This window comes from Adiantum capillus-veneris, chromosome 28 (genome assembly GCF_014529385.1).
Source record: "Adiantum capillus-veneris isolate H3 chromosome 28, ASM1452938v2, whole genome shotgun sequence".
NCBI lineage: Eukaryota > Viridiplantae > Streptophyta > Polypodiopsida > Polypodiales > Pteridaceae > Adiantum > Adiantum capillus-veneris.
The window spans coordinates 57,037,418-57,109,506 of record NC_140958.1 but is presented as its reverse complement, the minus strand read 5'-3'; positions in this window follow the sequence as shown (position 1 = coordinate 57,109,506).

Here is a 72,089-nt window from a genome sequence, read left to right as displayed (position 1 = left end):
AAGTGCACATGAGCATGGCAATCAGCTGTATGATGTAGTTTGCCCAAAATGAACCCAGCCCGAAGCACTCTTTCCCTCTTCGCCTTCCTCTCCTACGATGTAGTGGTGATGTTATGTGCTGTATAGCTGCCATTTGGATGATGGCCATTGAGTGGGATATTAATAAAAAAGAAAAATTGGTGTGGTCGTGAGTAGTTTAAAAAAAAAACTGCACCGCAAAGTTTAGTGGAGTGTGTGGGCTGGAGCTGGGGTTCAGTGCGAGCCTCACGAGGAGTGGAAGATGGCGCATGCAGCCTTGGGGTGACGGCCTTGATACTACGCATGTAGCCATTCAACACAGCTAGACGCAAGCATGTGTTAGTGAATGGCCGCGTTGATCTAAGGTGTCTAATTAAGGGTTTGATCCAGAGGAGCAAAGGCATACAAAGTAAGGAAATTGTTGGGGAGTGTTGGTGAGTTACATGGAGGTAGGAGATTTGGGGGACGTCTATTTGGGAGTTGGCCTGATAGTGAGGTTAGCAGCCAATCAAGTCAGCACACGTGTGTGTGTATTGTTGGCTGGAAAATATGTGGCCAAGCGACGTGCAATTAGCCAGTCTGCCTGCGCGCCAGGTTAGGGAGTTGTTGTGTGTGCCTCATGAACACCGGCTCTTGCTGCCGGTCACAGTCAATGCCGTCGACAGCACTCCACTCCTGAGTTCGTCAGTGGACGGACCATGCATGGTGAGGAGGGCGTTTGTGGTTCGTGTGCAACCCACGAAAGTGGAGGCAGTCGAGAACAAGTCCCCTGTGGGGGTGCGTCGTGAGACATGGTGGATCCATGCAGGGGGAAAAAAAGTGTCGTCCCCATGCAGACGACGGGCAATAGAGAGATAAAAGAGAAACAAAATTTAGAGGTGGCTCCCACGGAGTGGGGTCGACCAGACAGCGACACATGTAGGGAGTGTTTGAGGTGGTTTGGGATAGCGTAATTATTGTGAGTTCAAGAGCGTATCCACGGCTTTGATACCACTGCTACAAACGGGAGTGCGGAAGGCCCTGCAAAATACCAAAACTAGATACTATAGACGAGAAAACACACAAATCTACATACCTGGCAACCATCCTTGCACATAATCAAGTTGTAGACGAGCAAAGAGAGACAGAGAGCAAGATAGAGCGAGAAAGCACGTACATGTGTACCTCCTAGAGCGGAGTGTTATGTCGGCACGGCGAGAGATAAGAGGGGAAGGGAGAGAAGAAGTATACAGACACTGGGTGCAATTCCCCCCGTGCAAGAGTGAGCATTTTCCTCTTGCACGTATTTATTTATAGATTAGTGAATGCTCAAAGGAATACATATTGAGCAACCGGGCAATAATTGGCCATGGCACTTAAATGATAAAATATATTATCCTTTCGTATAACCCTTGGCCTTTTCCACTTGTCAGCTGCATAAAATATCAAAATAGCAATTCCATAACATCGAGAGTGCGGGCTTCAAGTATTTTTTTACAGAGAGTCAATTGGATCATTGAGTAGTGAATGGGAAGGGGTCAAAAGTGGTGTCAAGAAAAGTTTTTTTTTTTAATTGTGGGGAGTTTTCTTGAAGCTTGGGGAGTGTGGCTCTCATAAGCCACCAGGTGGTGACCCTACATGCAATACAGGGACCCCAAACCTTGCGATATATATTTCGGAGCATGACTCTTCATTTGTGTATCAAGGAGAGCAGAGGAAACTCCAACGGAAAGTGTGGGCACACGAGCGCTGTTCATGGTCGTTCTTGGATGGGTCTACCACTACGCATGTTGGACTTCGCATTGGTGGCCATTTTCGATGATACTACTAGTCGGAGGTGATGATTCGGTGGCGTCCTCAAGGGTATATTCATATGCCCATGGGTCCCTCCCCTTTTTATTGGAGGCAATTGGACACTTACTTGGGTCCCAAGTCACCATAAGTCGTCCCCACAAATAGGAGGTCTTACCCATGTTCTATGATTTAAAAAAGAAAGAAAGGCGTCTAAAAGCAGTGGTTCATATGAGACCATGAAGGAATTGGACGTATGTTTGGAGGAGGAAAAGTGTGCTAAAACGGAAAGTTTTGCTCCCTATAAGGGCCCCCCCTTTTGCCATTTTGGGACAACAACTACTGAGCAAGTTCGAAGGGAGAGTAGAAGAGCATTGTACACACTTTTTTTTCTCAAAAGTCAAGTACTGATTGCTCCTTGTTGTCAATCTCCCCATCCCCGTTTCTCTTCTCCATTGTTCTGTGCTTTGATGTTGGTGCGGATATGTGCATGAGTTCCGGGCCGTGTTTGGTGGTGCAGAGAGAGAGAGAGAGAGAGAGAGAGAGAGAGAGAGAGAGAGAGAGAGAGAGAGTTGTGTGTCGGCGGTGTGTATGATTGAAGTATTGTGCAGGCGTTGATTCTATGAGGTGTGTATACACTTATTTGTGCTCAACAGTGTACGTTGTGAAAGCTGTGTTGTTCCAGAGGTGTTAATGAGAGGATTGGGGTGTTGTGAATATTCTGGGCTATAGATTTGTGTTTCTGGGTGTGTTTGTATTCCCCCACTCCAACGGTGCCAAAGTTGACATACATATCTACCAAAGCATTGGTGCACACAACATGTTTCCCAAGGGCCCCCCCACTAGCAATGATCATTGTGAATTGTCTCACCAGGCCACAGATCTTCAAGGTCCAACATAGGCGATTGCATTTGGCAAAGGTCTTCCCTTTACATTTGGTTAAAACAGCCCAAAGCTTCCTTGCCACAACCATGTTGAGTATATCTTGCAAACAACGCTTTCCAAGAGATGACATTTTTAACAAAAAGCTCATCAAGGCTCCATGTTTGACATACATATTGACCAATGTATTGCCAAGCACATCATGTTTTTCCAATAGCCCTTGATCTCATCGTGAATTCTCATGCGAATGTATTGCATAAGGCCACATGCCATCAAGGTGCAATCATATACATTTGAAGAAAGGTCATCCCTTCCATCTAAAGAAAATAGCCCAGAGCTTCCTTGCCATAGCCATGTTGGGCATGACCTTCAATCAAACAGAAAGCTCATTAAGTACTTTATGTGCTTTAGTTAGGGCTGCACATTTGCATACATGATGACAAAAGCATTGTCAAGCGCAATATGTTTCTCCAACAGCCACTATCTAGCAATCTCATTGTGAATTATGTCATACATGTGAAGGTCTTGCATAAGGCACCACGGCAAAAAATGAGAAAATCAATGATGCTCGTGGAGATTCCCTTTTCTCTCTCTCGGTTGGAGGAGAGGAGGGCTACACTTGCTCTATCTAAAAGAAAACCGACAAAGAGACTGGCAGTTTCGAATACAAAGGGCAGAGACAATTTTGGATACACCACCTGCCCCAAAATCTTTGCCTCCCACTTGCCTCGCAGCCAACTTTTTGCCTTCGCTTGAATCGCATCATCTTCACATCCCCATTTTTTAATTATTATTTTGGCCTTCGCTCGAATCGCATCATCTTCAGATCGTGCACACATACGACTCGTTGTCTTCGAAAAAATCGTACTAGGCTAACCAAGTAATCATCCAAAGTGCGAAGGTCAAAGAGAGGACTTTTTAAGGATCGTGTAGTAATATCAATAACAGAGAAAATTTTCTTGGAATGAAATTGAAATTTTTAGAGCAAAAACACAACCATCACATTACTTATATGAATCTCCGAGTAAATGTGTAAATGTCACATTTACACATACGCATAATCAAGTTGTTGAAAGAGAAAGTTAATAGGCTACTAGTACGGCCGGCCGCCTTCGGCGGCCTCTCTCTCTTCCCCTCCTCTCCCTCTTTATCACGTGCAAAGGGGCTTTTTTTAGTTTTGGGCTTTAGCCTTCAGACTGCAGATTGCGACACGTGTAAAGGGCTTCCCCTTCCGCCATATTATGTTAGTAGATATACATAACTATTCAGATCTAAAGATCTATTGAAAAGCATTCCCTTGATAAAAGAAAACTAAGTTTTAAGTTTTACCTACCTTTTTACAACATTAAAGTCATCCACAGCAGCATTTTAACTTTGCTTCCTAAACTTCTCTTGATATTAGCAGTCTTTCAGAGAAGAACTCTTGAGCAAAGATGTTTACTCTGTACACATGCATACATACACACAGAAACGAAGAGCTTTCCTTCAACAAAATGAAGGCAATGGCTCTCACAACTGCCACATTTTGATTACCTTCTACATGCTGCTCAAAAGAACACACCAACTATGCCCAAGAGTGATATCTTGAATAATCATCGCTTGCAAACTTTCAGAAATATTTGCCATGTTCACCAGGTAAAATTGGGACTTTGAAGCCAGCAGCTGCCACTCGTGTTCTCTCTCTTTGCAGTGCTCGTTGAGAAATAGAAGCGCAACAAGACTCGCTACAACTTTCTCCAAGACGCTGTGCTTCACACACACAACTTTTAATGACTCCACTGTTAAGGCCGACAAGGACGTTCCTCCACATAAAATGTTAACAAGCTGGGGTGTGATGTCCCAAGTCCCGTTCGCCGATTGCAGTTGTACAAGTCCTTCCAATGGTCCACACCCAGAAGGTGTTAGAGCTGAACCAGAAACACCAAATTGCACGCGTGCATCAGAGTACATGGAAAAGAGGATCCAGATGTATTCAAGCTAGATGGCATCGACAAACCAAACCGCGTCGGTGCACATGTGGACCCAAATAATGTGTCTGGGCTTGAACCAAACGATGTATGTTCAAAGCACTCATGTACACTTGAACTGGATGTAGATGAACAGGGTGAGTATCCAAAGGAATTGTGTACACTTGAAATGGATGTAGGCGACCAGGGTGAGTATGCAAAGGAATTGCGTACACTGGAACTGGATGTAGGCAACCAAGGTGAGTATGCGAGGGAATTGTGTACACTTGAGCCAAAAAGAGACGGTGACCATGCAACATCATACCTCGAGAGATCCCATCCTTCCATTTGCAGTGCATCAGGCTTTACATCCCCATTGTCATACACTGCTACAAAGATTGCCATGCTGCTCACAAGTGAGTATCTGAGAGATAAAGTTAAAATCTCCTCCTCTAGCTTTCCCTTTGTGTTGCCATCTGTCTCTCTTAGTACAAGCTCCTCCAGTTCCCTTATTCTTGCACGAGCCCCTTATTCCGTGTTATATTTCTACAGATTTACAAAGGATGTCCATTGATGAAGAGAAGGCGACATCAAGTGGGCAATCGATTGTCGATCCGGTTTTTCCATCGCGGTTTTTGCAATGCCCATCAGTTGCTCCAGCGATATTCATAAATAGTCGCTTTGTGTTGCACGCGCTCAATGTGCATTTACCTGACATGGTCTGGGATCAAGCTGATAAAGACATACAGATCCATGAGGAGATCAATGTTAACGCTAAAGCCAACCATCTGCAGGAATCTGTTACATTCCAAAGATCTGTAGCCCTCACGGGCCATGCAACAGTTTTCCAAAAAGAAAGTGCGTGCGTGAATAGTACGAGCGCTACTAATTTTGATCAACCCAGAGGCCAAAAGGTTAGTGTTCACTTTATCTTCGACGAGCAAAGATAAAACAAGGCGTCCAAAAGACGACTGGCACTGCCGAGTGAATATATTTGTCAATGATTTTGGCTATTGGCACACATAATATGATGCTTCGAAAATCTTTCAAATTATTTCCATTACGCTCTCATGAGTGGTTTTAAAAAAAGATCACACAAATTTTGCTCATTTTTTTGCCTACCCAAAAGGTCAAGGCCACAGTGCTGTGCTCCTTTTTTGCCAACGAAAAAGGAACATTAGTTTTGAAAAATATTCAATTTTTTTATTGGATGATGCAAGTAGAAGAACTTATTGCAAGGAGAATCAAATATATTCATATCTGTTGAATCGTGGTTTGGACTTCTCCTACTTGTGTGCCGCCTGAAGAGTAATAATGAACCATCTCCTTTCTTCTTTGGCTTACATCATACCCATGAAGGCTCTGTTGTGGCCGAGGAAGGATATGAAGCTTTAATGTGATGTATGTGAAAGCGCAATGGCTTGCACAGTTTGTTGTGCCGATGAGGCAAAGCTGTGTTCAACGTGCGACTCGGTGCATGTTGCTAACAAGCTGGCCAGCAAGCATCAGAGGGTCCCCCCCATTCTTGACACCTCAAAACCAGCTACGTGCGACATTTTCCAAGTTTGTTTGTGTATGTTCACGCATCTGGATTCATTACTGCTCTGAGCATGTGCTTTAGAGTGGTTTGTAACGTCTTGCTCATGTGCTTGGCTCTCAGGAGAAGCCATCCTTTTTCTTCTTCGTCGTCGAGGATCGAGCTCTTCTCTGTAGAGATTGCAATTTGTTGGTGCATTTTACCAATGCCCTCACAGCCAAGCATAGAAGACTCCTCTTGGTAGGCATTACAGTTGACATGAGCCATATGGGAACCCTGCCCCCGCCCCAAGAGACAAGCTCGGGACTCACAGTTGAGAAGCATATGCCAGCTTATACGTATACCAGCTCCGTCAAGGAGAACAACGACTTTTCCTTGAAGAATTCTGTCGCCCAGGATTTTGTTTCGGCTATAGAGAGTCGCAGGAAAGATAATGGTGGCATGGGTATAAAGGGACCTATGAACAACCTCCCATCCTCACCTCAGACAGTGAGTAGTAAGAGGTTATCGCTAGCTCCAGCTCCCATCAATGCTAAGTCTGTGAGAAGCTACACTAGGCTGCACACTGTGCATTTTCAAAGCAGCTTGGGGGGCGCAGTAGGATAGCATCTCCTCGTTCTCCTTGGAAGTGTTTTGGACGCCAGTAGTGGGCTGTGATAAGCTCTCCCTCTTGTAAAGGAGGTTCAGGTTTTTACAAGACAGCAAGTTGATATGCAACAGGGTCTAATTGTAGCACCATGCAGCCTATCTATTCGCGAGTAGGGTAAGATCAGATTGCATCGTCACTTTCATGATTGCCAAATGCTCATTACAAAGAGCTCTCTCTCTCTCTCTCTCTCTCTCTCTCTCTCTCTCTCTCTCTCTCTCAAGTACAATCGCCATCAGGCGAGCAAGAACAGGCCACAGGGTGATTACACCCACCCTCATTACTTGTAAGCATTGAGTCTATTAGCTACTGACCATTAGGTTGGCAGGGGAGGATGAGATATATTGGGGCTGCAGAGGAAGACAATGGAAAGCGAGAGGAGAGAGAGGAAGGTGGAGTTGGGGAAGGTGTTAGGAGGGTTGCCAAGGAGGCAGTTGTAGATGAATTCAAGGTGATAGAGGTTTGGGATCTGCATCCAGCAAAGGGTGGCATGAGGCCGGCTAGAGAGCAGAGGGGGGTGGCCCTGGAAGGTAGACCAGCCTAAGGTCAGCGACCAGAAGGAAATGCAGAAAGAGAGAGCACGATGTAAAGCTCCACGCGGGGGGGGAACGGGCCTAGGAAACCTTGGTAGAGGTGTGACATGATCGTGCCTACATTGAACGCGAGCGAGAGCTCCTTTTGCCTGTATCACGTGCTAGAGACAACCATCGTCGCAAGGGGAACAAATGAAGGAGAGAGAGAGAGAGAGAGAGAGAGAGAGAGAGAGAGAGAGAGAGAGAGAGAGAGATTCCTTGCGTGCTCTGAAAGGAAGGAGAGAGAGACAGAATCGTCTTAGACTCCTATCTGCAATCAGGACACCTACTCCCTACCTGGCTCATGTCCACATGTCTTCTTCTCCCTTCGTCCACCTGAATGGCTCCCCGCTATCTCTGTGAAGCCTTCCCCTTTTCCATTTGGTGGCATCTACTTAGATACCCATTAATAAACCACTTCCAAAATTGACCACACATACGACATATTTGAATACCCATACTAATAGAGATCAGTTATGGATGTTATACTTGGCTAATATACTTGCTCTTCTATTGAATAGAGATCAATTGTACAGGCTCATTTGGTGTTTACCTTAAACTCGGCAGGCCTCGTGACTTTGTCACTTGTTTTTTTTGCCCTACTCACAATTGTGAGTTGAGAGAATTTTGCTCCTCCTATCAGTGAAAAGAAGGATATAATGTAGTGTCCAAAGTCTATCATTATGGAAGGGCAAGTACTCATGGACTTCCAGGGGTATATGAAGCTTCCATGTGGTCTGACACCCCCCCCCCCCCCCTTCTCTCTCTCTCTCTCTCTCTTTCTCTCTCTCAACGAAGGAATTGGAAGCCCATACCATAGCAAAGCGTTTAGAAGCACAGGCGTGCATCACCCACATGCGTCAAATTTCCCCTCTTCTCAAAACAGTAACTACCATATAGGCGAGCCAAAATTGAGGCCAGACTTTTGTACTAAACATCAAATCGATGCATTAGCAACTACCTCCGGCAGTGCCAATAAACCATCAACCAACAACAAATTACAAATCGCCAAAGGTATGAAAAGGGGAGAGAAACCTAGGGTACTAAGCAAAACGTCCAAACAAGACAACACCTTATTCTATCAGCTTTGGAAAGGGTGGAATTCCAATGTTGCCATCTAATCTCTTTCATACATTCATCCCTACTCATATTAGAAATGTCGGGAACAAAAGAAATTAAACGACTAGTTAGACTATCAAGCTCAAAGGCAATAGAAAATCTAAAGTGCCCCACATCTCAATAAACAAAGCTATTTGTTGCCAACCATATGGACCCAAGAAAGATGCCTTTAGTTGTATGCGATAACAAGTTGTCATTATTATGGCATTCCCCTAAAATTACTTCTTTCCAAAAGAAGGGAGTTGGATGGATAAATGGAACAAGCTTTGCGAGATCTTTATATACATTTGGTTGTGAGGACATGAGAAAAATAAGTGCTTGATGGTTTCTTTATCCTTGTGGTATCTAGGACACCATCCAGCATCTTGCCTATCTTCATGGCTCTTTCTTCTATCCAAATTCCTTAGTGGAGGATTAACCATAAAAGAGAATTGTGTTTGGATTTCAAAGGGAAATCCGAGACTATCTTGAACCTGTGAGACCATTGTTTGATGTTCCAACATATGTTCCATCTTTTGTTGAGCTTGCTCTTTGCCGAGACTAGGCTTGTGGGAGAAATGCTCATACATGGAAGTACAAAGATCAACCAACTCAATATCCTTATACTTCTTAAACACCTTGGAATGACCCGGTGACTCTGACAGTTATTCCATGTTGGAGATTAAGAGACAGATGTCAGATAAGATAGAATGGAATAACAGATTTAGACTTCAGATAAACATAAGGAAATCATATAATGAACTGAATTGAAAGTACAAAGTCAAATGTAGACACAAAATATTGGAGCTGATGTATTCAAATAATGGACAAGAAGTACAACTGCACTAAACGTTGGATTACAATAGAGCTTGATTACAATAAGAGTAGTAGCTCGACAACTACTGTCAGGACAATGGTAGGACCAGTCCGGGCCAAGGGCCAGGACGGACATGCAGTCAAGGGGGTCCCTATATTTAGAAGGCTAAGTGCCTATATAGGGCATGGCTAGGTGGTGATGAGCATGTTCAGTTCCCCTTTCCTTTCACTGGTATTAGAGCTCAGGGGGAGGAAGGAGAAGAAGGGTGGAGGGCATGGAAGCACGGTCTCATGTCTCTCTCTCTCTCTCTCTCTCTCTCTCTCTCTCTCTCTCTCTCTCTCTCTCTCCCTCTCTCTCTCTCTCTCTCTCATGCGAGCTTCCATGGAGGGGTCAATTGAGGGCAGAACCGCAGGAGGGACCCATTATATGGGGGTTCCCATGGCAGGCTCGAGAAGCCAAACCAGGCCGTGGGCAAGAGCTCTTAGCCGTCGAGGGCCGTCGGCATGCAGAGCCATGGGCAAGGTCTCTTGGCAGTCAAGGACACACCTGTAGGCACACCCGCTTAAGAGAGGAGGAAGACCGACACCGACCTGCACGAAACTCAGCACAACCGGGCTTGATGGATGCGCAACGGGGAGAGAACTATTTCTCGCCTCTGCCGCGAATGGATTCGGCCACTGCAGACGACGGTATCTTCATCCTCTTGCTCTAGCTCACTGCGCTGCCGCCATGGCTGCTTCTCACCCTTTATTTTTTTTAAGGTGGGCACCCTAATTTTGGGCATTCCCCAATTAAGGGCTTTGGCCCATAGTTCAAGTCAAAAAAGAACAACAGGTTTCGACCTCAAACCCTCACATGACGTGACTCCTTGACACTAGCAAGGAAAGTGTCCATATCATCTTCCTCATGCATAATCTTCGACTCCATCTCTTTACGCAGCAAAGCAATTTTAGCCTCATTGCTGCTTGCATAAAGACCTGCTAGAATATCCCAATCCTGTTTTGCAGATTTGCTGAACGGATGTGAGGAACAATGGTGCGCTTCACAGACAACTCAATCAATGCATGAGCCTGCGCATCCTTAACATCCCAACGAGCTTGTTCTACCGTAGGCAAAACAACTCTATCAGCTGCAATCCTTGCAGCAAGACCTGCAACATCCTCAACATCGCCTACATCCTCAGAACTAGGACGTACATCAATGCCCTGCACAATGTTCCAGACACCCTTTGACATAAGAACATGTTGCATCATATAAGCCCACATAGGGTAGTTGTCCCCATCCAACCTGTCCTCAGCAGCAAACATCTTGAACACATCTGTGTTGTTGTTGTCAGCCATGGTAAATGCTGCACATGATGTGAAAACTGCCCAAAAATAGGAGAAACGGAGTGGGAACAACCTGTGCTATATAGCACAAACCGTAGAAGACTATAAGGCACCTATTATGCAGAAAACGACACTGACAGAAATTCTGCACAAAATGACGAAATAGCCTGTGCAGTACTGCCTGTAGTGGAAATGGAGGCCGAAATGAGCCCAAATCAAAATTCTGAGCAGACCAAGCTCTTTGAGCTCTCCCAAAATATTTGTCGACCTGCGAACGCGCCAAAGCTCATTGAAATCTGAGAAAGTGAGTAGGCGTGTGCTAGAGCAGCTGGCGACTAAGCCCGAGAGGATGTGACCTGCTCTGATACCAATTGTTGGAATTAGGGTTGTAGAGAAACGCACACAGCTTGGAGAAGACGAAGGAAGCTTCAAGGCACACAATAGAGAGTGTATTACTTACTGTGCAATGGAAAGATAGATAGCCCTAGAGTGATGGGCGTATATACAATGCACGGGGGAAAAAACCTCCTAAAGAGGGAAAAAATGCCCCGGCGGTCCTAGTGTGTTCACACACATCACTACCACATGTATATGGTAACAAAAATAGGGAATATCAGATCACAAAATCCCTACCAGTCTCAACTGTGCAAAGTACTTATAGTTTTGGTTCTCACGATTGAGGTCCTCACTCTCCGCAAGGGCTTACAATTCTTCATGCAAGGCATACTAGTGCAATGGATTCAATTCTACCGCTTCATGCATTACGCTTCCGCTGCTACAACGGGATGCCTGGCTGCCTTGCAAAATACCGAAAAACAATATACTACAAGCCGTAAAACGAACAAATCTCCATACCTGGCGAATCCACGAGCACATAATCGACGATATACGCTAACAAAGAGAGATAGAGGGCGGGAGAGAGAGAAAGGAAGCCTGCAGGCGCACCTCCTAGAGCGGAGTGCTACGCCGGCACGACGAGAGAGAAGAGGGAAGAGGAGAGAAGAACAACGCAAGCACTGGGTGCAATCTCCCCCCGTGTAAGAGTGACCATTTCCCTCTTGCACGTATTTCATTTATAGATTTCTTAAATGGTCGAATTGAGTACAAACTTGCCGGCCGGTCATAAATGGCCAAAGCTCATAAAAGAGCACTTGAATAATAAAATGTACAATGTGTATACTTTCATTCGCATAGGCCTAGCTCGGTCCCAGTCTTTTTCCACCTGTCAGCTGCAACAAATAATAAAATATCAATTCCATAACATACCTCTCTGTTGGAAAGCAACTGTCCTCAGTTGCGAAGATAGAAATCTGCAAATAATACTTGTCAAAAACAATGATTAGAAATCTGTATCAAATAGTAACAAAATTCATAAAATTAGACAATATTTCTTATGGCTGCCGTCATCCACATACTACCTATTCTAGTGTCCCATACCACTAGAATAAGCAGTATATGTCATACCCTGATGAATCAGGATATCATTGGTCACGCTCATCATCAATCTCATAGTGTCAAGTCTCATCACACAAACACTGCTAAATAATCACCAGATACCAAATCCCAATCCAATCCCACAATATAAGTTCAAATCCAAATCACTTTCATTATTTACCCGGGTAACAAAATCATACCAGTTGCAGTGGTGGCCAGCCACTGCAGCATGATTTTGTGATTGGTGTTGCCTAAATCGGCGAATCTACACCAATAAGACGTGCTGCCTAAACCGGCGAATCTGCACTAATGCTGCCTAAATCGGCGAATCTGCATTGGATATTTTTTAAAAAGCGTGAATCTGTAGTTTGTTGTTGTGCTGCCTATATCGGCGAATCTGCACTAGATGAGCATTGACACACTACCTAAATCGGCGAATCTGTGTGCATGTGACCAATGGACTAGACAAGACATAAATGAGAAAAAGTATATTTACGTTGTCGACATCACAGTGCAGTATATCACCAAAAGACTTACAAATGATTGTGCACTGTCCCAGAGCATGTTAGCTGGCATGAGTAGTTGCATAGCTTACTGACAGATCATCCCAACAAAATTTCTTTCAATATAATTAGAGGGCACGACCTTAGCGGTGCAAGAGGGTATCATAAAGTCGGATAAAATATGGTTAGGGTATTAGTACAAAAGCTGTAAAAACGAGTTTGAAAAATAAAGCAAAGAGATTACTTATCAGATGTCCTCGCATTATGGCCTGCATAGGTTTTTGTGAATCCTTAAATTAGTTAGAGAAATGGAGCAAGTGAAGATCATGATAAAAATCACTTGATTACGGTCATTACGGTCAAGCAAGACAGATACATTTATTTCCTTAAAATTGTGGCGAACGAACTAAAACATAATGGTGTGGAGCAGCGCTAATGTACAACAACTAGTAAAATGTAACAATGAGCTATTCGAAAGGAGAAAACCCAGAATCTTCACAGTTTGAGAAGTGTAACAAATTTTAAGTCCCTAATTAAGAATGCAAGATATTTGATCGATACAAGGAATTTGAGAAAGAGCATGCAATAGAGCCAGGTCGTAACTAGATGAAGTTGCAAAAAGTGGTTACCGAGCAAGCTGGCAGTAGGAGTATGAGCATAGAACATTTTGTACTAACGTGTGCTAGCATTAACCAACTGAATATAAAATGCTAATAGCATTGCTAAGAATCGCAAAGGTGTTTAAAATATTGTGCCACGTACCGACAGAATACCATAAAAATCTTCAGTAAAATATAGTCTCTGCAATTAGTGTGATATAATCCATTGTGTTCGAAACACTTGCTGTGAAAATTTGTGTTGTTACCCATCGCAATTTTGTATCATTCGTTAATGTTCCTCACTGTGCTTTAGTTAGCTTTGTGGATATATTATTATCTAGCCAGATTGTAGTTGTTTATGGGGTATATTGGCAACGTAATTAAGGGTGGGGGGGGGGGGGGGGGGGGGGGGGGGGGGGGGGGGAAAGAGGTAAAGGGACAGGGATACGAGCAGAGGCCATGATACCGGTACCAAGATAAGGCTATATCACAGCATGGCATCATCCGGTATACTATGAGATATGAAGCCACTTGCATTGTCTATTTAGTGAGTGAGACCACTCATTAGAGTTATGAGAGTCCTCAGGTTGTTTATGCTAGAGTGGGCCAACACAGGAGAGACATTCACAGGGGGATATGTTTGATTGTGTGAGAGTAGAGACTAGACATTTAGAATAATGAGAGCAATTGGACAGAATCCAGGTGGATCTAATCCAATATATGGGTGCAAAAATTAAAATGAAGTAGAGCAAAAGATGTAAAAACGAAGAGCTTAAAAACATCAGATTAAAAGGGTCATGATCATGTCAATGCCTGAGAATGCTCGATAATGGGTGTTGTCACAGAAAGTAGTACATCAGTCCCACTGAAGCACGTCTTCAATGTCCATTTCTGCAGTAGTGGTACGGGGGAAAAGAGAGAGAGAGAAATGAAGTGAAAAATTATATTATTCGTTTAAAAGCCATGGGGTCAAACTCCTACAATCCTCATGGATCTAAGACAATGTCAAGTACAAAATAAAATGAAGTGTAGTGAAAAAATTGAATTAAAAGATTAAAATTAATATCGGCAGACTGAAGTCATCATCATCATGATCATCCCAATGCCCAAGATGGTCGGCAACAGGCGACGTTATCACAAGAAGTTGGTCGTTGATAAGTTTGCCGATGTCCAAGTATGCTTGGCAGCCCGGTGATGTCCGAAAGGCTATTGTATGCTTATTGGTATGTCAGTCTGTAGTGGAGAGCGAAATGAAATGAAATGTTTTTATGAATCGTCTTTGCAAGGGGTGTGGGATCAAACTCATAGAATCTTATGGATCGAAGACAATGTCTAGGTACAAAATGAAACAAGGTAGAAGACAATGACTAGGTACAAAATGAAACAAGGTAAAATAAAAGCTGAGGATGGCTGACGTCATCGGAAGATGTATTGCATCCGCTTGCACAGCTTAGTCAATGCCCACCACTGTAAGCCATCGTCAGAAAGCGAAATAGATTGAGAGACTTGCTCCTGCTTGCTAGCTGAATGAGAGCACAGTAGTTCCACTGAGAGAGAGATGCACACCAAGTGTGACCAGTTGCGGAGAAGGAGGGTCCTCAGGGTGTTGAAAGTAGGGCCTCGAGGCTTGCTACGAATCAGGGAGAAGAAGAGCTCTGCAAGGCAAGGCCGGGTTGAATTTAAAGGATCATAAGCTGGCTGTGTCGAGGGTCGAGAGGGCCCGTACAGGAGGGCGCTTTGCTCACTAGAGCAGTGAGCATGGGGTGCCACAGTCAGTGTTGCAGGGAGTTGAAGGTTGCCATTGAAAAAACATGATGCCAGAGAAACTGTTGAGGGGTATGGGTTGCCAGCGCCACAGAGAAAGGGCAAGGAGGAGCGTTGAATGTTGCATGAGGGAGAGGTTGACAGAGTGTGTGAGAGACGGTGGGTGTGTGTGTTTGTGGTGGTTGCTGCAGCTCCTACCACCAATCTCGGGTATCAAAGTGAGCGCCCTTGCATGGCCATCAAAAGATGATGGGTCGTGATTGCAACTCCGAGAGTTGGGGGGGGGGGGGGGGGGGGGGGGGTAGGCACGGTTATAGAGAGAGAGGCTTATGAATGTGACAGAGAGAGAGAAATCTCGTCACCGCAGGAGAGAGAGAGATGGCAGCTGAACAGAACCAGAAAGAGAGAGAGAGAGAGAGAGAGAGAGAGAGAGAGAGAGAGAGAGAGAGAGAGAGAGAGAGAGAAGGAGTGTGGGTTGGTCTGTTGCAGCGTAGATCGCGGGCTGGCCATTGGTGTCTGTGTGTGTGTGTGGCATGGGATGAAAGAAAAGGTGGTGCCCACACAGCTACGTCCTTATGTGTAGTGAACTACAACTTCAGCATGGTGGCCAAAGAGAGAGAGAGAGAGAGTCGGTGGTTACCGACTGGAGAGAGAGAGATTCGTGGCGACGTCTACATAGGACAAGACAAGGACTGCGGGATAGACAAAGAGAACGAGAGATAGGGGTTGCAACTTCGTGTCTGGTGGTTGGTGAGTTCGGGTAGCTGGCGACCCAGAGGTTGAGAGGGAGGGTGCCGCCAAAGCTTGTGGGAAGCTGCATGGAGGTTGACTGGGAATTCTATGGTGGGCCAAGCATGCACGCTCTGGTCCACTGTAACCATCCATGCACTGGAGTATAAGTGGTTCACGATGAAACTGAGAGAGAGGGCGGTTGTGACTGGCCACAGAGAGAGATCGACTGACGACGTCCAATAAAATAGGGAGAACTCCCGCAAGAGAGAGAGAGTGGAGGGAGGCGCAAAGTCTATAGGGGTGTGTGTGTGCACGCATGCATGCACACATGCAACGTACAGTGATTTTGACGTTCTCATATCAAGTTTGATGAAGCCGAGCTGTGGCAAGGGTTCTCGTCTCTACAAGGGTTCTCGTCACGACCCTGATCCGTGATTCCGCCACATCGGATTGGTACTGTTCGGCTACTTCTCCCACTGGATCCGTGTACCTACTATCGTAACACTCTTATTCTTCTCAGGCTGGTAACACAAAACATACCCAAGTATGCACAAAGGAGTGGCGACTATTCTATACTATTATGATAATTATGCTGATTACTCATCCCATATTCCCACTTAATTGTCTAAATCAAGCTTATAATATGAAATAATACCGATACTTATTATATATAATTAGTATGATAACATCAATGCGCTTAAAATGATGAAAGACTAATGTTCATGTCTTTGAATATTGTAGCAGAAGCACAGAGAGGAAAAACAAAACAAAACAAAAATAAATAAAAATTAATAGCATAGAAGAGGTGATGTAACTTAGCCAAAGAGAAAAAAATTGTAATGTTCCATGATTTGTTGGAGGCAAATCATGGAGTTCTACTCGGAATGCCCGACTCTTTGTTATCCTAACCATAGCCTAAAGCTCTGATACCACTGCTACAACGGGATGCGTGGCTGCCCTGCAAAATACCGAAAAACAATACCTGGTGAATCCACGAGCACATAATCGATGATATACGCGAACAAAGAGAGATAGAGGGCGGGAGAGAGAGAAAGGAAGCCTGCAAGTGCACCTCCTAGAGCGGAGTGCTATGCCGGCACGACGAGAGAGAAGAGGGAAGAGGAGAGAAGAACAACGCAAGCACTGGGTGCAATCTCCCCCCGTGCAAGAGTGACCATTTCCCTCTTGCACGTATTTCATTTATAGATTTCTTAAATGGTCAAATTGAGTACAAACTGGCCGGCCGGTCATAAATGTCCAAAGCTCATAAAAGAGCACTTGAATAATAAAATGTACAATGTATATACTTTCATTCGCATAGGCCTAGCTCGGTCCCAGTCTTTTTCCACCTGTCAGCTACAACAAATAATAAAATATCAATTCCATAACATCCGCTAACTCACTCGCAACTCTGTCAAGGACAGAGTACGGATGGATTGTTGGTTGCTATCAACACTCAACAATACTAAGAAGAACCTAAAATTTTGACTAGATTCACCGGCAAGGTGTCCCTTTCAAGTCATCCTCACACAGTCACAACCCTACACGGTAGATGGTCAAGATTTAACTTGTGTTTTCTATTGCCTCTCTCGATGAGAGCGTTATACAGACAGATTGTGGAATGCTTATAGGATAAGCTGCAATTCGGGCATAAGATGTCTAAGAGCACACATTCTGGGCACACACTCTACAAATTTAAGAAAAGTTCCTCAGCCCAACATGCTCTTGTTTTCTTTCTCTCTCTCTCTCTCTCTCTATAAGGGAATAATGAAAATCTTATAAGAAGCTTTTGATACATGTTTTGTTTGGGAGTCAACATGAGCCAAGATGCTCTAACTCTCAGCTATAAATTGGCCAAGATTCCATTCACATTAGTTTTCATCGGTTTATTGATTGAACACTAATTACCGTAAGAGCTAAGAGCCACATGCAGGCTGGCTAAGATCCATTGTCAGATTTTGGGTAGGACCCAACTATTGGCATTCCTTGGGTGATTGTTCTTAGAATCGAACAGATTTGCCCAGTGGCGTACACATCGAACATATCGACGTTAATGGACGAGCAAGAGTCTTGTTATTTCAGAGGATTAGGGTGTCATTTTTGCACTATATGTTTCTAGTGCGATGTTCAAGTTGAGTTTTTGATACTCTTACACTTACATCATCTGATCTATACCATGGAGTCTAAAGGCAGCAAACAGTTGAGACAGCATGGCTGTTGACTCGAGCTAGGTATCTTACTTGTGTGGATTTCTTACTCTCTCTATAGGACTATGAGTGTCTATGGAATCACTGTTTTGGGGTAAGACCCGGCGGGTGATTGCTACATCTCCCCATAGGCATTAAGGATCACAGTTTGATCTACATTGAGGATCACCGTTGATCTCTCCTAGTTATACTTTCAAGGAAAGAATTCCGCAATCTACCACGGGGTAGCGGACAAACACACTTTTCACGTTGATTCCAATCATTCTGTACACGGTTGACTATGTTGGTTATCGTTATCTGCTAGTTGAGTAGTTTCTACAAAGAGTCTTACCAAGGGGTTTCACTACGTAGATTCTAATCCAAGGGCTTGGATTGCGAAGGCAACACCCAGGGTTTCCAGTGCAATGCTGTTTGTTGTTTCAAGTAGGGGAGGTGCTCCTCTCCATTTGAATACAGGTAAGTGTACATTACGTTCAAATCTCCAGGTACGCATCTATTGATTTGGTGTTATTCCATTTTTAGTATGCTTTGCTTGGTTTTCAAGACGTCTAAGTATGCTTGAATGTTACAGAGCCATGCCAAGGGCATGCCAGCACAAAGTATTTTGGGCCGAGTGTCCAATCTATCTTTCTGCCTTATGCTGTTACGAACCTACTTGTAGGGTTCGATTTGGCACATGTTGTCACATAGGATACAACATGGTCTAGGAACTTAAGGAGTTCGGTTTAGCCAGTGTGGAGCAAAATAATGAGGGTCCCTCTCACTCTTGTCGTAGAGTATTTAGCGTTACCTCCACACACAAGTACATCTTGTACTTGAAGGATGTTCTTTTTTACACATCCTTACATGAGACATATTCCACATGTGGAGAATATGAGTCTCTGGACTCACACTGGCGCCATTATTTCAATTATGTGTCACGAAAAAGTCCAACTAGGTGCTGGTCACATCTGTTTTCTAGACCATTTTCAGCACGACGTATCAGGAGCACTTTCGTGGCCAAAAATTGTCGAATACTTAGAATGACTTGTCCAAGTACAAGTACTGCTAAACAACATTATAGATGGTTGTTTATACATACAGCAAGTCTATAAGTTGTTAATGAAAAAGTTTCATTGTCTGTACCTAGAAGTGATCAATGTTTCACCTTCTACTGATTCAGAAGTTTAATCAGCAAGGTTTGCAAAAGATTGCAACTAAAAGTATTTAGTTTCTTTTCAGAACTATTTAGATTCCTTTTCAATGTGTGCTAGGCGCATCACATTTGCCATAAGTATTGGCAAGAATCATTATGGATATAAGAGGTTCGGGTTTGTTTTTGCTAAATGCATGCACACTAGGTGTTATGGCCCTAGTGTTTAGCAAACGCTAATTTGGAATGGCATGTATATTCCTTAAGTTCTTGCTTATGAAGAATTTTGCACTCTATGTGCACTATCTCTATGAGATTACTTTTAAGTTTACTAATCACCAATAGAGGTCATGGCTCGGTTTGGGGGTTTGTGGATTTTTCAAGTTAACCACGATGGTTATTCCAAACATTGTTGATTCCTCAACAATGTTATACGCTATTGTGACTCCCCGTTTACCAGTCGTCCGGGAAGACTGTCTGTAAACCGTAGGGGAAACACACCTCAGTACTGTCAGTATCCAAGGGGATTGACAGATAACAAAGTGTAATCTTGGGCTACAGGATATGCAAAGTGCGTACATTAGCACCAAGCAATCAAATTCATAAGCATTTATTTCTCTTTTTGGGAGTTTACTTACTATTAGTTAACGCATGTTGCGACTAGGTAGTCTCTTCATGTATAACTCAGGCTCTCAACCTTGAACACTCGCTAGGGTGGGGTTGTTTACTGATGATGAAAATTGGGACCAAGTCAAGGACTTAAATTTTGTTGATGAGTTATGTCAGCAAGTTACTTTCATGGAAAGTGACAAGAGGTACTCTTTTTGGTACACCTATGTTGTGATAAACTCGTTTACCATGCTCATGAGCATTCTAAATGGAGTCTACACACTATGTTTGGATAGGAACCGGTACCATCAGATGGTTGCAAATGGACAACAATGTAGAAAATCAAGATGTTACTCTTGGTTTCATTGAACCTCCTACTGAACCGGGTTCCTCTCAAATGAACCGTTGGATCCATATGGGATGTTACGGTAGAAAACATTAGTGTTCTTATGAAGATACCATCACTTATGTTTTCGCGGACGAAAACGCTTCTCAAAGGGGGGAGTAATGTCAGGACAATGGTAGGACTAGTCCGGGCCAAGGGCCAGGACGGACATGCAGTCAAGGGGGTCCCTATATTTAGAAGGCCAAGGGCCTATATAGGGCATGGCTGGGTGGTGATGAGCATGTTCAATTTCCCTGTCCTTTCAACTACAAAGGACTAAAGACAGCTTGCTGAAAAAGTGACAAACTCCAAAATAAAAGTAGCATTACGAAGGAAATGTGGTCTAAGAGGGCCTCTTTATTTGCTATAGGACTAAAAATAGGATTATGGAATGGGCAAATGGATGGATGCAATGTGGATTGAAATGGTGGGTATGGCAGGGCCTAAAAGTGAGTAGTCAAACTTGTAAGCTTACAAGTAATTTTCTTAAATATAAAGAGGAAATCTCTCGTAAAATAAAAAAATTGAACATTTTTCTAAAAAGTTGGGGTGAAAACCAATCTACTCTCTCTCCATTGGCTAAATTTTCTCCCCCATCTCTCTCTCTCTTAAAAGGGGGTCCCTCCAAAAACATGCTAGTCATTCCATCCCTCTCTCTCTCTATCGTACCATCTCTATCTTCTCTTCATTCCACCTTGAAAATTGCATCACTCTCTTCATTGTCGCTTTTCCCTCCCCACAAGCTCTTGCAACAAAGTATGAACCTCCTTTCCCTCCTCAAGCTTGCTGCATTCTCCTCAATGATAGACACCACCTATTGAAGCTCTCCATTTCTCTATGGACCTCACTTCACACCTCTCCCTAAAGCTCTAGATCTATAGCATATCCTACTCCTAGAGATTCTCTATTGCATGGATTTACTTTACTCAACAACTTCCCCACTCCTTCATCCCCATTTAGCTCTCTAGAGTGGATTTACTTTCCTCAAAAGCTTCTTTGCACCTTCTTCCCCATTTAGCCAACTTGTAGGTGGAGGGGCATAGCTGTGGCATTGATCATCTTTGTATACCTTCTAACCTTACTCTTTATGAAATTGAGACCATGACTGTACACAGACTAATCATAAATTTTTGTATGCAGGTGGTGCTACTTATTTGGCATTAGCATGTGCTCGATGACATAGGCGTGCTATTGACAATTTCTTGAATGGTTGTTTGGTTACTATCGACTGCAAATGATTGATGTGGGTGCAAATGCAACCAAGGTCAAGAAGTGCAAACAAGGTCTCAAGGAGACACATAACTTATCAAGCACACCACTACAAGGGAAGAATCGTAGAGTTTTGTGTGTAGGCGGTGTTACTTCCTTCCATGGCATCAGCAGGTACTCGATGACCCAGGAGTATTATCAAATCAATTTCTTGCAACAAGGCACAAGGCGGCAGTGGTCATTGGGTTACTATTGAAATACAAATGATTGATGTGACCATTGGGTTACAATCGAACTACAAATGATTGATGTGGGTGTAACATTTAATGGCCTAGTAACTTGTGTGTAGTGGAAAATAGCATGAACATAGTGAGCATTTCATTATAATAGATTCCTAATGAGAATAACAAGAGTGCTTGAGTGGAGAGAGCAACAAAAAGTATAACACCTAGTTAGATAGCATGAACAATACTTCAAAAGAGAGAGAAAATAAGCTATTGACAACAATTGAGGACCGGATTTACATGGAGCCGGTCCCCCCTCCAAAAGGCTTTGTATTATGGTTTCTCCCATCAAGAGAGACATTTTACAATACAATTCTTTGTGTTCCTTCAATACTAGCTAGTGCAATGAAGATGGAAGCTTCAAGCACTTATTAAACAAAACATCAATTCCCTCACGGTCTCAGACCCAATACCTCACACACCTTCGAAGATGGTGAGAGCTAGCGGGGTATGAGAGTAGATTGAGAGGAAGAAGGAGTATTCTTACGAGAAAGATGTACATATCCTCACATAATCACTCATACTAGCATAGCTTAGCTTAGTAATTAGCATGGTAGAGGAGATGAGCATGCATTGAAGCTTGGCTCTTGGTTGGATTTGCATCACAAATCCAAGAGTTGTTGGTGTAGGCCTCCCTTCTCACAAGCTTGGAGTAGGTGATAAGCTTTCCATTAAAGCTTGAGAAGAGAGAGAGAGAGTCTTCTTACTCTACACATGAGCTTGTGTGAGTGTGTCAGTGAGACTGCCTTGTAAAAATCAGCCCCCCCTCTCTCTCTCTCTTGGTTGACCTCTCTTGCTATTTGCTCTTGCTAGCACCTCATTGGACCTCCCCAAGCTTAGCCAATGAAAGTTAAGTAGCATAAGTGATAGTCTTCTGACATGTGTCCCCCTTTTCCCTTTTGTGATAAACTCTCATTGGACCCCTTTGTCTCCTGGCCAATAGGAATCAAGCAAGCCATTTGGCTGCTGAATGCTCATTGGACCCCTTGGGAGACTGTCCAATAGTCTTATAGAGAGCTTAATTCCTATTGGTTCTTTTATTAAGTTTTTTAAAATTAAATAAACTAGATTTACTCCAGCCTAGTTATCATTGGTCCACCTCCATGGCCATCCAATAGGATTTGAGTACACCTTGTGGGCATCTGGCCTAGGGAGTTGACATGTGTCCCTCTTTCCCCTTGTGTACAAATGAAGCTTGTGTGTGTGTGTGTGTGTGTGTGTGTGTGTGTGTGTGTGTGTGTGTGTGTGTGTGTTTCTCTCTCATCCCCTACTTCTTGGGCTTGCCACCTACTATGTAGGGACTTGTGAAGAATTTTGTACACACACACAAACACAAACCATCCAAATTTCCTAAGCTTTGACCTTTGGACACAACCTTTGAATTTTGGAACCTTAGCATTTTGGAAGTTTTAATGGGCTAAACCTTAGGGTCCTTTAAGCCCATTGTTGCACATTTCTCTTTTGCAGATGCCCCCCCCTTTGGAACCTTAGCATTTTGGAAGTCTTAATGGGATGAACCTTAGGGTCTTCTAAGCCCATTGTTGCACATTGCTCTTTTGCAGATGCCCCCCCCCCCCCCCCCCCCCCTTTGGATCCCTACTGTGGCCGGTTAACCAGCTTAACCAATATTCTAGCTTTTTCTCCCCTGGCACTTCCCCATATTAAATGATCAGTTTAACATGAGAAAATCATTTAGGAGAATTAGATATTAGTTATTATCACATTACCCATAGTCATCCTCGACTATGGGGTAGAGAAGATAAAGCATATTCATTAGTCCTTTTTTCTATCGGGTAGAGGATCCCTATGTTACCCTATGAAATCATTCTAGAATGGATGACTAGTCCATTTGGCGCTTGAGAGCGTGAGGCTACTGCAAGCATGTCTGCACATTAGTTCTATCAATCTTCCATAGTAGAGTGACAAGCTCTACTTGGTGTTTGGGAGATGTCGTCTCCGCAAACTTGATCTAAGCATGCATACTACTTCATTTTTGTGCACAATAAAGAAAAAGAGAGCCTTACAAGACAAAAACTTTGTTCATTTTAAACATTTGTACATTTGCTTACTCTAGGGAAGCATTGTAAGCATTGACAAGGTTTAGGTTATCTTTTAATTGTATGCCTTGCATCCATCTAGCATCTTCAAAAGAATAATTCTTAAACTTAATTAGAAATCATCGGATAGTCTTACCGCCTCTTACTACCTTGTATTCATGTCGGAGAATGGACTCGGGCTGCACAACCTCTTCTTGGTCCTTGATCTCCAGTGGGTCTTTAATAGTTGGTTCTTGAGGTGGATCTCCTTTGTAAGGCTTTAGTAGTCTCACATGGAAAGCATTGTGTATGAGCGAATGGCTGGGCAACTTGAGTTGATAGGCCATCTCATTGATTGGCCTAAGAATTTGGAAGGGACCATAGTACCTTTTTGCTAGCTTAGCATATTACTTTTGGTGTCCCGTAGGATTCTTGCCCGTTGTGTGCCTTAATCGAGCCTTGGGAAATTTAAGTAAGACCCAATCATTTTATTTAAAGGCTTGGGATCTTATGTGCTTATCAACAGCAACCTTTTGCCTTTGCTGTGAGATAGAGATAGCATCCTTAATCTTTTGGAAAGATTCTTGTAGGTCTCGGCTATACTCATCTACCCAGCAATAGTGAAGATCTTCCCGTGTACCTTAAGTAGCAAGGGACTTTTTGATCTTCCCTCAATTACCTCGAAAGGTGATTTTCCCGTGGAAGTAACCACAATGTTATTGTAAGCATACTCCACTAAGGGTAAGTACTTCTCCCATTGGGATCTTTGATCCACTTCCATTACATAGGCTTTTAGTAGATCAAGAATTGTTAGGTTAGCTATTTCACTTTGGTCATCCGTTTGCGGGTGATAGGCCGAAGAGAAATTTAGCCTTCCAAAAATTACTAGTCATTCTAGAATCTCTATCTGACATTATGGACATTGGCAAGCCATGGTACTTTAAGATTTGTGAAATGAAGAGGGTTGCCATTTGATGGGCTTTGATAGTCTTTTTGACAGGTATAAAATGAGCTTGTTTACTGAACCTCTCTACCATTGTCCATATTCCCATATTCCCATGGATATACTTAGGCAATCCAAAGATAAAATCCATGGATATGCTCTCCAATGGTGAATTAGGGATTGGCAAAGGTTGAAGCAATCCAGGTTGCTTCCCTCTATCAAACTTTGTCTTTTGGCATACCACACATTTAGAAACATACTCTTTTGGCATACCACACATTTAGAAACATACTCTTGTATGTTTGCTTTCATGGTAGGACAATAGAAATATGTTTCAATCCCTTTTAGGGTAGACTGAATCCCTCTATGCCCCGCATAAGGAGGAGCATGAGATTCATACATTACTTTCTCACATAGTGATCTAGTAATCCATAGTCTATTGCCATAGAGAAGATAACCATCTTGTAAGGTAAATGGTTCCTCTTTCTTCCCTAATGCAAGGGCTGAAATCACATCTCTAAAATCGGGATCAATAGCATACTCATCTATCATTGAAGATAGATCATTGTGAGTTGCTATGGAAATCACATTCACTCTCGGCCGTCTTGAGAGCGCATCAACTACTTGATTATGCTTAGCATCAATGTGAGCAATATGAAAATGAAATTGTGAAAGGAAATTTTCCCACCTCATTTGTTTGTCGGAGAGCTTGGTCTGCGTCATGAAGTACTTAAGACTTTAGTGACCCATTCGCAGAATGAAAGGAGTCCCCAATAAATAGTGCTTTCATGATTCTAAGGTGTCAAACCCAATACCTCACACACCTTCGAAGATGGTGAGAGCTAGCTGGGTATGAGAGTAGATTGAGAGGAAGAAGGAGTATTCTTACGAGAAAGATGTACATCTTCTCACATAATCACTCATATTAGCATAGCTTAGCTTAGAAATTAGCATGGTAGAGGATATGAGCATGCATTGAAGCGTGGATCTTGGTTGGATTTTCATCATTAATTAATGCAACTAAACTCTCATTGGACCCCTTTGTCTCCTGACCAATAGGAATCAAGCAAGCCATTTGGCTTATGAATGCTCATTGGACCCCTTGAGAGACTGTCCAATAGTCTTATAGAGAGCTTAATTCCTATTGGTTCCTTTATTAAGTTTTTTAAAATTAAATAAACTAGATTTACTCTAGCCTAATTATCATTGGTCCACCTTCATGGCCATCAAATAGGATTTGAGTACACCTTGTGGGCATCTGGCCTAGGGAGTTGACATGTGTCCCTCTTTCCCCTTGTGTACAAATGAAGCTTGTGTGTGTGCCTGTGTGTGTGTTTCTCTCTCATCCCCTACTTCTTGGGCTCGCCCCCTCCTATGTAGGGCTTCCAAAGCTTTCTCCACTACGTTGAGGAGCACATGATTGAATACGAGGGATCCAACACGATGTGATTACCGATGGATCACCTCTATAAGGTGGATAAGAGCTTTTTCTTTTGTCTTTTGAGGTCTGTCAAAGGGCTCGCCAAACACGATTACAAGACAGAGGATAAGGATGACCTCATAAACTTGGGCATGGGGTGTGACTTCTAGTTATTCACCTTCCATGTAGTGGTGATGGAAGGTTGTCAATTTCTTTTTCTTGATGACATTGCAAAGACACTTGAACTCAAAGAAGATGAGTCACTCTCAGTGCTCTTCATCTATGTGTGTATGAAGGATCCAAGTGGAAAGGAGGTAGAATTGAGATAATTTGATATCGACTTTGAAGACCAAAGTCTCTCAGCCCCACCTCTCCTACGTGTCCAATGAAAATGCGCAGCATTCGGTACAAACAGTGGAAAACCCTGGTGGAAATAAAATTCTGTGCTTCTTTTTATGAGAGTGTGCCCGCCACACAAATCACTGATTTAAGTGGGTCGAAATGATTGTTCGAGCATCGACCTCACAAGGAAATCTCTCGAAGAAATGGATGAGGATACGGAGGTAAAACATTCTTAGACCTAAATGATTGTCTACACTTTTCTTACAATTAGAGGTAATGTTCTTTTGAATGTTTTGTAGAATGCATACCACATCAACAAGTTTGCTTTAAGAACTAGAGGCTCTCACAACGTGTCCATTGGTAGGGATAGTTCATTGTGGCACTACTTGAGCCACTTGGGACCATCCATTCTTTGAGTTTCTCACACATAGTTCTCAAAGCATGGTTGTGCATAGCTACTCAAGTGAAAATAATTGAGTGTCATCCTTAACAAAGACTCCTTCACTCTTAATGCTAGCAAATGTATACTAGTGGATCGCGAGCCTACTCTGTATGCCTCTATAGGTAAGCACCTTGGGTCAGTTGTGTTCCATTATGCCCTAAGATTAGGTCAAGGGGTGACAAACCTTGAAGAGATTCTAAACACCCTTGGCATGAGACATGATGTTCGTTCCATAACAGCTGATGTAATTCGCAAGAAAGACTAACACTTCATGATGTAAAATAAGATACGAAAGAAATAAGTTTGGGCCTTTGAATTTTCTTTTTCATATAATTTGTGTTGTATATTTTTTAGTTTGTTCATTTTGTTTATAAAACATTGATTCTGGCCAAGTGTGCCATGCATGACCGCAAAGGATCCCAAAAAAACTATGATTAGTAGGGTCATAGTGTGGGTACCAAGGGAAACCGTCAGACAATTTTTTGTTGAGATGAGTCGATTGAGGGGCCGAACAAAGTGTACAGAGTACCAAGGATCCATTGTGGTGCTCGAAAGGGCTAGACATGGTGAAAAAATACCTTCTGTGCCCCGATGCCTAGGAGGCAGTTTTGCAAAGTACATAACTACCTCCTACGTCCCGTGGTGCATAGGGCTCTACAGACTCCTGCAGAACATGGTGCACAAGATCACAGAACTGCCTCTACACGTCATGGCATAAAGGGCATTTTTTTGCCCTACCCAGCCTCATCGAGCATCATAGCGCATCATCAGCACCCCGTATGCTCCATCCGGTCCCCCAATCAATTATGTTCTAAGGTGAAAAATTGCTCGACAATTGCCCTTGGAACCCACACTACAACCTGCAAACGATAGTTTTTTTGGTAGCCTTTGCAATCAGGCGTGGTTGGAAATAACCCACACCACACCATCACTTAAATTAAACTACATGAATTGTACTAATACGAATAATTCACAATTTTAAACAAACGATTGTACCATTACATATGAGAGAATTCAAATCATTGCTATTATATGAAAAGATTACAACTCTCAGCAGATGAGTGGTTACACGGGACGATTCTAATTTTTAAAGAGGAAACCCTCGTTTCTTAAATTGATGGCAAGAGCTAACTCTGTGTTCTTTAGAGTAACCCTCTCGGCATGCACCATACATGATATGCCGTCTTGGAATAGAGATACTAGTATATCTTCTAACACATGTTATATGGCTATTAGGGCAGCATGTTGTACTTTGTAACCGAATTAGTGCACACCTCCATAACTTCCTTGACCACTCAAGAGAAGGCCGTTTAGAGATGATGGGCTCAATGCTCTTCTAATATTTTTTGATCTCTCTTAGAGCCACTCTTCTGTTGGCCACCAGATGCCTTCTATCAATATAGCCTTGGCCATGGTTTCATGAGAGAAATGGCCTCCTGCAAGACCCACATGCGCTTGCTCCAAGATAAGAAGGCATTCGTCCTCATTGGCACACAATCTAAGTTGTTGGTCCTTTCCCCGTCTATAGAGCTGATTTCCAATCATTGTATAGTTGGCTGCTACAATTGCTATTGCTCTTCGTCTCATTTACTCATATCTTCTGGGAATGTTCTTTTAGTTAGATATTCCACCCACATTCCACCAGATATCTACTCTATTGTGGTGTCACGAAAATCTGAAATAACATGGCATGGGTATGGTGTTAACTGAGTCAACGTTAGTTAACAGAAGCTACTAAAGTCCGAAGACGTACGGATGCACATCGAGGATGAATACAAAGAAGCAGTAAAGATTGGAGTTACACATTCTCCAAGTTTTCCCAAAATGGTCATGTAGTGTAAATTCCCAATTTCTTTCAAGCCATTGTAATATTTTAATGTGTCAAAGGCTCAATGGGAGTTCTAAGCTATAAAGAACATGTCAGTTAGTGTGCATAGGTTGCAAATTCAGTAAGTGGTGGAGCCCTAAAGGCCTTGGGCACCCGGACATTGCATATTTTTACCCTAGGTATATAAGGCACTGTGTAAAAGAAATTAGGGTTTTCAAGCTCATTCGTTGAGAGCACTCTTTGGTGAGAGCTCTTGAGGTGTGTGGCTATGAAGTCCTTGAGCTTCTCCTTTCTCATGTGACTTGATTAACACTAATCAATGCTTAATTCTCTTTCACTATGCCTCTCTCATGCTTCTTCTGATGCTTTGATTAGCTAGATCGTAACTAATTAGTGGTTAATCCCTCTCTAATCTTGTGTGATTGCCCTCTTTTGCTTGTGTGTGCATGTAGGTTTGATTGGAGTGTAGTGCTCAATAGATCTACGTGTGTGCGCTTGCGATTAGTGTGTTGCATGATAGGATTAGTATTGTGTGCATCTTGAAATCGTTAGTGTGTGTGATTGGGTTGATTGGAGGTAAAGGGAATTAGATGTGGAGATTGCCCATCATTGTGGCTTAGTCCTCCATAGGCCAACAAGCTCACCTCGTAGAGTCAACCATTCATGTTGCCATGATTAGCTCACTAGTCGTGTGAGTGTTTACATGCCCTAGCTGGGTAGCTCATCCCTTCGGATTGATAATTTTGTTGGTCATTGGAGCTATGCAACGATGGAACCCACCATTTGACGCCTTTTTCGGGGACGATGGCATACGCTAGTGTAATTGTCGCATAATTGGATGTGTTTCCTCACTAATTTCATTTGTGTGTTTATTGTTTTGTGGATTTTGGATGTGTGTGTATGAAGCAATGTGTTCATTATCCTCTAATTTGTCACCGTATCTTGCCAGTTGTATGTTTACACACTCTAATTTCACACTGATGCTTTGCTAATTTGACTAATCTTGCTAACTTACACACTTATTTTCATGAAGGATTGGAGCTTTCAACCGTTCAATCGATCTTCAATGGAAAGGTAATCAAGGTGGTATTCTCAACCTCCCTAGAATCTAAAGATGTGTAGAATTGTGTAGAGATCCCACATGATGCAATGTAATGTTGATGCTATGTTATTGCAATGCAATGTTAATGCTATGATGCTATGAAATTTTTGGATAGTTCGTTTTCATGCCATTGTAATGCCGAAATTTTTAAGATTTGGTGGCATATGAATTTGACAAGTTCAATTGTTGATTGGTGATTGTACATTGCTAATTATGTGCCTAATTGAGTTAATTGCATGTTTGAATGGTCAATTGCAAGTGTGTGTACACTAAAATCAAGTGTGTGTGCATTCTAATTGAGTGTGTGTATGCCTAATTTTAGGTGTGTGTGCACTATTTTGCCCTTGATTGTGCACCTAAAAATAAATTTGTGCTTAATGATTTTTCAATTTTGATGATTGATTTGTGTTGTGGTCATGTCCAACTAGAGATTTGTGAAATCACATTGCCATTTCGACAGAATTAACCCTTTTGTGTGCGCATCTAAAGATTGGTAAAAACTACCAATTATTAGTGTGTGTGTGACTAAAAAGTGATAAATGTGCATGATTAATTCAATATTTTGATTGCATATTTGATGTGTGTAATGGTTAATTGTTGCATTTTTGAGCTCAAAACAGGGATTTACACACTTGAAATGCGTCAAATTTTGACGCTAATTTTGTCGGTTTAATTGCCTAGTCTTGATTTTATTGATGAAATTGTTTGGCAATTGAATTGATGTGCTTTTTTTTATTTTATTTGGCTGCATTAATCCCCTACAAAATTTTGGCAGTTTTTTGCTAATTTTTGCATTAATTTTCGGTTAATTTTGAGCATAGTGTTTGCCGGCTTGATTTCGAGCCTCAGAAGCATAGGATGTTTCAATACCAATACCGATGTTATCTTCACTTAGCTCACCAAAGTGTACGGAATCAAATGGACACACATACATGACAACCCCTTCGGCTACTACATGTGTTTTGCTTTCATCCCAAAGTTGAACCCTTTTATCCTTCCAAACCTCCCTATAGCTCATTCCATTAGATTGTGCCTCCAATGCTCCCATTCCTTTGTGAGTCTCAGACATAGAAACCCCTTCATATTGTATCTCATTCATATGTTGTAGCAACCCCATAATCCATTTCACAATACTATGAAAAGCATCTCCCACTGTCAATGTATCCATTGTTGGGAATGGTATGAGTGCTTTGTTCTGAAAACACAAATCAACTGACATCGATACATTGCCTTCCCCAATAAGCATGCCTGAGCAAACATGCATACTCTATCACCTTGATTAAAATCCATACCTGCAAGAAGGTATCAACAAATATTTGTTAAGAAAACCATCACAAAGTCATTTCATTGTGATTATATATGTAGGTGTTTCATGATGAATATATATACACATGGCACTATATGTGGTTGTTTCATGATGGGTATATAGAATCCTATGGACTTAGGGCCATAGGATTCTATATGTAGGTGGTTCATGATGAGTATGTATTCATCCTATGGCCTTAAGGCCATAAGATTCTTTAGGTATGTGTGTTGAGTAAATATAAAACATATGGCCTTTAGTACGTATGATGTTTTATGTAGGTGTTTTGTGTTGAGTAAATACACATCATATGGCCTGAGGGCCATAGGGCACTATATGTAGTTGTCTCATGATGCGTATATAACATCCTGTGACCTTAGGACATATTCACACATCCAAGGTCATAGGATTCTATATGTACGTGGTTCATGATGATTATGTATACATCCTATGGCCTTAGGTCCATAAGATGCTTTATGTAAGTGTTTTGTGTTGAGTATATAGAAATCATATGGCCTTTAGTCCATATGATGTTTTATGCACGTGTTTTGTGTTGAGTAAATATACATCCTATGGCATGAGGGCCATAGGGCACTATATGTAGTTGTCTCATGATGGGTATATAGCATCCTGTGCCCTTAGGGCCATATGATGATATATGTAGTTGTTTCATGATGGGTATATGGCATCCTATGGCCCTAAGGATATATGTAGTTGTTTCACAATGCATATGTGTAGATGGTTCATGATGAGTATGTATACACCCTATGTACTTAAAGCCATAGGGTACTACAACTAGGTGTTTCATGATGAGTTTGTATACATCCTATGGACTTAGGGCCATAGGATGCTATATGTAGGTGGTTCATGAGGAAACATGTAGGTGTTTAAAAATGAGTATGTATACATCCTTTGGACTTAGGGTCATATGATGCTTTATGTAGGTGTTTTGTGTTAAATAAATATACATCATATGGTCTTACGACATTTCTTACACTACATGGGTTTTGTCATGTATACATCCTATAGCCTCAGGGCCATAGGTCACTATATGTAGTTATTTCATGATATGTATATATATATATATATATATATATATATATATATATTCGATGGCCTCAAGGCCATAGGGCACTATAAGTAGTTGTTCCATGATGGGTATACAACATCCTATGGCCTTAGGACCGTAGGATGCTTTATGTAGGTGTCTTGTGTTGAGTATATATACGTCCTATGGCCTTTATCCCATATGATGTTTTATGCATGTGTTTTGTGTATAGTAAGTATACATTCTATGGACTCAATGCCATAGGGAAATGTATGTAGTTGATTAATGATAGGTGTCTCATGATGAGTATGTATACATCCTATGGCCTTAGGTCCATAGGGTGCTATATGTAGGTGTCTTGATATGATTATATATATGCATCCTATGGCCTTAGGTCCATAGAGCCCTATACATAGGTGTTTCATGACGAGTATATGTATATCCTATGGACCAAAGGCCATAGGATGCTATATGTTGATGTTTCTACCTAAGTATATATAGATCTTTTGGATTTATGACCACACGGTACTATCTATTTGTGTTTTGTGGTGAGCTATATATGCATCCTATGGACTTTGGGCCATAGGGTGCTATATATAGCGATTTCAAAAATCTAGAGCCCGCCAACACATAAGGGGGTACTCTATCACCTTGCATAAAGAAACGAAATTGAAGTGGCTTAGAGTGTCCAACAAGAGCATCTTGTCCATCACACATGTACCCTTTAACAAAGGATTTGAAGTCAGGAACTTGCGTCATCAGAAATGGTGCTGGAGAGCTGAGCTTTCACATTTTTGAAAATGTTCCATCAAATGTGGAAAAGTGTATGTCATTCTTGTTCGCAATCTCTTTGAGAACCTGCTAAACATTGCATCTATGTCCTCATGTGTATGACCCACCATTAAGAATCCCAAATGCATGGTTTTGAAAACACCTTTTGCTACTAGCAAGGATAAGTATGCAAATAAATATTGATTCTTATTCTCTCATGCACAATTATCTAGCTGTAGCAAAAGATTCTTAGGCAATTTTTGAAACACGGGGTTGGACATGGTATCTATAACACATTGAGAGGAGGCTGATTGCAAGTTAGCAATCTCTTCATTACATCCTTCAATAGCCAATGGTGGTGCTACTACTGCTGATGCATTCCTCTCACGATCTTTCATTATTCTATTTTGGTGATCTAGAGCTGTCCTTGAATTCAATGCATTGAACAATGTTACATTGCTGCGTGGCATACCATCTCCTAGCCCATGGTTTTCTGTAAGCATAATGCAAGGAAACCAATTGTAGCATTCGGATCTGGAGGCCATAGACCATTCAATGAGAAATGATCATACATGCCATGACCATGCCCATGTGTCATCATACCTGTTAATGATACTTGCAACTGATATGCATTCGCATAATCTTCTGAGTTCACTCGCAATCTAGGTATTGCTGTCTTTTTTTGGTCCATTTTATCATGTATAATGCATGAATACTTATCCTTTTGCATTTGGAAGAACTTATGCCAGGTGTAGTACACATTTCTACAGCTTTGTTGTTGCATCATGTGAATTCTACGTTCATCCTTCAAACATGAAATCAACTCATCGTCCTTTGTTGACTACACACAACACATTTGGAGAATTTGCTTGTTTTTTACAAGGTCACATTAGCAAACTCTGTATTCCAAATCCTATTGAATGTAGTGCTAGACATGGTACCATCTTCCATAGTTCTACTCTTATGTGGCATTTTCTCTGAATTTTCATCTACAAAAGAGCGCATCAATGCCCTTCCCATTTCTGTATGGCCTCATCCTTTTCTTATGACACCATCATTACCATGCACTGAGCGTCGAATCCCATTTTCAAATTGTTCACAGTAACGATAAAACGAATTTTTTGGAATGCCATGAATTTCGTACCAAGATCTACTACAGACCTCATTGCCATTAAATGAAAATACATAGCATGTCTTTGTAGTTGTTTTGTTTTCACACCAAGCAGTCAAAATTGTATCATACACATAGTTGGTTCTATTTTGCAAACTTTGTCCCCAAAATTCATTGTGCATAGCCATGACCTTATCTCTACTATTGACATATTGACAACACCTCATAGAACAACAATCTATGGTTGAAACAAGCTGGACAGATGATGTGGATGCTTGATTGGATCTCTTGGAAGGTTTCATGGACATTTTTGGCTTCCAATTTATAAAGCAATTTTTTTTTTTTTTTTGAAATAGGCTCTACCAAACGAGATGATTCAATGCATGTATCTTGTAATACGTCACTAGCATGTAAATCCTCATATCGTAACAACGCTTTTCCATCCATAGTTGTCACTCTCTTGATAGTCCAAAAAACCAGATGGATGCTGCATACATCAGATTGTGTAAAAATAGTAGCCTCAGAAGCATAGGATGTTTCAATACCAATACCGATGTTATCTTCACTTAGCTCACCAAAGCTTACGGAATCAAATGGACACACATACATGACAACCCCTTCAACTACTACATGTGTTTTGCTTTCATCCCAAAGTTGAACCCTTTTATCCTTCCAAACCTCCCATAGCTCATTCCATTAGATTGTGCCTCCAATGCTCCCATTCCTTTGTGAGTCTCAGACATAGAAACCCCTTCGTCTTGTATCTCATTCATATGGTGTAGCAACCCCATAATCCATTTCACAATACTATGAAAAGCATCTCCCATTGTCAATGTATCCATTGTTGGGAATGGTATGAGTGCTTTGTTCTGAAAACACAAATCAACTACATCGATACATTGCCTTCCCCAATAAGCATGCCTGAGCAAACATGCATACTCTATCACCTTGATTAAAATCCATACATGCAAGAAGGTATCAACAAATATTTGTTAAGAAAACCATCACAAAGTCATTTCATTGTGATTATATATGTAGGTGTTTCATGATGAATATATATACACATGGCACTATATGTGGTTGTTTCATGATGGGTATATAGAATCCTATGGACTTAGGGCCATAGGATTCTATATGTAGGTGGTTCATGATGAGTATGTATTCATCCTATGGCCTTAGGGCTATAAGATTCTTTAGGTAGGTGTTTTGTGTTGAGTAAATATAAATCATATGGACTTTAGTCCGTATGATGTTTTATGCAGGTGTTTTGTGTTGAGTAAATACACATCATATGGCTTAAGGGCCATAGGGCACTATATGTAGTTGTCTCATGATGGATATATAACATCCTGTGGCCTTAGGACCATAGGATGCTATATGTAGGTGTTTCACGATACACATTCACACATCCAAGGTCATAGGATTCTATATGTAGGTGGTTCATGATGATTATGTATACATCCTATGGCCTTAGGTCCATACGATGCTTTATTTAGTTATTTTGTGTTGAGTATATAGAAATCATATGGACTTTATTCCATATGATGTTTTATGAAGATGTTTTGTGTTGAGTAAATATACATCCTATGGCATGAGGGCCATAGGGCACTATATGTAGTTGTCTCATGACGGGTATATAACATCTTGTGCCCTTAGGGACATATGATGCTATATGTAGTTGTTTCATGATGCGAATGTATACATGTTATGGCCTTAAGGCCATAGGGCACTATATGTAGTTGTCTCATGATGGGTATATGGCATCCTATGGCCCTAAGGATATATGTAGTTGTTTCACAATGCATATATGTAGGTGGTTCATGATGAGTATGTATACACCCTATGTACTTAAGGCCATAGGGTACTACAACTAGGTGTTTCATGATGAGTTTGTATACATCCTATGTACTTAGGGCCATAGGATGCTATATGTAGGTGGTTCATGAGGAAACATGTAGGTGTTTAAAAATGAGTATGTATACATCCTTTGGATTTAGGGTCATATGATGCTTTATGTAGGTGTTTTGTGTTGAATAAATATACATCATATGGTCGTACGACATTTCTTACACTACATGGGTTTTGTCATGTATACATCCTATAGCCTCAGGGCCATAGGTCACTATATGTAGTTATTTCATGATGTGTATATATATATATATATATATATATATATATATATATATATATATATATATATATATATATATATATATATATATTCGATGGCCTCAAGGCCATAGGGCACTATAAGTAGTTGTTCCATGATGGGTATACAACATCCTATGGCCTTAGGAACGTAGGATGCTTTATGTAGGTGTCTTGTGCTGAGTATATATACGTCCTATGGCCTTTAGCCCATATGATGTTTTATGCATGTGTTTTGTGTATAGTAAGTATACATTCTATGGCCTCAATGCCATAGGGAAATGCATGTAGTTGATTAATGATAGGTGTCTCATGATGAGTATGTATACATCCTATGGCCTTAGGTCCATAGGGTGCTATATGTAGGTGTCTTGATATGATTATATATATGCATCCTATGGCCTTTGGTCCATAGAGCCCTATACGTAGGTGTTTCATGATGAGTATATGAATATCCTATGGACCAAAGGTCATAGGATGCTATATGTTGATGTTTCTAGCTAAGTATATATAGATCTTTTGGATTTATGACCACACGGTACTATCTATTCGTGTTTTTTGGTGAGCTATATATGCATCCTATGGACTTTGGGCCATAGGGTGCTATATATAGCGATTTCAAAAATCTAGAGCCCGCCAACACATAAGGGGGTACATATGACCCGCAAGATATGCCACGTGGCGCATCCACATCGATTGATCCTATGCCATGTGGTGCATTCAGAACCATTGATTATATCTAGAGACCGTGTGTCAAGTAGTTTCGTGGATGTACATCCATATGATATGTTTACGTCTTTGAAGAGACATAAATAACGGCGGTACGCACGTATCGCATGACAAATGTGTGAGCAAATTGCGTATGTGCATGCTTACAACCCTTTTCGCAAACATGCACCAACACCTTTGCAACCCATTCTAGTATATGGCTTCCTCATTTAAATACTATTTGTATAAATATGTATATGTTGCATGTATGCTCACACTTTCAAAACACACTTGCAATTAGTGCGCAATTGCACGTGTAGAAAAAAAGCTAGTTTTTTTTTTTTTTTTGCTTACCGCAAATTTCTCCAAAATGAGTTTTCAAGTCTCCTAGTCAACACTGCACCAAAAAATAGAACACTTTTTTTGAGAAAAAATTGTCTAATTTTGATTGCTTTTTAGTGTATTTTCAGTATGCAATTTTTGGTCCCGAGACGGTGATTTCAAATATGGGTATCATTCCACTCGTAGCGAGAAGATACGGACACTCACAAAATCTTACGCCAACTTTTTTTTTGTTTCCAATCCATTGGTATGAATCTCCCCCTAAGAAAACGATTCTAAACCCTTCAAAATTCAAAATAAAGAAGAGCGGTGAGTTTAAGTTTAAAATTTGAAATTCAAATTTTGAATTTTGAATTTTGAATTTTGAATTAACAAAATTAACTAACCTTATCTCTATCTCTCTTTCTTTCTTTTCGAAACCCTACTATGTTATCTCTGTCGTGCGTCCTCCCTGCGCCTCCTTTGCTCTCTCGAACAGTGCTCTCTACGTGCTCCCTGCGCCTCTCGCAAATGCCCTCTCTGCGCCCTCCTTGCACCTCCTCTTCTCTCTCTCAAACAATGCTCCCTGCACGCCCCCTGCGCCTCTCCCAAACGCCTCATTTGCGCCGCCTCTGCCGCGTGCCCTCCCTATGCCTCGAAGCACCTCCTCTCTCAAACGAATAGCTGCTCTTTGCCGCCCTCCGTTCGCCTCCTCTCAAGCGTGCAGCACCTCACAACATGAACGCCTCCCTGAGCCTCTCTCTCAAATGCATAGCGTCCTCAAATGCTGCGTCTTTCACCTTCTCGTCTGCTCCCTGCGCCTCTCTCCCAAACACGGCAGTGCCTCATGACACCGCTCATAGGTAAGCTCAATCTTTCTTTGTACATTTATTTACCTCTATCTATTACAAAAAACAGAAAAATAGTAAGACACTAAGGAACTAACCTTCATATTGTACAGGTTTTTTTGATGTGAGAGAGGTCCTAGAAAGAGGAGATGTGGTAGGGGTGCCTGAATGACGATGCTGCAGGTAAACCAGTAGATATTCACGCCCAAATTTGACAAAAGACTGCCTGCTATATGAATGGGGAGAGATAAGAAGAGGGAGAAAAATAGTTATTTGGAGAAAGAGAGAAAGGAGAGGAGAGGAAGCTTAGAGAGAGGGAGGAGAGGAAGAGAGGTAATTAGGTCAAATAAGCAATTTATATCCGAGAGAGAGAGAGAGAGAGAGAGAGAGAGAGAGAGAGCACCTTGTGTGTGTGTGTGTGTGTGTGTGTGTGTGTGTGTGAGTGAGAGAGAGAGAGAGAGAGAGAGAGAGAGAGAGAGAGAGAGAGAGAGAGAGCACCTTGTGGCCCTGGGGCCGTAGGGTGTCAACATAGAGCATAGAGGGGTTTTTAGTAGCGTAGAGGACACCTAGGCCCTGGGCCATAGGGTGTCAATGTAGAGCATTTAGGTTTTTGATTATTATAGGCATGGAGGATGACACCTTGTTTCCGTAAAGCAATAGGAGACAAACATAGAGCAATGATGGTTTCTTATTAGCATGGAGGACAATGACCATAAGACAAGATAGAGCATGGAGAGTTTCCTAGTATACAACAAACCCTATGGCCATAAAGAGAGCACCCTTGGCCACAAGTTGCCAAAAAACCCTCATGAAGGGTTTCTTCAAAACATAGAGGGCACCTTGTGGCCTTGGGGCCATATGATGCCAATATAGAGCATAGGGAGGTTCTTACTAGCATAGAGGGGATCCTATGGCCTTCAGGCCACATGGAACCATATAGAGCATAGAGAGGTTCTTACTAGCATATAGCGGACCCTATGGCCTTCAGACAAAATGGTGCCAATATAGAGCATGGAGATGTTCTTACTAGAATAGAGGGAACCCTATGGCCTTCAATCCACATGGTGCTAATATAGAGCAAATAGCGTTTTTTATTGGCATATAGAGCACCCTATGCCCCTAGGGCCATTGGGTATCAAAAATTCATCTCATGAAGGGCTTATTCAAATTGAAAACATAGAGGGCACCTTGTGGCCCTTGGGGCCATAGGATATCAATATACAGCATAGAGAGGCTCTTACTAGCATAGAGGGGACCCTATGGCCTTCAGGACTTAGGGTGCCAATATAGAGAAAATAGTGCTTTGTGTCGGCATAGAGAGCACTCTATGGCCCTGGGGCCATAGGTTGCCAAAACAATGAGGGTTTTTTGGAAACAATGAGGGCACCTTGTGGCCTTGGGGCGATAGGATGTCAATATAGATCATAGAGCAAAGAGCATACAACATAGAGAACTTCTTACTAGCATAGAGGAAACCCTATGGCCTTCAGGCCACAGGGTGCCAATAAAGAGTAAACAGAGGTTCTTACTAGCATAGAGGGGACCCTATGGCCTTCAACCCACAAGGTCTCCTCAATATAGAGCAAATAGTGATTTTTACTGACAAAGAGAGCACCTTATGGCCTTGGGGCCATAAGTTGTCAAAAAACCATCATGAAGGGTTTCTTCAAAACATAGAGGCCACCTTGTGGCTTTGGGGCCATAGAATGTCAATGTAGAGCATAGAGAGGTTCTTTCTAGCATAAGGGGGACCCTATGGCCTAAAGGCCATAGGGTGCCAATATAAAGCAAATAGTTCTTTTTACTAGCATAGAGAGCACCCTATGGTCTTTAGGGCACAGGGTGTCAGTATAGAGTACAAAGAGGTTCCTAGCATAGAGGGGACCCCAAGGCCTGAAGGCCATATGTTGCCAAAAAACGATTGTGGATGGTTCTTACTAGCTTTTTACTGGCATATAGAGATTCTTAGTAGCATATAGGGGACCCTATGGCCTTCAGGCCACAGGGTGACAATATAGAGCATAGACAAGACCTTCAAACTAGCATAGAGGGGACCCTATGGACTTCAAGGTAGAGGGTGCTATTTTAGGTTACCAAAAAAGGATCATGAAGGGTCTTTTCAATACATAGAGGGCACCTTGTGGCCTTGGGGCCATAGGATGCCAATATAAACCATAAAGAGGTTCTTACTAGCATAGAGGGGACCCTATGGCCCTTGGCCCATAGGTTGTCAAAAAACCATCATGAAGGGTATCTTCTAAACATAGAAGGCACCTTGTGGCTTTGGGGCCATAGGTTGTCAAAAAACCATCATGAAGGGTATCCTCTAAACATAGAAGGCACCTTGTGGCTTTTGTGCCATAGGATGTCAATATCGAGCATAGAGAGATTCTTACTAACATAGGGTTTTAAGATTACACAAAGAGCACATTATGGCCTTAGGGCCATATGGTTTCTAGCTAGCACAAAAAGTGCACACTGTGGCCTTAGGGCTATAATTTTTCTAGCTAAAACAAAAATCACATTGTGGCCTTAAGGTCATAGGGTTTCTATATAACTAAAAGAGCACCCTTCGAGCTTAGGGCCATAGGGTTTCTAGCCATCACAAAGAGCCTCCTATGGCCCTAAGGGCCACACGGTGCTCTTTTTGTTCGTTAGAAATCCTAGCCATCACAAAGAGCACCCTGTGGCCATAAGGCCATAGAGTTTCTAGCCATCACAATGACCACCAAATGGCCCTAAGGCACCCTATGGACTTAAGGACATAGAGTTTATAGCCATCAAAATGACCACCCTGTGACGCTAAGGTACCATGTAGCTTTTGGGACATAGGGTTTCTAACCACCCTATGGACCTAAGGCACCATGTGGCCTTAGGGCCATAATGTTTTAATCTAACAAAAAGAGCACCATGTGGTCTTAGATCCATAGGGGTTCTTACACAAAGAGCACCATGTGGCCTTAGGGCTATAGAGGTTATTACACAAAGTGCACCCTATGGCCTTAGGGCCATAGTTTTTCTAGCTAACAAAAAGAGCACCATATGGCCTTGGGGCATTAATGTTCTAAGCTAACAAAAAGAGCACCATGTGGCCTTAGGGCAATAATGTTTTAAGCTAACAAAAAGAGCACCATGTGGACCTAGGGCCATAGGGTTTCTTACAAAAAGAACACCATGTGGCCTTAGGGCCATAGGATTTCTAGTAAGTATCTACACCCACGACTCGGAGTGGTTAATTATAGAGAGTAGAAGAGTAGGTCTAACATAGCAGTTGCTGAGGGCTAGCTCCTTTTGGACTTCTTATGGATCAATAATGGTAAAGTTGTAGGCAAGTCTAAAAAGACTCCATTATTAAGTCCAAAGCTCCCGAGGTGTGCACCATATCCCACATAGTGGGCTCAACAATACCAATAATAGATCCCCGTTCCACTTACCCTAATATAATTAACATAGGAGAAAGAATTAGTTCCTCACTTATCATAGCTCTTCATGTTGCTAGCATACATAATAGCATAGTAATGAAGAAGAAGGAGATGGAAAGCTTAAGCATTGAAGCATGGCTCTTGGTTGGATTTGCACTCCATAGCCAAGAGTGTTGGTGTAGGCTCTCAACCTCTACTTGCTTGGAGAAGGAGAGGGAGCTCTTGCACTTTGCATAGCACACAATGAGAGTGTTTGTGAGTGTGTGTGGTTGAGTATACCCCCTAAGCAACCCCCTAGCTTGCTTGGGTCCACCCCCTCTTGTAGCTCATGCTTGAAGCTCATTGGACCCCTCCAGGCCTATCCAATCACAAGCAGGAGGCATTACAAGCAGCAAGGGTAGCCCTGAGACAAGTGTACCCCTTTCCCCTTTGAAAGAGAGGACTTGATAAATGCAAAATCAATTAATTAAATCTCATAAATTATCATTGGACCACTTGGGTGGTCAACCAATAGGCTTCAGGCACACCATGAGGGCAACATGAGGGGGAACTTGACAAGTGTCCCTTCTGCTTGCTTTGTACCATGCATGCCTTGTTTGAGTGTGTGGGTGTTCTCTCTCATCCCCCCTCATGTAGGGATTGCCCCCTCTTTGTAGGGATTGAATATTTGACTTTTTGACACCTCAAGCCCATCATTCATAGGCCCACTTCCCACCACAAGCTTGGCCCTTAAGCACTTTAAGCTTGGGTTGGGTTCTCACCTCAAGTGCAGCCCTAGCATCTCAAGCATGTCAAGCATGTCAAGCACCTCAAGCATCTCAATCATCAAGCACCTCAAGTATCTCAAGCACCTCAATCATCAAGCACCTCAATCATCAAGCACCTCAAGCACCTCAGTCATCAAGCATGACAAGCAGGACTAGCACCTCGAGTTGGGGTTGGGCTCCCACCGCTGGGCTCCCACCGCCTAAAGCTCAGCCCTAGCTTACCTAAGGTCAAAGGACTTTTACGCACATCATTGGAGGTCTTCAATGAAGCTAACCTGAAGGTCTTATGCTCCATTGGTTAGCCTTGCTCTTTGATAGACCATCTCTCATTTGGGCCCCTTTACCATTGGCCCCGTTGAGACGGTCCGAGGCGGGCAACAAGAGAGGTGACCTCTAAACACCCCTCAAGGCTCCCGTGCTCCTCAATTGGGGCTGGGACACCACAAGCACATCACAACAACAAACCCATAGCCAAACGCAAACAAGATAGGGGCACCACCTAGTTATGGAATGCGAACTAAGACGCAAGAGAGATTTTGTCACAACCAAAAGGAGGTGCAACAAAATGCACACAAGCAATCTCACACAAAGACACACACAAAATGAAGTAGAGAGATCTAGAGAAAAGGGAAGAGAGAGAGGAATGGATCTTGCGTAATACCTTATTCGTGACTTGAAAATGAAGATGGTTCATCATGATGCTATCGTAGAGATTGTATAAAAATAACTCAATGCTTAGTGAATGCTAAACATTGCAACACACACACACACACACAAACACAGTGTCTTAGGGTGTGGGAGACCTCTCACCACAATACCCTCTTACAATGGACACAAAATTGGCAATGAAAACACACTAAAAGACTATCTCAAACAAGATCAAATCTGAACGTTGAATCACACTTTTGATGCACCAAACCTCAATTTATTTTGATGATGGAGGAACATATACAATAGTGGTTTTGAGATTTTCAACTCATGTGTCTCACACTTGCAATGTGTAGCTTGAAAGCTTCTCTCACTTGCAATGTGTAGCTTGAAATCTTCTCTCACACCAAAAGTAAAGCTCACAAAGTGGTTGCTACGCCTAAGTCGCTCCTCACGCATCGAGTGTTGGGGTGCTATGTGAGATATTGGGGGTTGTTTTACAAGAAGGAGAAGGTTCTATTTATAGGTTGGAGACCCTCATTAAGATTATTTGGAAATCATAATCTACAAGATAACAAATCAGGATTATGATTTTTTCTGAATATCAAAACATTGCGGGCCTTCTTTGTTTGCTTGAGTCATGGATGTGGGCTTAAAAGAGATCATTATTGATGGTAGATAAGGTGAAAGTAGAGTTGTAAGAAAGGAGAGAGAGAGAGAGAGAGAGAGAGAGAGAGAGAGAGAGATAAAGTTACTATGCACATGTCTTGAGGTGAGGTGTCTTTTATGGTTAGGTCAATGGCTATTTTGTGTTAGTATGTTAGTGGTTAGTATTAGTAATCACTAGAAAGTTAATGATATATTTACAATGGGTAGAATGAGGTGGATGGTTGAAGTAAGATGGTTGAATGAAGTGAGGAAATCCTTGTGATGGTGAAGCTTGAAGAAATTTTGGACTGACTTGTGTGGGTTCTCAAAATGACTATCGATCCTCTTCTTCTTCTTCTCTTCTTTATGCCACCGCCGTCAAGGTTGATTACCGCGATGGAAATGGAAATTTGGTTGATGAGATCTCTCAATTTGCAGAGGTTAAGCATGGTTTACATGATGAATTTAATGTATATAGAGAAGGGGTAAGATGGAATTGTACTTTGGAAGTAATAGAGAGAGGCATACAGATGGTGTATGTACATGTAGAGCTCATATGAGAGCTATGGAAGTAAGAGGGGAGGTTCATGGTGAAGAAGGTGAGAAAAACCATGGAAGGTGCAGGTATGAGTGAGGGATTGAGAGGAATGAGAGAGCAAGAGAGAGAGAGAGAGAGAGAGAGAGAGAGAGTGTGTGTGTGTAGAAGTGTGGAAAGAGACGAGAGAAGACTATGGGCTACTTGTGAGAAAAGTGGGCAGACTGGGATCCAATAAAAACATCATACCTCACCGGTGGTAGTTCTAAAAATTACAAAAAAATTTGAAATGATTATTCAGCTTTTGGTCCATATTTTTTCTTTCAACCACCTCTTCAAAGTCGGAGTGGAGATGAATATAAAAAATCCCACCAAAAAGCTTATGTTTCCTCATAAAAAAAGTCTTCACAAAAAGCCTATGCGCCTCCTTGCATGAGAGCATGACCTAATTGATTCTTAGAGGTTTGAAAATATGCATGGTTGTGGATTATGCATAAATATAATATATGGATATGATGAAAAAAGATGGGCTAGTATATATAAACAATTCATGGAATCTAGAATAGTGTGGGCTATATAAATAGAAAGTAAATATATGAAAATATAGGGAATCAAATGAGGAGGACCCTCATTTGTTTTTATTGGTGTATATTTATTTACAAAAGTTAAGAAATAATACCTATAGAAAATAGGGGAGTGCACATGAGCGTGGCAATCAGCTGTATGATGTAGTTTGCCCAAAATGAACCCAGCCCCCAGCACTCTTTCTCTCTTTGCCTTCCTCTCCTACGATGTAGTGGTGATGTTATGTGCTGTATAGCTGCCAGCTGACGATGGCCATTGAGTGGGATATTAATAAAAAAGAAAAATTGGTGTGGTCGTGAGTAGTTTAAAAGAAAATTGCACCGCAAAGTTTAGTGGAGTGTGTGGCATGGAGCTGGGGTTCAATGCGAGCCTCAAGAGGAGTGGAAGATGGCGCATGCAGCCTTGGGGTGATGGCCTTGATACTACGCATGCAGCCATTCAACATAGCTAGACGCAAACATGTGTTAGTGAATGGCCGCGTTGATCTAAGGTGTCTAATTAAGGGTCTGCTCCAAATGAGCAAAGGCATGCAAAGTAAGGAAATTGTTGGGGAGTGTTGGTGAGTTGCATGGCGGTAGGAGATTTGGGGGACGTCTATTTGTGAGTTGGCCTGACAGTGAGGTTAGCAGCCAATCAAGTCAGCACACGTGTGTGTGTATTGTTGGCTGGAAAATATGTGGCCAAGCGACGTGCAATTAGCCAGTCTGCCTGTACGCCAAGTTAGGGGGTTGTTGTGTCTGCCTCATGAACATCGGCTCTTGCCACCAGTCACAGTCAATGCCGTCGACAGCACTCCACTCCTGAGTTCGTCAGTGGACGGACCATGCATGGTGAGGAGGGCGTTTGTGGTTCGTGTGCAACCCACGAAAGTGGAGGCAGTCGAGAACAAGTCCCCTGTGGGGGTGCGTCGTGAGACATGGCGGATCCATGCAGGGGGAAAAAAAGTGTCGTCCCCATGCAGACGACGGGCAATAGAGATATAAAAGAGAAACAAAATTTAGAGGTGGCTCCCACGGAGTGGGGTCGACCAGACAGCGACACATGTAGGGAGTGTTTGAGGTGGTTTGGGATAGCGTAATTATTGTAAGTTCAAGAGCGTATCCACGGCTTTGATACCACTGCTACAAACGGGAGCGCGGAAGGCCCTGCAAAATACCAAAACTAGATACTATAGACGAGAAAACACACAAATCTACATACCTGGCAACTATCCTTGCACATAATCAAGCTGTAGACGAGCAAAGAGAGACAGAGAGCAAGATAGAGCGAGAAAGCACGTACATGTGTACCTCCTAGAGCGGAGTGTTATGTCGGCACGGCGAGAGATAAGAGGGGAAGGGAGAGAAGAAGTATACAGACACTGGGTGCAATTCCCCCTGTGCAAGAGTGAGCATTTTCCTCTTGCACGTATTTATTTATAGATTAGTGAATGCTCAAAGGAATACATATTGAGCAACCGGGCAATAATTGGCCATGGCACTTAAATGATAAAATATATTATCCTTTCGCATAACCCTTGGCCTTTTCCACTTGTCGGCTGCATAAAATATCAAAATAGCAATTCCATAACATCGAGAGTGCGGGCTTCAAGTATGTTTTTACAGAGAGTCAATTGGATCATTGAGTAGTGAATGGGAAGGGGTCAAAAGTGGTGTCAAGAAAAGTTTTTTTTTTAAATTGTGGGGAGTTTTCTTTAAGCTTGGGGAGTGTGGCTCTCATAAGCCGCCAGGTGGTGACCCTACATGCAATACAGGGACCCCAAACCTTGCAATATATATTTCGGAGCATGACTCTTCATTTGTGTATCAAGGAGAGCAGAGGAAACTCCAACGGAAAGTGTGGGCACACGAGCGCTGTTCATGGTCGTTCTTGGACGGGTCTACCACTACGCATGTTGGAATTCGCATTGGTGGCCATTTTCGATGATACTACTAGTCGGAGGTGGTGATTCGGTGGCGTCCTCAAGGGTATATTCATATGCCCATGGGTCCCTCCCCTTTTTATTGGAGGCAATTGGACACTTACTTGGGTCCCAAGTCACCATAAGTCGTCCCCATAAATAGGAGGTCTTACCCATGTTCGATGATTTTTTTTTTTTTTTAAGGCGTCTAAAAGCAGTGGTTCATATGAGAGCATGCAGGAATTGGACGTGTGTTCGGAGGAGGAAAAGTGTGCTAAAAAGGAAAGTTTTGCACCCTATAAGGGGCCCCCCTTTTGCCATTTTGGGACAACAACTACTGAGCAAGTTCGAAGGGAGAGTAGAAGAGCATTGTACACACTTTTTTTTCTCAAAAGTCAAGTACTGATTGCTCCTTGTTGTCAATCTCCCCATCCCCCTTTCTCTTCTCGATGTTGGTGCGGATATGTGCATGAGTTCCGGGCCGTGTTTGGTGGTGCGGAGAGAGAGAGAGAGAGAGAGAGAGAGTTGTGTGTGGGCGGTGTGTGTGATTGAAGTATTGTGCAGGCGTTCATTCTAGGAGGTGTGTTTACACTTATTTGTGTTCAACAGTGTACGTTGTGAAAGCTGTGTTGTTCCAGAGGTGTTATTGAGAGGATAGGGGTGTTGTGAATATTTTGGGCCATATATCTATGTTTTTGGGTGTGTTTGTATTCCCCCACTCCAACGGTGCCAAAGTTGACATACATATCTACCAAAGCATTGGCGCACACAACATGTTTTCCAAGGAGCCCCCCACTAGCAATGATCATTGTGAATTGTCTCACCAGGCCATAGATCTTCAAGGTCCAGCATAGGCGATTGCATTTGGCAAAGGTCTTCCCTTTACATTCGGTTAAAACATCCCAAAGCTTCCTTGCCACAACCATGTTGAGTATATCTTGCAAACAACGCTTTCCAAGAGATGACATTTTGAACAAAAAGCTCATCAAGGACTTTATGTGCTTTCATAAGGGCTCCACGTTTGACATACATATTGACCGATGTATTGCCAAGCACATCATGTTTTTCCAATAGCCCTTGATCTCATCGTGAATTCTCATGCGAATGTATTGCTTAAGGCCACATGCCTTCAAGGTGCAATCATATACATTTGAAGAAAGGTCATCCGTTCCATCTAAAGAAGCCCAGAGCTTCCTTACCATAGCCATGTTGGGCATGACCTTCAATCAAACAGAAAGCTCATTAAGAACTTTATGTGCTTTAGTGAGGGCTGCACATTTGCATACATGATGACAAAAGCATTGTCAAGCGCAATATGTTTCTCCAACAGCCGCTATCTAGCAATCTCATTGTGAATTATGTCATACATGTGAAGGTCTTGCATAAGGCACCACGGCAAAAAATGAGAAAATCAATGATACTCGTGGAGATTCCCTTTTCTCTCTCTCGGTTGGAGGAGAGGAGGGCTACACTTGCTCTATCTAAAAGAAAACCGACAAAGAGACTGGCAGATTCGAATACAAAGGGCAGAGACAATTTTGGATACACCACCTGCCCCAAAATCTTTGCCTCCCACTTGCCTCGCCGCCAACTTTTTGCCTTCGCTCGAATCGCATCATCTTCACATCCCCATTTTTTAATTATTATTTTGGCCTTCGCTCGAATCACATCATCTTCAGATTGTGCACACATACTACTCATTGTCTTCGAAAAAATCGTATTAGGCTAACCAAGTAATCATCCAAAGTGCGAAGGACAAAGAGAGGACTTTTTAAGGATCATGTAGTGATATCAATAACAGAGAAAATTTTCTTGGAATGAAATTGAAATTTTTAGAGCAAAAACACAACCATCACATTACTTATATGAGTCTCCGAGTAAATGTCACATCTACACATACGCATAATCAAGTTGTTGAAAGAGAAAGTTAATAGGCTACTAGTACGGCTGGCCGCCATCGGCGGCCTCTCTCTCTTCCCCTCCTCTCCCTCTTTATCACATGCAAAGGGGCTTTTTTTAGTTTTGGGCTTTAGCCTTCAAGTTGCAGATTGCGACACGTGTAAAGGGCTTCCCCTTTCGCCATGTTCTGTTAGTAGATATACATAACTATTCAGATCTAAAGATCTACTGAAAAGCATTCCCTTGATAAAAGAAAACTAAGTTTTAAGTTTTACCTACCTTTTTACAACATTGAAGTCATCCACAGCAACATTTTAACTTTGCTTCCTAAACTTCTCTTGATATTAGCAGTCTTTCAGAGAAGAACTCTTGAGCAAAGATGTTTACTCTGTACACATGCATACATACACACAGAAACGAAGAGCTTTCCTTCAACAAAATGAAGGCAATGGCTCTCACAATTGCCACATTTTGATTACCTCATCTCCATCGTCCTTTAACTGCCCAAGAGCATGATATCTTGAATAATCATTGCTTGCAAACTTTCAAAAATATTTGCCATGTTCACCAGGTGAAATTGGGACTTTGAAGCCAGCAGCTGCCACTCGTGTTCACCAATGGCCCTAAGGCCATATGGTGCTCTTTGTGATAGATAATAACCCTATGTCCCTAAGTCCACAAGAGCACAAAGAGGTTACTAACCACCACAAAGAGCACCCTATGGCCTTAACACCAACGGATGCCCTAAGGCCATAGGATGTTCTTTGTGGTCGTTAGTAACCTCTTTGTGCTATTGTGTCCTTTGAGCCATAGGTTTTCTAGACATCACAAAGAGAACCCTATGGCCTTAGGGCCTTAGGGTGCTCTTTGTGACTTCAAGAAACCCTATGGCCCTAAAGCCACACGATGCTCTTGTGATGGCTAGTAACGCTATGGCCTTAGGGCCATAGGGATCTCTTTGTGTAAGGTAGAAACCCTCTGGACTTAAGTCCATAGGGATCTCTTTGTGTAAGCTAGAAACCCTATGGCCCTAAGGCCATAGGGTGGTTTTTGTGATGGCTAGAGACCGTATGGCCCTAAGGCCACAAGGTGCTTTTTGTGGTTACTAACCACCACAAAGAACACCATATGGCCCTAAGTCCGTAGGGTGCTCTTTGAGATAGCTAATAACCCTATGTCCCTAAGTCCACAAGAGCACAAAGAGGTTACTAACCACCACAAAGAGCACCCTATGGCCTTAATGCCAAAGGATGCCCAAGGTCATAGGGTGGTGGTTAGTAACCTCTTTCTTCTCCTATGGCCTTAGAGCCATAGGTTTTCTAGCCATCACAAAAAGAACCCTATGGTCCTAAGGTCATAGGGTGCTCTTTGTGACTTCTAGAAACCCTATGGCCCTAAGCCCACACGATGATCTTTGTGATAGATAGTAACCATATGGCCTTAATGCCATAGCGGATCTCCTTGTGTAACCTAGAAACCCTATGGCCTTAAGGCCATAGCGGATCCCTTGTATAAGCTAAAAATCCTATGTGCCACATGGTGCTCTTTTTGTTAGATACAAACTTTATGGATTAAGGCCACATGGTGTTCTATTTGTTAGCTAGAAACCCTATGGCCCTAAGGACACATGGTTCTCTTTCTGTTAGCTAGAAACTCTATGAACCTAAGGGCACAGGATGCTCTTTTTGTTAGCTTGAAACATTATGTACATAAAGCCACATGGTTCTCTTTGTGATAGCTAGAAACCTCATGGCCCTAAGTCCACAGGGTGTTGATTGTGTAAGCTAGAAAACGTATGGCCATAAGGCCAGACGGTGCTCTATGTGATGGCTAGAGACCCTGTGGCCCTAAGGGTGCAGGGTACTCTTTGTGATGGCTAGAGACCCTAAGGCCACATGGTGATCTTTGTGATGTCTAGAGAACCCTAGCCATCACAAAGAGGACCATGTGGCCTTAGGGCCATAGGGTTCCTAAAAATGACAAATATGACCCTAAGCCCATAGGGTGCTCTTTGTGTTTTCTAGAAACCTTATGGTCCTAAGGCCACATATGCTCTTTGTGATGGCTAGTAACCCTATGGCCCCATGGACACATGGTTCTCTTTGTGATGGCTCTTTGTGTAAGCTATAAACCCTATGGCCCCAAGGACACATGGTTCTCTTTGTGATGGTTACAGACCCAATGACCCTAAGACCATAGGGTGCTCATTGAGATGGCTAGTAACCCTATGGCCCTAAGGCCTATTTGGTGCTCTTCGATTAAGCTAGAAATCCTATAGCCCTAAGGCCATAGGGTTCTCTTTTTGTTATTTAGAAACCCTATGACCCTAAGACCATAGGGTGATCTTTATGTAATCTAGAAACCCTATGGCCGTAAGGTCAGAGTGTGCTCTTTGTGAACGCTAAAAACCCTATTGTCCTAAGGCCATAGGGTGCTCTTTGTAAAAGAAACCCTATGGCCCTAAGGCCACAGGGTGCTCATTTTGATAGCTAGAAAACCTATGGCTATAAGGCCACAGGGTGATTTTTTTGTTAGCTAGAAATCCTATGGCCCTAAGGCCACATGGTGTTCTTTCTGTAAGAAACCCTATGGCCCTAGGTCCACATGGTGCTCTTTTTGTTAGCTTAAAACATTATTTCCCTAAGGCCACATGGTGCTCTTTTTGTTAGCTTAAAACATTATTTCCCCAAGGCCACATGGTGCTCTTTTTGTTAGCTAGAAAAACTATGGCCCTAAGGCCATAGGGTGCACTTTGTGTAATAAACTCTATGGCCCTAAGGTTGCATGGTGCTCTTTGTGTAAGAACCCCTATGGCTCTAAGATCACATGGTGCTCTTTTTGTTAGATTAAAACATTATGGCCCTAAGGCCACATGGTGCCTTAGGTCCATAGGGTGGTTAGAAACCCTATGTCCCAAAAGTTACATGGTGCCTTAGGGCCATAGCGTGGTCATTTTGATGGCTAGAAACTCTATGTCCTTAAGTCCATAGGGTGCCTTAGGGCCATAGGGTGGTCATTGTGATGGCTAGAAACTCTATGGCCTTATGGCCACAGGGTGCTCTTTGTGATGGCTAGGATTTCTAACTAACAAAAAGAGCATTGTGTGGCCCTTAGGGCCATAGGAAGCTCTTTGTGATGCCTAGAAACCCTATGGCCCTAAGCTCGGAGGGTGCTCTTTTAGTTAGCTAGAAACCCTATGACCTTAAGGCCACAAGGTGCTTTTTGTTTTAGCTAGAAACATTATGGCCCTAAGGCCACAGGGTGCACTTTTTGTGCTAGCTAGAAATCATATGGCCCTAAGGCCATAATGTGCTCTTTGTGTAATCTAAAAACCCTATGTTAGTAAGAATCTCTCTATGCTCAATATTGACATCCTATGGCCCCAGATCCACAAGGTGCCTTCTATGTTTAGAAGATACCCTTCATGATGGTTTTTTGACAACCTATGGCCCCAAAGCCACAAGGTGCCTTCTATGTTTAGAAGATACCCTTCATGATGGTTTTTTGACAACCTATGGGCCAAGGGCCATAGGGTCCCCTCTATGCTAGAAAGAACCTCTTTATGGTTTATATTGGCATCCTATGGCCCCAAGGCCACAAGGTGCCCTCTATGTATTGAAAAGACCCTTCATGATCCTTCTTTGGTAACCTAAATTAGCACCCTCTACCTTGAAGGCCATATGGTCCCCTTTATGCTAGTTTGAAGGTCTTGTCTATGCTCTATATTGTCACCCTGTGGCCTGAAGGCCATAGGGTCCCCTATATGCTACTAAGAATCTCTATATGCCAGAAAAAAGCTAGTAAGAAACATCCACGATCGTGTTTTGGCAACATCATGAAATAACTACATATAGTGACCTATGGCCCTGAGGCTATAGGATGTATACATGACAAAACCCATGTAGTGTAAAAAATGTCGTAAGACCATATGATGTATATTTATTCAACACAAAACACCTACATAAAGCATCATATGACCCTAAGTCCAAAGGATGTATACATACTCATTTTTAAACACCTACATGTTTCCTCATGAACCACCTACATATAGCATCCTATGGCCCTAAGTACATAGGATGTATACAAACTCATCATGAAACACCTAGTTGTAGTACCCTATGGCCTTAAGTACATAGGGTGTATACATACTCATCATGAACCACCTACATATATGCATTGTGAAACAACTACATATATCCTTAGGGCCATAGGATGCCATATACCCATCATGAGACAACTACATATAGTGCCCTATGGCCTTAAGGCCATAACATGTATACATACGCATCATGAAACAACTACATATAGCATCATATGTCCCTAAGGGCACAAGATGTTATATACCCGTCATGAGACAACTACATATAGTGCCCTATGGCCCTCATGCCATAGGATGTATATTTACTCGACACAAAACATCTGCATAAAACATCATATGGACTAAAGTCCATATGATTTCTATATACTCAACACAAAACAACTAAATGAAGCATCTTATGGACCTAAGGCCATAGGATGTATACATAATCATCATGAACCACCTACATATAGAATCCTATGACCTTGGATGTGTGAATGTGTATCGTGAAACACCTACATATAGCATCCTATGGTCCTAAGGCCACAGGATGTTATATACGCATCATGAGACAACTACATATAGTGCCCTATGGCCCTCAGGCCATATGATGTGTATTTACTCAACACAAAACACCTGCATAAAACATCATACGGACTAAAGGCCATATGATTTATATTTACTCAACACAAAACACCTACCTAAAGAATCTTATAGCCCTAAGGCCATAGGATGAATACATACTCATCATGAACCACCTACATATAGAATCCTATGGCCCTAAGTCCATATGATTCTATATACCCATCATGAAACAACCACATATAGTGCCATGTGTATATATATTCATCATGAAACACCTACATATATAATCACAATGAAATGACTTTGTGATGGTTTTCTTAACAAATATTTGTTGATACCTTCTTGCATGTATGGATTTTAATCAAGGTGATAGAGTATGCATGTTTGCTCAGGCATGCTTATTGGGGAAGGTAATGTATCGATGTCAGCTGATTTCTATTTTCAGAAGAAAGCACTCATACCATTCCCAACAATGGATACATTGACAGTGGGAGATGCTTTTCATAGTATTGTGAAATGGATTAGGGGGTTGCTACACCATATGAATGAGATACAAGACGAAGGGGTTTCTATGTCTAAGACTCACAAAGGAATGGGAGCATTGGAGGCACAATCTAATGGAATGAGCTATGGGAGGTTTGGAAGGATAAAAGGGTTCAACTTTGGGATGAAAGCAAAACACATGTAGTAGCCGAAGGGGTTGTCATGTATGTGTGTCCATTTGATTCCGTAAACTTTGGTGAGCTAAGTGAAGATAACATCGGTATTGGTATTGAAACATCCTATGCTTCTGAGGCTACTATTTTTACACAATCTGATGTATGCAGCATCCATCTGGTTTTTTGGACTATCAAGAGAGTGACAACTATGGATGGAAAAGCGTTGTTAAGATATGAGGATTTACATGCTAGTGACGTATTACAAGATACATGCATTGAATCATCTCGTTTGGTAGAGCCTATTTCAAAAAAAACAAAAATATTGCTTTATAAATTGGAAGCCAAAAATGTCCATGAAACCTTCCAAGAGATCCAATCAAGCATCCACATCATCTGTCCAGCTTGTTTCAACCATAGATTGTTGTTCTATGAGGTGTTGTCAATATGTCAATAGTAGAGATAAGGTCATGGCTATGCACAATGAATTTTGGGGACAAAGTTTGCAAAATAGAACCAACTATGTGTCTGATACAATTTTGACTGCTTGGTGTGAAAACAAAACAACTACAAAGACATGCTATGTATTTTCATTTAATGGCAATGAGGTCTGTAGTAGATCTTGGTACGAAATTCATGGCATTCCAAAAAATTCGTTTTATCGTTACTGTGAACAATTTGAAAATGGGATTCGACGCTCAGTGCATGGTAATGATGGTGTCATAAGAAAAGGAAGAGGCCATACAGAAATGGGAAGGGCATTGATGCGCTCTTTTGTAGATGAAAACTCAGAGAAAATGCCACATAAGAGTAGAACTATGGAAGATGGTACCATGTCTAGCACTACATTCAATAGGATTTGGAATACAGAGTTTGCTAATGTGACCTTGTCAAAACAAGAAAATTCTCCAAATGTGTTGTGTGTAGTCGGATAAAGACTCAACTAGAGTCAACAAAGGACGATGAGTTGATTTCATGTTTGAAGGATGAACCTAGAATTCACATGATGCAACAACAAAGCTGTAGAAATGTGTACTACACCTGGCATAAGTTCTTCCAAATGCAAAAAGATAAGTATTCATGCATTATACATGATAAAATGGACCAAAAAAAGACAGCAATACCTAGATTGCGAGTGAACTCAGAAGATTATGCGAATGCATATCAGTTGCAAGTATCATTAACAGGTATGATGACACATGGGCATGGTCATGGGATGTATGATCATTTCTCATTGAATGGTCTATGGCCTTCAGATCCGAATGCTACAATTGGCTTCCTTGCATTATGCTTACAGAAAACCATGGGCTAGGAGATGGTATGCCACGCAGCAATGTAACATTGTTCAATGCATTGAATTCAAGGACAGCTCTAGATCACCAAAACAGAATAATGAAAGATTGTGAGAGGAATGCATCAGCAGTAGTAGCACCACCATTGGCTATTGAAGGATGTAATGAAGAGATTGCTAACTTGCAATCAGCCTCCTCTCAATGTGTTATAGATACCATGTCCAACCCCGTGTTTCGAAAATTGCCTAAGAATCTTTTGCTACAGCTAGATAATTGTGCAGGAGAGAATAAGAATCAATATTTATTTGCATACTTATCCTTGCTAGTAGCAAAAGGTGTTTTCAAAACCATGCATTTGGGATTCTTAATGGTGGGTCATACACATGAGGACATAGATGCAATGTTTACAGGTTCTCAAAGAGATTGCGAACAAGAATGACATACACTTTTCCACATTTGATGGAACATTTTCAAAAATGTGAAAGCTCAGCTCTCCAGCACCATTTCTGATGACGCAAGTTCCTGACTTCAAATCCTTTGTTAAAGGGTACATGTGTGATGGACAAGATGCTCTTGTTGGACACTCTAAGCCACTTCAATTTCGTTTCTTTATGCAAGGTGAAATCCCAGTAATGTAGTACAAAATTCACCCCAAATCACCTGATTGGATGCCGAGGGAGTCAAAAATAGAGTTGTGGAAAAAAGATGATCAAGGGAAACCAAAATTTCCACTAGGCTGTCCAGATGTGGTTCCTATAGCAGACTATGTGAGGGATAGTCCGCTTGTTATTCAAGGGATTAAGACATATCTTGAATTATGGAAAAGACTGAGTCTACTAAAGGGAAAGGAGCACGATTCTATTAAATACATAGAGCCAGTTATTATTTATTGGAAAAAAATAATTAGTGAGCTTGAACAACCAACCAATAAATATACTAGTGAATATACATCATTTTGGCCAAAGACTACAAGGGGTCATCGAATGCAGCAGATAGAGGAAGACACATACGAGTTTCAAGGATATGAAGAATCGAATGATCACTATATTGGTCCTCAAAGTGCAAGGCCACAGGAAGCTTTTAGGCCTCAAATTGATGTAAGGAAAGGGGATTTTGTTCTTGTGAGATCCGCAGATCCAAAATATCCGATATCGTAGGAGTTGCAGAGTTAGATGTTGATGTACACAACTCATCTCCTAACTATAAGAAAGTTTTCATTCAATACTGGGCACCAAAACATCGAAACAAAAATCCCACAATCCAAGAGCAATATGAGGATTGTTGGAAAAAGAATTGGTGCTGCAATCTTGCTGACCCAAAGCGTTGGCAGTGTGTTGATGCAGTTGTGTGGTCATGGACTCCAAGGGATGGAAGACATGCAGAAGCAATTAAACTCACATTTAATGTTGTGGAGAAAGCACAAGCTGGCTTAATAAGAGAAACTGAATAGCTTAATTATATTTCTTGATTTTTATGAAATTTTGAATTATCTAGCTTTTTTGGTATTTCAATGAATTTTTTTTGTGGAAAAGTCTTGATTTTTAATGATTTTTTTTGTGATTTTTCTAATTTTTCTATGAATTTTATAATTTTTACAGTTTTTTTAAAAGTATTTATGAATTTTGTGATTTTATTTTATTTTTTCAATCAATTTATGAATTTTTTTTGTGAGTTTTTTTTGTAAATTTTTTTCTTTGAATTTTTTTTAAAAACAATTTTTTGTGTCACTTTTTTTTAATGACTTTCTATGAGTTTTTTTTGTGAATTTTTAAAGTGTTTTTCTATTTATTTATTTTTTTCATAATTTTTTAATCCCTTTTTTTTAATGAGTTTTTTAATTCTTTTTTGTGATTTTTAGTTCTCTTTTTTTATTTTTTTATTGGATTTCTTGTGAGATTTTTATTTTTCTATTTTTGTGTGATTTTCTAATCTCTTTTTTTATTTTTTGTTGGAATTTTGATTTTGTTTATTGTTTTTTGTGGTTTTTGACTTTTGATTTTTATTTTATTTTTTGTGGCTTTTGAATTTTAAAAACGCTTTTTTTGTGAATTTTTTAAAACTAACTTAAACCAACCTAAACTACCTTACTGCTTACCTGACGCGGGGCTGGCGGCGTTGACACGTTTCACTATCGACGGTGATCGCAAGGCTTGTTAGCGGCGCGCAGCACGAGACAGGAGAGAGAAGAGAGTGAGAGAGAAAGGCCCGAGGCTGGTGATGTGGTGCTTGCAGCGCGCTACGCGTGCATGAGGACAGAGAGAGAGAGTGCGACAGGTGGGGAACGGGGGATTGGTAGCGTGAGTGCGGGCGTGTGGTCGCGTGAGAGAAAGAGTACGGGACGTGCTAACGTGGCAGATTCTAGCAGAGAGGCACGCAGAGAGAGTTCAAGGCAGGCACTGCGGGGCAGGTGAGTGCTGACAGTAGAGCAAAGAGATGGCCCGTGCGAGAGAGAGAGAGAGAGAGAGAGAGAGAGAGAGAGAGAGAGAGAGAGAGAGAGAGAGAGAGAGAGAGAGAGAGAGAGAGAGAGAGAGAGAGAGAGAGAGAGAGAGAGAGAGAGGAGAGGGTCGCGTGAGTATGGGACGACTGGCGGGATTGAAGGTGGGGGAACGTGAGCACAGCTGGCATGCAGAACGAGACAAGGGAGCGTGATAGTGCGTGCGCGTGGACCAATGGGCCCTGGGGACTACACGACAGAGGAGGGGAGGGGGTGTGTGTGTATTATTAAAACAAAAAGGGGAGAGAGAGAGAGAGAGAGAGAGAGAGAGAGAGAGAGAGAGAGAGAGAGAGAGAGAGAGAGAGAGAGAGAGAGAGAGAGAGGGTGGGGTGCACGCTGGAGAGAGAGAGAGAGAGAGAGTGAGAGGGGGAGAGAGAGGGTGAGAGGGGTTGGGGAGGGGTTTAGAGAGAGTATGTAAATAATAGTTAGGGGAGGGGGTGGGAAAGAGAGAGAGAGAGTAACAATAATTATTAATGGGGTTGGGGAAGAGAGAGAGTAAGAGAAGAGAGAGAGGGAGTGTAAGCGGGAGGGTGTTCACGCGCCGCAAAGCACCAGAACGGTGTCGGAAGCAGAAGAAGAAACACAAAGAAGATTATTTTAGCATCGTAGGAAACTATCCCGAGAGACCGTAAAGATCTATCCGAGGAGGAATTTTATGTGCCACAAGGCACGGGCGTCGAAGCTCAAACCGGTTTATTATTATTATCATTATTATTCAATCTTCCAAAAATACCAAAAATAGACCGAAAATTAGTCAAAAATGTTAAAATTCACCCGAAAATCCAAAAAGTTCATGGAAAATTCTAGAAATCTTAGAAAATCATCTGCAATCACAATCAAACACGACACGCAAAAGCATACCAAAAATAGCAATTTTTTTCAAAAACGCCAAATTCGAACCCGGCCTCTGGAAATAGTAAAACACTCAAAATTCGGCAAACAAAAGCCCAAATGTGCTCGAAATCAAGCCGTAAACACACATTCAAAACAGCTTGTAAAGATCGCAAGATATCAAATTTTTAAGGAATTAACCAAAAATTAATGCAAAAATTAGCAAAAAACTGCCAAAAATTTATAAAAATTATCCAAAAAATACCATTTTTTAATAAAAAATTCTCACACATAGGGGATTAGTGTAGCCAAATAAAATCATAAAAAGCACATCAATTCAATTGCCAAACAATTTCATTAATAAAATCAAGATTAGGCAATTAAACCGACAAAATTAGCGTCAAAATTTGACGCATTTCAAGTGTGTAAATCCCTGTTTTGAGCTCAAAAACGCAACAATTAACCATTACAAACAAATATGCAATCAAAATATTGAATTAATCATAAACATTTATCACTTTTTAGGCACACACACACACTAATAATTGGTATTTTTTACCAATCTTAAAGTGCGCACATAAAAGGGTTAATTTTGTTGAAATTGCAATGTGATTTCACAAATCACTCATCAAAATTGAAAAATCATTAAGCACACATTGATTTTTAGGTGCACAATCAAGGGCAAAATAGTGCACACACACCTAAAATTAGGCATGCACACACTCAATTAGAATGCACACACACTTGATTTTAGTGTACACACACTTGCAATTGACCATTCAAACATGCAATTAACTCAATTAGGCACATAATTAGCAATGTACAATCACCAATCAACAATTGAACTTGTCAAATTCATACGCCACCAAATCTTAAAAATTTCGGCATTACGACGGCATGAAAACGAACAATCCAAAAAAATCATAGCATTAACATTGCATTGCAATAACATAGCATCAACATTACATTGCATCATGTGGGATCTCTACACAATTCTACACATCTTTAGATTCTAGGGAGGTTGAGAATACCACCTTGATTACCTTTCCATTGAAGATCGATTGAACAGTTGAAAGCTCCAATCCTTCATGAAAATAAGTGTGTAAGTTAGCAAGATTAGTCAAATTAGCAAAGGATTAGTGTGAAATTAGATTGTGTAAACACACAATTGGCAAGATACTGTGACAAATTAGAGAATAATGAACACATTGCTTCATGCACACACATTCAAAATTCACAAAACCATAAACACACAAATGAAATTAGTGAGGAAACACATCCAATTATTCCACAATTACACTAGCGTATGCCATCGTCCCCGGAAACAGCATCAAATATTGGGGGTTCCATCGTTGCATAGCTCCAATGACCAACAAAATTATCAATCCGGAGGGATGAGCTACCCAGCTAGGGCATGTAAACACTCACACGACTAGTGAGCTAATCATGGCAATATGAATGGTTGACTCTACGAGGTGAGCTTGTTGGCCTATGTAGGAGCTAAGCCACAATGATGGGCAATCTCCACATCCAATTCCATTTACCTCCAATCAACCCAATCACACACACTAACGATTTCAAGGCGCACACAATACTAATCCTATCATCCAACACACTAATCGCAAGCACACACACGTAGATCTACTGAGCACCACACTCCAATCAAACCTACATGCACACACAAGAAAAAGAGGGCAATCACACAGGATTAGAGAGGGATTAACCACTAATTAGTTATGATCTAGCTAATCAAAGCATCATAGGCAATCATAAGAAGCATGAGAGAGGCATAGTGAAAGAGAATTAAGCATTGATTAGTGTTAATCAAGTCACATGAGAAAGAAGAATCTCAAGGACTCCATAGCCACACACCTCAAGAGCTCTCACCAAAGAGTGCTCTCAACAAATGAGCTTGAAAACCCTAATTTCTTTTACACAATGCCTTATATACCTAGGGTAAAAATATGCAATGTCCAAATGCCCAAGGCCTTTAGGGCTCCACCACTTACTGAATCTGCAACCTAGGCACACTAACTGACATGTTCTTTATAGCTTGGAACTCCCATTGAGCCTGTGACACATTAAAATATTACAATGGCTTGAAATAAATTGGGAATTTACAATACGTGACCATTTTGGGAAAACGTGGAAAATGTGTAACTCCAATCTTTACTGCTTCTTTGTATTCATCCTCGATGCGCATCTGTACGTTTTCGGTCTTTATGAGCTTCTGTTAACTAACGTTGACTCAGTTAACACCATACCCATGCCATGTTATTTCAGATTTTCGTGACACCACAATAGAGTAGATATCTGGTGGAATGTGGGTGGAATATCTAACTAAAAGAAAATTCCCAGAAGATATGAGTAAATGAGACGAAGAGAAATAGCAATTGTAGCAGCCAACTATACAATGATTGTAAATCAGCTCTATAGACGGGGAAAGGACCAACAACTTAGATTGTGTGCCAATGAGGACGAATGCCTTCTTATCTTGGAACAAGCGCATGTGGGTCTTGCAGGAGGCCATTTCTCTCATGAAACCATGGCCAAGGCTATATTGATAGAAGGCATCTGGTGGCCAACAGAAGAGTGGCTCTAAGAGAGATCAAAAAATATTAGAAGAGCACTGAGCCCATCATCTCTAAACGGCCTTCTCTTGAGTGGTCAAGGAAGTTATGGAGGTGTGCACTAATTCGGTCACAAAGTACAACATGCTGCCCTACTAGCCATATAGCATGTGTTAGAAGATATATTAGTATCTTGCATATCCTGTATGGTGCATGTCGAGAGGGTTACTCTAAAGAACACAGAGTTAGCTCTTGCCATCAATTTAAGAACGAGGGTTTCCTCTTTAAAAATTAGAATCGTCCCATGTAACCACTCATCTGAGAGTTGTAATCTTTTCATATAATAGCAATGATTTGACTTCTTTCATATGTAATTGTACAATCGTTTGTTTAAAATTGTGAATTATTCGTATTAGTACAATTCATGTAGTTTAATTTAAGTGATGGTGTGGTGTGGGTTATTTCCAACCAAGCCTGATTGCAAAGGCTACCAAAAAAACTATCGTTTGCAGGTTGTAGTGTGGGTGCCAAGGGCAATCGTCGAGCAATTTTTCATCTTAGAACATATTGATTGGGGGACCGGATGGAGCATACGGGGTGTTGATGATGCGCTATGATGCTCAATGAGGCTGGGTAGGGCAAAAAAATGCCCTTTATGCCATGACGTTCTCGTGCTGTGACACGTACATAGTGGGAACGCATGCTACAAGATCTATCTTGTATTTTTTTTAGATACATAATTATATTTCCTATAGTGTACATATGCATATTTAAGTATAATAATAAGCCTTCTATCTCATCTTATTATTTTTCTCAAGGGTAACATATCCTTACTTTACCATGAGAAAATACTATGGGAAAAGCATCAATAGCTCCGCCTCTTTAACTTGGGGCAAAAAGCATTGATTCTTTATTTCTACTATTTCATTATCATCTCACACCCTAGCTAGATCCTATATCTAGGGTAAACTCCAATATATATATATTCTATGTATTTTTTATACTTTTGTTATATTTCTTTTTAAATAGCTACTAGGAGAGAATCAAATCCTAGTGGGACACTAGGTGGCATGATTTCAAAGATACACTTATTTTAATGCATTATTGCAAGCATGATTACAAAACTTTGTCAAGGAGCAATGTCATGCTTTCATATGGCATGAGGTGTCCTTTGGAATTAAATGAAAGTCAAGGCTAAGGAGACCACATGAAGACTTTTGCTGCCATAAATGGACCTTATTTTGATGAATTTTTTACACAAGGTTCCAATCCGAATTGGAGAAAGATTTTAAAATAAAATCGTAGCTAATGAGCTGAAGTTTTTGCCCATATTTTTACTTTTTTATTTGGAGCCACGGTTAAGGAGATATGATCAAAATACTGGACCCCAGTCTGCCCACATCATGCAGGGGCAGCTCATTTCCAACTTTTCCAATTCCTGTTCACACTGGCTCCTCTCTTCTTCTGTAAACCCTTGGGGGTTCCCTTCACCTATAAAAGGGGACCTCTTCTTCCTTGGAAGGAACTCAAGCATTCAAGCCATTGATGAGAGGAATTCTTGAGGGAGTGAGTAGTAATGCCTAATTGTACTTAGCCCCATTAACATAAGCCCAAGCCTACACTTTCTCCTAGAGGAAAACTAGCCATTCTTGTACGCCATCCTTGGAGGATCAACTCTAATCAAAGAAGGTGTTGTACTTGGCGTATCAATCAAAGTGGAATTATCCACTCTTCTTCTCTCTCCATCAATAATGGTGCCGAAGGGTTTCAAGTAAGATGTGTTCTACATTGATGTTTTCTTGATTTCTTGTTGTTTTCATTTTCATCTCTAATCCAATATATATATATATGTATCTAATCTCATCTCCTTAACCAAACCTATCTCTCTCATTCATTCATCCTCTCTAGGTTCTCTTTGCTACAGGTACATCTCTCCCCGCAGTATCCTTATTGCCTACGGGCAAGAATAGGGCTTGGGAGGGAAACTTCTCATCTCTTCACTTCTCTCATATCTACATTTCTCACATACTATCCTAGATGAATAACCCACATGATGATCATTTCTATCGCTTTCACTCTGTACGATCTATTAGAATTAACGTATGGATTAGCCGTAAAATACACTTTCAACAACGTATAGTGTTTCTCTTCGGCCCTGAAAGGCTCAATGAAATACTTCTATCACTGGATCCCATCATACTACCTCTCATAGACTATAATTTTTCTTTTGATGTAAACGTAGTTATCTTGCTATGAACCAAGAGGATTTGTACACACAATTAATCCCAATCACTAGACAAAATATATATATTATGGTAAGCACAAAACTACAATTCCAAAGAACAATTCGTAGCCTATTTGGTCAGCCAAGATTGAATGCCATTAACTCATCCATTAACCCTTTCATATTACCCATGATACGATATGACCATAGCCTTGATGTTTTCATCTTCGTATTGTTTTGACATTCTCTTTTGCGTTCTTTCTTTGTGTGTGTGTGAGTGCAAGAGAGAAAGGGTGAGTCTTCTTTGATTGCACTTCTTTCCAAACCCTAGTCTTCATGGCATCTATGGTTTAACTCCTTCATATAGTTTTTGTTGAGTTCTCTCACAAACTCTCACAGCCATAAGCCCGGTGCTTTCCTGGCAAGACCACAAATTTCTCGACATATTTTTGGTGAACCCGATGCGAATCTGCTAGGGTGAGAGTTTGTGGGTAACCATGGGTGATCATGTTGAGCAACAGGGTATGCATTTTGACCCAGCAACAATGCAAATGTTTCAAGCATTTGCAATGTTAATGCAACAACAACATGCTACTGAAAGAAGGGAGATTTCAGCAACGAAGGCCATACAAGCGGTCATCAACAGAATGGATCAGTTCAATGGCAAAGATGTAACCAAGTACTTACGCGAGTATGTGAAGGAGATGGAGCTGCATCGCGTGTCAGAAGGTGAGATGATTCAAAGCTTTGAGCTAGTTGTTGCTCCAGAAATTAGGGAGCATGTTAGGGCAATTAAAGATGGGCATGGGAGAAATTGGAAAGCACTCAAAGTAGCTTTAAAGGAGGAATATTTCATGGAGGACTCTGAGAGAGTGACCAAAAGGACATTCTTAGAATGGGTAGTCAAGCCAAAGCAAGGATTATCAATCACAGAGCTACTTAGGGAATTTGAGTGGCGCTATGCACAACTCACTAGGACAGAAAGGGCCACACTAGATGCAGAGAAGACAGATCTTTTCTTACAAGCTGCAGGTAAAGAGTTTCAAGAAAATTTGGAGCTTCTTCTTGAAGATAAAGATGTTGAGCAAGGACTAAAGACCGACTGGAATGAGGTTGAAGGTGCTGTCTCACTGCTTGCCAAACGACAAAGAAGAAGGGACAAGATGGTAGTGAACATTTTTGTGATGAAGAGGTGAGTGACCATCATGGTCAAATTTGGCCAAATGTCATGCAATTAGCTACAAAGGGGAAGCTTACAAAAGAGATTCTACATGAAGCAGGTGATTGCATACGTCTAGAAACAGGATGGAATGATCCAGTGGACTCATTGTCAGTGCATGCCTACATTACAAAATACCAACAAAATGAGGCAGTTGTAGAAGAGAAGCGCAGACGTGAGAATGCTGATGAAGGACCATCAAAAAGAGCTTCTAGAAGTGGGGGAAGAAGCGACTCAATGCCTTCTCAAACACCCTCAACACAAGGAGCATCTCCACCTGAAGTACTCATGGAGGAGTCTACAACAGGAAAGAAGAAAGAGCCAATGAAAGGTAAGACAAAAGGCCCAACTTATAAACTACAATCTGATATTGAGGTTGATACAGATTTAAAGAAAGTCTTGGAGGAAAGGATCTTGAATAGCAAGATTGAGTTTACTCTGGGAGAAGTTCTTGGCATTGCAAAGCATGAATTCCATGAGGAGATCATTGACATCATCAAGAGAAAGAGGCAAACCCTTGCTGAATTTTCTCGTCCACAAGTTGAAGGGGAAACCTCAAAGACACAAGGGATGCAACTGCAAAATAAGGAGAATGATGGAGCTGTGGTAGGATGCTACCAATCTAGTGGGAGAGTGAAGCAAGTGTATTTCTCAAATGATGATGAAGAAGTTGAAGATATTCCTAGGAGTTACTATTCACGAAGTCATTGGGCAAGGGCTACTACAGAAACTTTGGTCAAGGTAGGTGATCTTGAAGAGCCATTTGTTGCCTTGATTGACCATGGTTCAGAAATAAACATAATGTCAAAGAGTCTCTACAACAAGTGCAAATGGCCGATGGACACAGATCATGGCTGGATGGTAAAAGTGGTAAACAATTCATCCGGTGAATTGTATGCAGCATGTCCAGGTGTGAAGGTAACAATAGGTGATGTAAAGATTGACCAAAACTTCTTTGTACATGATACATCTTCATATCATCTCATCCTTGGACAGCCCTACATTGTGGGAGTTCGAATGGAAACAAAGGTAATGGACGATGGTTCAGCATATGCTAGGATACGTAGCAAAGATGGTAAACGTGCTGTCCAATTCCTCACAGTTTGTGTAAACCATGAAAGAAATCGTGACAACCTCAGAGAACATCCTCTACCAAAGGTGAGCAAAGAGTTTTATGATCATAGAGAAATGATGGGTTTTGGCCAAGTACCATTGTAAAGCGGGATTGCAGTGGTACAGAAAGAAAAAGGGTCTCGCCTGATCCAAAAATAGGTGAAGCATTTTCAACGAGCTCCTTGGTAACAAAGAATGGATCAGTATGTTTTACAAAACTTGAAGATTTGAAGAGATGTGAGAAGCAATATGTGCATAATGTACAAATAGGCATGAAAAAGAGTGGGTTGCTAGAGCCTACTGAAAATGTTTTGGGTTTGTGTGAACAAGTTTCTTTTGTAGATACTATGGGTGAGCTTGATGCTATAATGAGGTCTAGTTTGCATCTTGAAAATGAAGTTGTGGAAGTTTGCTCTATGGAAATGTATCAAGTAATAGAAGCCTTTAAAGAAAGCCAAACAGTAGGCCCAGAAGTCCATGTTGAAACTAAATACAAGAGTGCAGCAAAGAAGGTGAAACCAATAGCTGTGATCACCCTTACCACCCAACAACAGGGAAAAGATTGAACAGGCTTCTTTACAACCAAGTTTGCGTAATCCTAAAAAGATCGGGCATACCTTCACAAAGGAGTCTTTTCAAGAGTTGCAGATTGGTTGCGAGGAGTTTCTAACACAGGAGGAGACAAAGTGCTTCAAAGAAATGCTTTCAAAGCATGGTAAGGCTTCTGCATTTGAGCCACATGAGATAGGATGTGTTGATCCTTATATTGTAGCTCCTATGGTAATTTTCACAATACCTCATGTGCCTTGGAATTTGCGGCCTATTCCGGTTCCAGAGGCTCATTTGCCAAAGTTAGTAGAGCTACTGAATGAGAAAATCAAAATGGGAATCTTGGAGCCTTCTTGTGCTCCATACTCAAACAGGTGGTTCACAGTTCCAAAGAAGAATGGTTCTCTACGCTTCATCCAAGATATGCAACCAGTGAACAAGGTGACAATTAGAAATGTAGGTACAGGTCCAATTGTGGATGAATTTGCAGAGGCGTTTTCAGGGAGAGCAATCTACTCAATGGGGGATCTCTACTCAGGGTATGATCAATTTCAGCTTGCAATCGAAAGCAGAGACTTGACAACCATGAGGACACCTTTGGGTTTGGTAAGGATGTGTACCTTGCCACAGGGAGCAACCAACTCGGTTGCACATATGATGAATTGGATGAATAAGGTCTTACGTGACTTTATTCCTCACATCACAATGCCTTTCATTGATGATTTGCCTATCAAAGGATGTGAAGAAAGTGACAAAGTTGAAGCTTTGGATCTCAAGGGATGTCGCAGGTTTGTGGTAAATCACATAAATGATTGTGATAAAATTTTGTCTAGGTTGGAAGAAGTGAATCTTACATTGTCAGGGAAAAAGTCTATGTTTGGTGTCAATGAAGTGCTCATTGTGGGGCACATGTGCGGGCCATATGGTAGGAAACCTTGTCCATCAAAGGTAGATGCCATCCAAAGAATGAAAGAAACATGCACTAGCATCACTGAGGTTAGAATGTTTCTGGGAGCATGTGTCTTCTATGTTATTTGGATTCCACATTATGCACATGTAGCTGATCCTCTTTATTAGCTGCTTAGAAAGAATCAAAAGTTTAAATGGACAGAAGCACATGTAAAATCCATGAAAAAGCTAAAGGAGTTACTCCAGTCAGCAACGACTTTGAGAAAGGTAGACTATGAGTGTCAAAGGCCAGTGATTGTGACAGTAGATACCAGTCCTACAGGGATTGGATGGGCAATAGGGCAAGATGACAAAGAAGGACACAGGTATGTGGTAAAATTTGGAGCAAAGGTACTAAGTGTTCGCCAAAGAAACTATCCACAGATAAAGAGAGAGTTATGGGGTATGGTTACAGCCTTGAAAAGTGGAAAAGAGTACCTAATTGGTGCATGTGTGGTTGTAGAAACAGATTGTCTACCACTTCTTGGGATGATTACAAGCTGCTCAACACCAGACATTGCTATGTTGCGGTGGATTTCCTACATTAAGTCCTTAAATCCCAAGTTTAAGCACATTGCAGGTAAAGACAATACAGTGGCAGATATGCTATCAAGGGCAAGGTATGAAGATGAGTCACAAATGATTGATGAGGGAGATGATGTAGGCACAAAATTCTATTCTATCTCTCATGTCAAAGGTAACAATGTCTGCATGACTAATTCACCTGAATTGTTCTTGAAAGATCTTTATGAAGGTGATTGGCTTTCTATTGGAAGGTACTTGAGTACTCTAACAAAATAGGATGATTGGTCTGAACAAGAATTCAAGAGGATACGCAGGAAAGCATATGGGTACTTTTTAAGGGATGGTTACTTGTGGAAGCATCCTAAGCAAAAGGGTGCTACACCACAACGGGTTATATGTAAAAAAGAGACTCAAGTAAAGCTCATGCAAGAGTTTCATGGGAGTCTATGGGCTGGACACAGGGGTGTGTGGGCAACCTTCTCCAAGTTGAAAGAAAAATACTGGTGGAAGGGTATGTATAAAGATGTATCTCAGTTTGTAGAGTCATGTGTAACTTGTCAAATGTATTCAAATGTTCGACATCGTGATGGATTGCACCCTACATATCCACTAGCCATGCACTATAAATGGGTTGTGGATCTAGTCACGATGCCTTTAGGACTCTGGCAGATGAGATACTTGGTTCTTGCACGAGAGGACCTAACTAACCAGGTTGAAGGAAGAGCATTAAGAGCTAAGACCACAGAAGCTGTGTGCAAATTCCTTCTTGATGAGGTGATTTGCCGTTATGGTTGTGTGGGAAAAATCACTGCAGATCGAGGTGAACTGGATGCCGTAGAAGCAAGGGAGTTCTTTTCTAGATTAGGGATCAAGCTTTCTCTTACTACAGCTTACAACCCTGAAGGCAATGGAAAGAGAGAAAGAGGGCATCCTCCTATCATCAAAGCTTTGGCCAAGGCTTGCGAAGGAAGAGTTGGTGAGTGGCCAAAACTGTTACCATATGCTTTATGGGCTGATCGTACAACACATAGCTCAGTAACTGGCTACATGCCTGCGGAGCTAATGTATGGTCAAAAGCCAGTGATGCCGATTGAAGATACAATTCCTACATGGAATGTACTACCTTGGCACAAGTGGCTTAGTAGGGAAGATCTCCTTGCACTGCGTATAAGGCAGCTAGAGAGAAGACCTGGAGACATTGAAGCTGCAAAAGAACGACTCAAAAATGCAAGGTTGAAAAACAAGGACTATTTTGATAAGCGACATCGACTCAAGAGCAAAGCAATTGACAAAGGTGACTGGGTTTTAGTGTATGATAGTAGCCTTGATAACCAGCATACAGTCATGCGTAAGTTCTCAAAAAGATGGTTTGGACCGTATGTTGTAAAGCATGTGCATGAAAATGCTACTTACAGCTTGTCTGAACTAGATGGTACAGAAGTAAAGATTCCCATTGCAGGAAAAAGGATTAAAATGTTTAAGAGAAGAGGAGACAATGATCTAGAAGATATGGATGAGGAAGAAGAGAAAAACACAGGTGAAGATCGAAGTGAACATGAAGCTCTGGAATCATCCAGTGAAGAAGAAGACAAGGAAGATGTACAAGAGGTCTAATCTTACAAAGAGACAATGTGGCACATACCGGAGGATGTGCAGGTTTAGAGGGGGTGGATGTCGTGCTGTGACACGTACATAGTGGGAACGCATGCTACAAGATCTATCTTGTATTTTTTTTAGATACATAATTATATTTCCTATAGTGTACATATGCATATTTAAGTATAATAATAAGCCTTCTATCTCATCCTATTATTTTTCTCAAGGGTAACATATCCTTACTTTACCATCAGAAAATACTAAGGGCAAAGCATCAATAGCTCCGCCTCTTTAACTTGGGGCAAAAAGCATTGATTCTTTATTTCTACTATTTCATTATCATCTCACACCCTAGCTAGATCCTATATTTAGGGTAAACTCCAATATATATATATATTCTATGTATTTTTTATACTTTTCTTATATTTCTTTTTAAATAGCTACTAGGAGAGAATCAAATCCTAGTGGGACACTAGGTGGCATGATTTCAAAGATACACTTATTTTAATGCATTATTGCAAGCATGATTACAAAACTTTGTCAAGGAGCAATGTCATGCTTTCATATGGCATGAGGTGTCCTTTGGAATTAAATGAAAGTCAAGGCTAAGGAGACCACATGAAGACTTTTGCTGCCATAAATGGACCCTATTTTGATGAATTTTTTACACAAGGTTCCAATCCAAATTGGAGAACGATTTTAAAATGAAAATCGTATCTAATGAGCTGAAGTTTTTGCCCATATTTTTACTTTTTTATTTGGAGCCACGGTTAAGGAGATATGATCAAAATACTGGACCCCAGTCTGCCCACATCATGCAGGGGCAACTCATTTCCAACTTTTCCAATTCCTGTTCACACTGGCTCCTCTCTTCTTCTGTAAACCCTTGGGGGTTCCCTTCACCTATAAAAGGGGACCTCTTCTTCCTTGGAAGGAACTCAAGCATTCAATCCATTGATGAGAGGAATTCTTGAGGGAGGGAGTAGTAATGCCTAATTGTACTTAGCCCCATTAACATAAGCCCAAGCCTACACTTTCTCCTAGAGGAAAACTAGCCATTCTTGTACGCCATCCTTGGAGGATCAACTAATCAAAGAAGGTGTTGTACTTGGCGTATCAATCAAAGTGGAATTATCCACTCTTCTTCTCTCTCCATCAATAATGGTGCCGAAGGGTTTCAAGTAAGATGTGTTCTACATTGATGTTTTCTTGATTTCTTGTTGTTTTAATTTTCATCTCTAATCCAATATATATATATGTATCTAATCTCATCTCCTTAACCAAACCTATCTCTCTCATTCATTCATCCTCTCTAGGTTCTCTTTGCTACAGGTACATCTCTCCCCGCACTATCCTTATTGCCTACGGGCAAGAATAGGGCTTGGGAGGGAAACTTCTCATCTCTTCACTTCTCTCATATCTACATTTCTCACATACTATCCTAGATGAATAACCCACATGATGATCATTTCTATCGCTTTCACTCTGTACGATCTATTAGAATTAACGTATGGATTAGCCGTAAAATACACTTTCAACAACGTATAGTGTTTCTCTTCGGCCCTGAAAGGCTCAATGAAATACTTCTATCACTGGATCCCATCATACTACCTCTCATAGACTATAATTTTTCTTTTGATGTAAACGTAGTTATCTTGCTATGAACCAAGAGGATTTGTACACACAATTAATCCCAATCACTAGACAAAATATATATATTATGGTAAGCACAAAACTACAATTCCAAAGAACAATTCGTAGCCTATTTGGTCAGCCAAGATTGAATGCCATTAACTCATCCATTAACCCTTTCATATTACCCATGATACGATATGACCATAGCCTTAATGTTTTCATCTTCGTATTGTTTTGACATTCTCTTTTGCGTTCTTTCTTTGTGTGTGTGTGAGTGCAAGAGAGAAAGGGTGAGTCTTCTTTGATTGCACTTCTTTCCAAACCCTAGTCTTCATGGCATCTATGGTTTAACTCCTTCATATAGTTTTTGTTGAGTTCTCTCACAAACTCTCACAGCCATAAGCCCGGTGCTTTTCTGGCAAGACCGCAAATTTCTCGACAACGTGTAGAGGCAGTTCTGCAATCCTGTGCACCATGTTCTGCAGGAGTCTGTAGAGCCCTGTGCACCACGGGACGTAGGAGGCAGTTATGTACTTTGCAAAACTGCCTCCTAGGCATCGGGGCACACAAGGTATTTTTTCACCATGTCTAGCCCTTTCGAGCACCACAATGGATCCTTGGTACTCTGTACACTTCGTTCGGCCCCTCAATCAACCCATCTCAACAAAAAATTGTCTCACGATTGCCCTTGGTACCCACACTATGACCCTACTAATCATAGTTTTTTTGGGAGCCTTTGCGGTCATGCATGGCACACTTGGCCAGAATCAATGTTTTATAAACAAAATGAACAAATTAAAAAATATACAACACAAATTATATGAAAAAGAAAATTCAAAGTCCTAAATTTATTTCTTTTGTATCTCATTTTACATCATGGAGTGTTAGTCTTTCTTGCGAATTACATCAGCTATTATGGAACGAACATCATGTCTCATGCCAAGGGTGTTTAGAATCTCTTCAAGGTTTGTCACCCCTTGACCTAATTTTAGGGCATAATGGGACACAACTGACCCAAGGTGCTTACCTACAAAGGCATACAGAGTAGGCTCGCGATCCACTAGTATACATTTGCTAGCATTAAGAGTGAAGGAGTCTTTGTTAAGGATGACACTCAATTATTTTCACTTGAGTAGCTATGCACAACCATGCTTTGAGAACTCTGTGCGAGAAACTCAAAGAATGGATGGTCCCAAGTGGCTCAAGTAGTGCCACAATGAGCTATCCCTACCAATGGACACATTGTGAGAGCCTCTAGTTCTTAAAGCAAACTTTTTGATGTGGTATGCATTCTACAAAACATTCAAAATAACATTACCTCTAATTGTAAGAAAAGTGTAGACAATCATTTAGGTCTAAGAATGTTTTACCTCCGTATCCTCATCCATTTCTTCGAGAGATTTCCTTGTGAGGTCGATGCTCGAACAATCATCTCGACCCACTTAAATCAGTGATTTGTGTGGCGGGCACACTCTCATAATAAGAAGCACAGAATTTTATTTCCACCAGGGTTTCCCACTGTTTGTA